Source organism: Erigeron canadensis, chromosome 7 (genome assembly GCF_010389155.1).
Source record: "Erigeron canadensis isolate Cc75 chromosome 7, C_canadensis_v1, whole genome shotgun sequence".
Taxonomy (NCBI): Eukaryota; Viridiplantae; Streptophyta; class Magnoliopsida; order Asterales; family Asteraceae; genus Erigeron; species Erigeron canadensis.
The window spans coordinates 11,194,995-11,267,083 of NC_057767.1; the positions used below are offsets into that span (position 1 = coordinate 11,194,995).

The window sequence follows — 72,089 nt, forward strand, 5'->3', positions numbered from 1 at the left end:
GGTGAGCGATGGTGCTTCAATTCGCTTTTGGATCGATTCTTGGATTGGAAATGAACCGCTAAGCACACGATACCCGGACCTTTTCAAGCTGGAGAAACGAAAGGGCTGTTATATAAATGAACGTTGCACCGGACAAGGACTCTTTTCTCAATGGACATGGGATTGGACTACTTCTCCGGCGTCACCAACCGAACTGCATCAGCTTCAAGATCTTCTCTCCACAATCCAACATGTAAACCTTGCATCTGGACCGGACACTTGGGTTTGGAGCAACGACCCAACGGGTAAATTCACCGTCAAATCCTTGAGAAATTGCATACAGAAGGCTTTTTTTGGCCCCAACCAGCGTATCTTCCAGTAGAATTGGCTAGCACCTCTAAAGACCAATATCTTGGGATGGAGAATCGACCTAAACCGACTGCCTACTCGTGACCTCCTTTCAGCACGCAATGTACAGTTAAGGGCCACTTCCTGCCCACTGTGTAATAACCATGTCGAGACTGCTGCCCATCTCTTCCTGCATTGTGACTTCGCACGAATTCTATGGACCTTCCTCCTGTCCTGGTGTAGATTACCTTTACTGAATCCTTCCACCGTACAGGAGCTTTTCACCATCCATGAAGACCCCGCGATCGACTCGGGAAAAGCCAAACTCATCAACCTTGTTGTCTTAGCTTATTTTTGGACCATATGGAGACTCCGTAACGATTGTGTTTTCTCTAACAAACCCCCCCTCAACTAGATTTGCCTTTAAAGAATTAAAAACGTTAAGCTTCCTCTGGTTATGTAATCGTTCTAAGACTCCCCTGTTAACTTGGTCCAATTAGACCTCATTTAGCTTTTAGTCCCTACATGTACTTGCATCACTTACTAGCTCCTTGCTAGTTTGCTAGTTTCTTTATCTTAATAATATTGAATGTTAAAAAAAAAAAACAAAGTAACATTTATTGTTGGACAGAAACTATTGAAATGTTTGGGCCATTTGAAATTAAATGGCGAAAAAGACCAAGCATATGCTCATTAATAAGTTCCAATAAATGATATGTGGGCCGGTTATGTGGGCTAGCTGGTTCTGTAACCATCTTTCACATTCAAGAAAGATCATCAATTTGTATACTTTGTTAATACCACCGTAACCATATTCAATTTGTTGGTGTCAAACATATAAAATTTATCACAATAAAACACTTTTGCCCATACCTATCAGTCTATCATATTCAATTTGTTGTTAAATCCCATTTATTTAGACACTACATTAAACTAAAAAAAGGAAGAAAAAAACATACACACCCGAATTTCTACCGCATGTGGAGTTGTGGACAACAATCAGCTACAGTGGCCTGAAGACACGGCGTGTTGGATGGATTACGCCGACCAACAATTATGGCGTTACAAATGGTCTAAGAGGCAACGTACAACCATATATAATAAAGTTTTTAAGGGGAGCCAGATAATAAATGTTTGTAGAAACAACCCATATATAATTTATTAAGTCATTATTACAAATAGTAAGGAACTGTTCAGTGCCGTTTTTTACGGGTTTTGATCCCCAATACCTTGACGGTGTATGGGGGAGGTTAAGATGTAGGCAGACCTTACCTCTACCTAAATAGAGAGGCTGCTTCCAGTTTTTACCTAAATAGTAGAAAAGACCCTCCAACTTTTGCATGGGATGAGGATCGAACCCATGACCTCTGTCTCCAGAGACAAGAGTGTTTACCACTGATTCAACTATGCTGCTTATTATTACAAATCCAATGATATAGACATCTTATTGAATCTTGCTAATTGTTCAAACAACTGTTTTAACGTGATAAATTAGCTACTAATCGATCCAGTTCTTCTAGTGAACTACCCTTTTCACAAACCGCATTCTTAGCAGCTTTCGCAAACTTCTTTGCTCGTTCTCTCTCAACTCGCGTCTCTTCACTCACTGACTTGCTGAACAACTCGGCTAACTTGTTTGAATCAGGAACGGTCTCAGCTCCCTCACACGCTTTCATTCCCACTTTTAACTCATGTAACAATGTGGCGTTCGAGTATTGGTCGGCGCTCATTGGCCACGTAAGCAATAAAACGTCTGCTACCACTGCTTCCATTATCGAATTCCACCCACAATGAGTCAAGAATGCCCCAACCGAGTCATGGCTCAAGATTGCCACTTGTGGAGCCCACCCTCTAACAACAAGACCCCTCCCAGCCACACTATCTTCAAATCCGTCCGGGATCCTACCATACTCACTTGCGACGTGTCCCTTTGTTGGCTCCTTCACGGACCATACAAACTTGACTCCACTTTTTTCTAACCCCGATGCGACCGCAACCATCTGACTATTAGTCAACACCAACTGACTTCCGAAACAAACATACACCACTGTTTGATTCCTACACGTGTCAAGCCAAGTTAAGACCTCATTCGAACTAGGCCCACCTCTTTCAGTTATATTTTTACCTGGAGGTAGTAAAGGCCCGACCGCAAATACGCGGTCATGGCCTAATTCCTCTTTAAGATAATCAACATAAACTCGTTCCAGGTCGGTGAAAGAGTTTATAATGATTCCCCAACTCTCAATATCTCCTAAGAACACATCCTTAATAAATTCGGATGTCGGGTCTCCTTCCCCATAGCTTCGATAAATGGGAGATAGTTGCCACCAAGGATACTCCGAACTATTAGGAATTTTATCAAACTTTATAACTTCATTCACATTCTCATGATCACATCTTTTTGGTTGGTATTTCCACAAATAAAAAATAACCGAGAGAGCTAAGGCACCCGACGGAGAAAAACAATACCGTCGGATGCCCAGCTCTTTCGCTAAGCGATTAGTCCAACCCAAAAAAAAGTCGGACAATATCGCATTAGGCGGATTAGGATGGTTTCTTGCCCAACTCAAAATAGGCTTATAAAGATCACCTAAAGCAACCATCATGGAACTAAAGCCACCATTTGGTAAATCTTTAACATTTTCGATACCCGTTGGGATACCTGGGTGGGGTGGAAGAGGAAGGACAAGGGTGGTGATGGATTTTGGATGGGCCAAAAGAAGAGAGGCTAAACTAGGAAGGTTTTTTGGTGTAACAAGAATAGTTATATATACACCTCGGATGGCTAATTGGTGGGTGAGGTCTAAAAGTGATAACATATGGCCTTGAGCAGGGTATGGAAAGACTAGAATATGGGTGCCGGAAAATTGCATTTTTGGTCGGAGGTTGGTTTTGCTAAATGATAATGAGGTTGAATCTAGACCTTATGTATGTTAGAAATTTATTTCGCTCCAAAATTTGGAAAACTCAGTCAAACAATAAAAAGATAATTAATGAGGTTGAATCTAGACCTTATAAATGTTTTTAACAAATTTATTCATTCGTTTATCTCGGTCAATCTTTACCAAACAATAAAATAAAAAGATAAAAAGACAAAGTTCGTTGAATCCAATCATCATTATTATATATAAAAAAAAAAATTTTGGACAAAAATATAGGTTAAAATAGAGAAGATGACTGAATCCTCATATATAGGTATTTGTATTTTAGGTGATTCACTAGATCATCAAATATAGTTATATATAGGTTCTGCGCTTGTTAACGACGCAGATGAAAACTGTAAAAACGACAAACTATAGAAAAAAAATTACACTTAACTATAAAAGACAATCTGCGTTGCTTCTTTGGAAAAGATAAAAATTGGTGAATAGACATAAATGCCCTTCACGAGGATATAAACCGTAAAAAACGACAAATCAAAAAAATGACAATATTTGCACTAACTCTAAAATGTCTATATATATATATATAATTCTCTATCTCAAAACGCTTATGTGACTATCTCTTTATTCGTCACATAAGATTTATCCAACGTGTTATCATTATATAACTTGCATTTAAGAGCTTGACACCTCATTTGCCACATCTACATAAACTCTTTTCATTAAAATACTGAAAAATAATAGTCAAGAACGTCGAAACCGTGAGTCGAACAAAGGACCTTAAAAATAGAAGCAGGCATGCACGCCAACTTGTAAGTTGTTGCAAGAATTTAATCCCAACAGATCATATCCATGAAATATATACATTAAATTCAGTCGTATTTAATTAGTTTAGCAATAATTGATACCAAAAATTAAACTATTTCTTATGATACTATTGTTCTAGAAAAAAATATATTACATATTATTACATAATTATGGTAACATATGTTTTTCTTATAGGTCCATAATCATAACATAGGTATTTTTAGTTGCAATTATACTCTAAAAATATAATTTTTTTCTTATCTTATATTTATTTTCATTAATTTTATTTTTGTTAATATCAATAAGGATGTCATCTAATAATACATTCGAACATGTACGTACTTCCTACTCCATTAATATTAAGGATTTATAGATACATGATACATCTTCGTGTAGACACATGATAAAGTATTTCTTACCTTGCGAATATGGGAATATTGCTATAACCATATGGTGTGTAACTATAACTAACTCCTTAACTGTTTGCTTTTTTCACTAATAGAAATAACAACTATGCCCAAAAATCGTCACGAGGTATATGTTTAAAGATATAAGAACTTCACAAAAAAAATATGTCCATTGTTCATCAATTTTTTATATTTTATTTTATTTTTACGTTGACTCTCATTGAGTTATTTGTTGTCAGCTCGTGAAACATGGAAGCTACGGTATGGTGGTGTCGGTGGTATGGTGGCAGTAAAGATAATTAACATTAACAGGATAGTTTAAGTGAAAATATATTAAGGGTGCTAAGTGAAAATGTTATACCATTTAAACACTTTCAAATATAAAAGTTATGAAAACTTTACAAGTATAGATTCATTAACAACAATAAAATTAGATATAATAATAAATTTATATGGATGAAATCGGTAGTCTTAAAATTTCGTACGTGACTTTCATCATTGCTTATCTATTAGAACTTGACAAATCATTATTCAGTCAGCAATTACATGGCTGATATAATATATATATGTACATATAAGATATAAATAAGATTAGAACTCATGACCTATATCGTCTAATGTAAGAAACAAACTACTTAAGTTCGTTTGTCATTATTTCATTTGTTACAACTAATACAATACTAATAAAAAAGATCATAGTTGAAAAGTGTTTGTATAAAATTTTTTTACTTAATGATTCTTAATCAACTGCACAAAGTATTTCATTGGTTGTTTTGATACCACGGGTACCAAAAAAAAGTAAACAAACCAATAAAAAAAACTATATATATTTTTTGTTTTGTGAACCACTTGCTCGAAGAGAAGAAGGAACAAGACCTCTTAAAAAATAGAATAAATTAATTTTTAGCAAGAAACAAAACATTTTTCATTCTTAGAATGACATTTGAATCTGTTTTTATTCTTAAATTACACACATGTTTGAGATGAAATAAAACTTTTGTTTATTATTTGATTAAAAAAGGAGGCAAATTCATAATATGTTTAATTAATTTGATCTTTAGAACTTTTTATTTATAATAATGTTTAATACATTCCGTTTTGTTAACATGTTTACTTGAATACTTATGATATATAAGCATTTACCTCAACATCTACGGTTATTTTTAATATATATTATATATGAGAATCAGTGGAAAATAAGTTATAAAGGTGTAACGCACGGGACTAACCTAGTAACTAATATAGTATAAAATACTAATCGCAATTGTGTGATGTGTTTGGTGGTTTATAAAAAAATTAATTTTAAAAGTTCTAAGAAGTTAATATGTTAAAAACTAATCTCTATAATAAATAAAAATAAAAAATCATTTTAAATAAAATTAACTTAGTACTTTTAAATCTTTTAAATCTTTTCTTAGAGATTTTCATTCTTTTCATATAATATATATATATATATAGAGAGAGAGATATTATGATGTTATAATTTTCCATCATTTGGTTTTTCATAATTTGATATTCATAAAATATAACTAATTTTTATTTTTCTTTTATGATGTTATATGTTTTTCAATAAAATAAATATATTAATCAAATTTTCAAAGTTCTAACAATTTATATATAGTTTTTTACATTCTTGTCATCTGAACAATTTTGTCATAATATATTTTGTAAGTTACCCACATATTACACGGGTTGATATACTAATAAAGCAAGTTATTACAGTAGCTTTTTTAGCTGATAAGTATCATAACATAAAGAAATTTTAGTTTTAATGAATATAAAATTATTAGTAATTAATAATTGGTTATAATAACTTTTCACTTAATATAAATAAGTGGATATATTTATTTTGCTTGTCAAGTAAAATTTGTGCTTATTACTCACTTTTTTTTTCATTTTTTCTTTGTGATGCCATATTTTGATCTAACTTTATAAAAAGATTGTTATCAACAGTGAAAATCATTAACAAATTTAATGTTATATGTATAAGAATTAATGTGAAATGTACAAATCTTTTAAAACATGAAATGTATAAGTTATTATAAGACATATTAGTTTTTATCCTACTTTATTTTAATCCCTTAATGTTTCTATTTTTAAATTTTTACTCCACATCAAAGTTTTTGTTTTCATTTTCTTGACTCTAAACTTTTAGTTTTTTATGTTTTTATCAAACAACTTTCACATAGTTATAGTCTTACTTTTAAACATTTGGTTTTGATTATTTTCATTCATCGTATTATATATATATAACGCTTTCAATATATAATAATTTTTATGATTCTTATATTTTACGTTCAGGTTAAATTTAAAACATTAATATAGTTATTGTTTATGAAATTATATATATCATTATTTTTTTACATTCTTTTTATTGTTATTAAAGGTATAATGCCCAAGAACCATTTAGTTAGAGTAATTTTTTCTCTCAAGCTAGTGACCCTGCAATGTTGTACCGGTGAGACCTTAGAAATTTTGGATGGTTAAATACGCTTTTGTAGAGATTCAAATATGGGTGGTGTTCCCACCAAGTCACTTTTTATAAATTTTTTTAATGTTACGGATACATGTTATAATATTGTTATATTGTTACACATTGTGTATTACATCCTTATTTTGTACTATTATAAATAAAATCATACTATTAGATAAAACATATCCTAAATTTCAATTAAAATATGACAATGTTATAGATGTGTCCTATGACATTTTACATGTTGTGCTTTTCTTGTATGTGTCATAGTAATTACTAAAAACTTCAAAAAAGATAATAATATAGTTGTTTTTAAAATCTTAATATATTTACATAGAATTTTATTTAACTAATATATATATATATATACTGTATATGAGAAAGATAATTTGAAAATATTTAACAAAAAAGGGACGAGGGCACAAATCTTAGCTACTCATTTTCTTTACTCTCCTCAAATATTAACCAGTCACTTTTTTTTATCACCTCCATAAATCATTTCATTATTCTAATTCATTGAAAATCTTATATTTCAAAAATCGTACATCGATAAATTATTAAAATTATATAGGTGTTCTTAAATTTTTGTGCTCTTTAAAAAGATAGGTCATTCGATATACTTTCGACAACCTTTTAAATCCGAGGGCGGAGCCCATTAAGTAGATCATTCGATCACCCCTATGACCTATCATACCCCCTATGATCGACCATCTCCTATGATTTATCACACTTTATGACCTATTACCCCACTAGCTACCCCTTATTAATACCCAAAAGGGTAAAGCCCGTACCGTATCAAATCTGAAAAAAATTTTAAGAACACCCGTATAATGTTTATAACTTATCGATATACGGTTTTTGAATAAAATTTTTGAATGAATTAAATGAATAAAATGATTTTTGGAGGAGTGAAAAAAAATGAGTGGTTGAGATCTGAGAAGAGAAAAAAAAATAAGTGGCTGAGATTTGTCCCCTTGGTCTTTTCTTTTTACATGTTCTCAAATTAACCCACCTCTCTCTCTCTCTCTCTCTCTCTCTCTATATATATATATATAAGGGTTGGGTATTCTAAAAAAAGTATTAAAATAAAACAAATAAAATAAGATCTTAACCCTTGAATCATGGTTAAATTGATGCATGAAAATTCACGAAGTAATTGATGCACGATGATTTTCATGATGCACGGTGATTTTCAGTGAAAGAAAACCTATTGTTATATTTTACCTAAAACCTATATATATATATATATATATAGGGAAAAGTGAGTATGAGGCTGTTATGCACTCAACTTGGGTGAAAAACCCCTCACATACTAATATTTTAATATTTTAAATAAATACATGGCCCCCCATGATTTTTACTCTTTAAAAAAAGGTATGTGAGGGGTTTTTCACCTAACTTGGGTGGCTAACAGTCTCATATTCTTTTCCCCCATATATATATATATATATATATATCAAAAACCTTTTTGTTTAGAAGAACCGTGAGAACTTTTAAAATATGTATTGAATTATATGTTTCCAAATTTTATTCACATGTGAAATGTTATAAAAATGTATGTTGCAAAAGAAATTTTTTTCCAAAACCTTATATATAACCATTTGTTCACATGTAAACAGAAGCGTGAACAAATTCATTCAAAAGTTCACAAAAGGCTATTCTGAAGTGTGTTTTTTTGAAATTTCTTTTACAACATACATTTTAATAACGTTTCACATGTGAATTAACTTTAAAAACATATGATTAAATACATAAATTTATGAGTTTTCATGGTTTTTCGAAAAAAAGGTTCTCAAAATATATATATATATATACTAGCCTAGTACCCGCGCGTTGCAGCGGCGCCTGTTTACTACACGCGATATGCCGTAAGGATGTTATTTTGCAAGCTGGTACTTGAACTCTAACACGCAACAATGCGGGAAGTTATGCCCTATATCAGCTGTACTTGTTTACCAACTTCAATATTTAGACATGCATTCAATTCATAAAAGGATGGAGCATTTAACCAACCAGGCAACAACATTACATACATGTATCTTAAAAGAAACACAAGTGAATTATTGGAGATTTTATTCAGTAAATACATCAAGAAATTGTGAAACAGATCATATAATGGAGTGCATCTTACTTCCAACCAATAGTTCAACTGAGAAGCCTATTCAAAGTGTTACTGACCAATAGTGGTTCTTTCACCCTCTTCCAAAAAATCAGCATCTTGATCACCCTTAGAGATAGATATAACAAGGCAACATTAGTAAATTATCATCACCTGGTGGTTGTTGAGTTCTATTTGAGTAAACTCTTATACCTGAATTTAACATCGCTAAAAACACAAGTAGTGCGGTAAGACGTTTAAGCTACTTCACCCTAAAGAGATTTTTGCATATCCACTTGCTACATTTGCTATTGTTTCTCCACACACTTGCCATCTTCCCTGCTGCAATTTTATGAACAGAAAAGGCTGGTGTCAAATAAGAATGGTTATCACGTTCATATAAGGTCTCGTATCCTCCATCTTGACCATCAGAGTAGCATGCGCCCGCAATTACATAACAACCATTCCTTCACAGTCCCATAACTGATGAAAAGAAGCAATTATACTACATGAGTTTTTTTTTCCCCAATAATTATATACTAAAAGGGAACAAACACGTTCACACCTCAAGACCTTATCCTGCACGTAGAACCCGAGCATCGCCATAACCTCTCACAGGTGGGTTGTTTTATGTCTATCCACAAACACATCCTCCATGCTAAAAGGGTTTTTTTCCAATATTTCTCTTCAACCATATAAACTTACCCGCCACAACGAAAAGCTTGCAGTTGCAGCAACTGCTCAAGGCCAAGGACGATCTGCTTCAATACTGATGTCGCACACATTCTATCTTCAGGCTTCTTCAATACTTTAATCAAGCCTGCGAATATTTTGAATTCCAACCAAAAACAATATCCTATGTTATTCATATAAACAAATCCCCATCATCAATAAACAAATATCAATATAATGTCGAGAATATTAGTACAAAAGCATCATCAATAAACTAATGTCATGATTTCGAAAGAGAGAAAACCTACAAAAAAAGAGATCAATAAGCTAATATCATGACAAATAGTTTTTAAAAATAAAAATTAGATAAAAAGGGAATAACAAAAATCCCAATCATGAGTCATAGCCTCACAAGGTTAACATACGATCTATTTCAATCAACTAATCCCCTAAATAAATTCTAGTTCATGCTTTATTTGGGATAAAAAAAAAAGTACCTTTAATAATCTATATCATCTTTAACTTTAATCTACCATGATAATCAAGATCTACCACATGAAACATATAAATAGAACTTAAGAGGTTGCAAGACTTTCAATTACATTTTGACCTGTTTACCTTTTAGCTAAATTCTCTGATTTTATCCAAGTGCGTTCACAAATGGGACAAAAATGCACTACTGACTGCAAAGACAGACTTTATATGATGGACCAGCTCACATTAAATAATAATTTGAATTGTCAACTACAAAGATGATTAAAAACCCTAACACATTTTCTAATGGGGTATATCAGATTATATATTTTGTAATTAATTCTTACAAATTTATCAACTACTTCAGATTTTATCAATTATCAGAGTATATATTTTGTATTGTTTCTTAGAAATCTGTTAAGATACAAACAAAATATAACCTATTACAGTCTTGGTGCATTACCCAACAACGCCGACCCATCCATTTTGATATCTCTAAAATTGATTGTAGCAGTCCACCAACCCTTTCATATACAAACATTAAGCTATAAGCAAAAAAACTTTTTACCTAAATGACGTTAGATAGACCAGAAATGGGCATAAAACTAAGGAACCTGTACAATTTGAAATGGCCCTATTCATGAGTAAAATCCTAAATCTTGTCATTTTGTTATTACATAGTATGTAGTATGATATTCGAACCTGCATTGGCAACGGGGCTTGATCATCTGAAATGGCAGAGTTCGTAGTGGAGGGTTGAGCACCATTCACTATCCAATAACAAAGTTCATACAAATCACCACTATCATCAGATTTAGTGTTTATATAATATAAAACCTGAACCTATGTAGCATGAAAAACCCTAAAAGTTAGTATTTTTACCTGGCAAAAAATGAGAGAAGTAGTTTGTAAACATAAAAAGCAAAACCTGAATGATGTATGAATCTTCCTTTTTTTCATAAGAACCAAAATCTATTAAAAACAATAAAATAAAAATAACAATAATAATTAATAATTACAAGATTAGGACGAAATAATTGATGAGACCCCAAATATGAAAAAAAAAAATAGATGAATTACAATATTGGGAACAAATAATTGATTAAGAAACCTAAAAGATAAGGAAGGGTGGTCGTGTACGGTGCTAGTGACCTAACTCGATCCCAAACCTGTAAAAAGGAAAAAAGAAAAATACAACATTAGGAACAAATAATTGATTAAGCAGATTAAAAGACTATACAAAATAGAAGGATTTCTACTTTCGATACATCAAATCTGTGTATGGTGGTGATTGGCGGCGGTGCCGGGTTTATGTCAATAGGCAAGACCCATATAAAACAGGGATGATGGTGGTGATTGTTGGTGGTGGCGTCGATGGTTGCGACGTGACTAATGGTGGGAAAAGAGGTCGAACTGGTGGTGATGTTGGCAGGAGATCGATAGAGAGGAAAGGGTTTTCGGAGATGGAGTTTAGACAGAGTGAAAGGGGAGGGATATCGTACGAATGAAATAGGGTTGTTTAACGGGCCAGGGGTAGTTTAGGTATGAAAAAATATGCTTAAATCTTAATCTCAATACCCTTTATAAGGGTTTATAGATATAGATATATATATGAAATTTTCATTTGAAAACCAAAATTTGTGTGAAAACTAGAATATTGCCCAAAATACACTGTGTTAAGTTTTAAATCATAATATGTTTTTAGTATCGCATGAAAATTAGATAATTAATCAAATATACTTTGATATGAACTTAACAGAATGTGTTTTTCAAAAAAAATTAAAAACGCATTGTACAAAATTCAGATTACAGTGTGTTTTGATCAGTTTTTAGTTTGTACGAATGTTTTAGTTTTCTAATGATCACAACACACCCCCACACACACACCCCATATATATATATATTAAAACAATATATTAGAATATATATTAGCTATTACTTTATTGGATATATATATATATATAATCTATTATTTTTGATTTATTATACAAGAATTATTATTGGTTAAAATTAAAAAGTGTAACAATTGTGATTGGAAAAAAAAATGTAATTAAGTCAAAATATAAAACAAAAGTAATATTTGAGAGTTATTATTCGTCAATAAGTTATTAAAGGAACTTTTATCTAGTACATAAAAAATTAAGATTAAAATTAAGCTTACAGATAATTTTCATATTGAAATCTCATGTGGCTACAAACAATAGCAACGTATGATTTTAAATATCGAAGTATGCATCTATATATGTTTACCTAAAAGAGGATAGTCAATTCCTTTCTTTATATTCATCCCTATATATTTTTGCAAATTCAGTTCTTCATGATCCTTTTCTTTTCAAAGCATTACCCTTTTTTATTTCTTTCCATAATATATATATATATATATATATAGAAAAAAATATGTATTCATGTGCTGATAATATGTTGTAAATCCATGACCATGGATTATAATGAGAGTAAACAACAACCCGTTCATTATTATGAAATATTATGAAGGAAAAGAAATAAATAGCAAAAGAGAAGAAATAGTAATCATGTATTCCAATATATACATTTAGGAGCAATTGGAAAGTGAAGGGCCAAATGAGTATATATATAGTAAAGTTATTTTAAAAACTTTGTTTTTTTAGAATTTTTTAAATTAAGCCCAATCGATGATTGTTCTTTATATGAAAGTTGTTTTTTGATTGTTTTCTGAATAACTTATGTGTAATTTTGAAGTTTATAATTGTGTGGAGCATGAATTATCATCTGTTATACAATTATGTGGAGATTTGGATTGATCACATGTGCACGAATATTGTTATGATCACATGTATGCAAGTCGATCACATGTAATCATAGCAATATTCGTATACATGTGATAAAGAATCCAAATCTCCACATAATTGTATAACGGATGATAATTCATGCCTCCACACAATTATAAACTTCAAAATTACACATAAGTTATTCAGAAAATAATCAAAAATTTATTTTCATGTAAAGAATAATCATCGGTTGGGCTAGATTTGAAAAGTTATCAAAGTTTCTCGCAAAAAAAAAGGGTTCTCAAAATAACTTTTCAATATATATATAGGGATAAGAAGATAAGGCTGTCGGGTATCTAAGCTTAGGTGTGGAACACTCACACATTGTTTTTTTAATCCATAAAAATCATGGGGTTCAATGCATTTATTCATTAAACAAGAAATAATAAAATATTAGTATGTGAGAGGTTCCACACCTAAGCTTAGGTGCCGGACAGCCTTATATTCCTTTTTCCATATATATATATATATATATATATATAACAAAAATGATATTGTTTTGTTTTTATTTTATTTTTGTAGGTACCAATTAAGTACTAGAAAAGTAACGAACCCAATCCTATTAATACTTTCTATAGTCCATTCGTTATACTCCCAAATTCAACGGTCATAAAACAATGCCCGCCAAAGACCAAGATCACAACCAATCAAAACTATAATTATCCACGCACCACCCTAAATTCTTAAAACAGATAAATTTCATTCGATCTATTTTTAAATTCTATTCACTACTTTTCTTCATATATATTTTATATCTAAGTTGTGTATTTTCAGTAGTTTTCATGGCAGAAATCACAAGATATGAAGGGACCGTGAAGTGGTTCAATGGCCAAAAGGGTTTCGGGTTCATTGCTCCATCAGATGAGGGTGGTGATGATCTCTTTGTCCATCAGACGGAAATCAAGGCCGAGGGATTTCGGTTCCTTAGAGATGGACAAAGAGTAGAGTTTTCAATTGATGTCAGTAGTGACGATGGGCGAAAAAAGGCTGTGGAGGTTGTGGCTCTTGGTAGAACAAGAACACATCAACCAGGGCCAAGACGTGGAGGCCGTGGGAGAAGGGGCAAATATAGAGGAGGATTTGATGGCGGTGCTAGTACTGTAAGAGGTGGGAGGTTTGGAGAGGGTGACAATATTGGTGATGGCGGTGGAGTTGCTAGTCCCGAATGTTACAACTGTGGACGTGTTGGTCATTTTGCTAGAGATTGTTATCACGGTAGTAGTGATCGAGGCTATGACAATAATGCTCGTGGTGGTGGAGGAAGCAATCGTGGTGGCCGAAGTGGAGGATGTTATCGATGCGGAGAGGAAGGACATTTTGCAAGAACATGTCCTAATGACCAAGTGTAATGAACATAGATTGTCCATATTTTTTCTCTTTACAAAACGTTACATGTTTTTTGTTTCTTTAATATTTTTGGGGGTATTTTATGCAACAAATGAATTTTCCGATAGCAGTGAACTTTTCGCATGTTTTTTATATGCTATATTGAACTCATTTTTGATCGACTAATTAATTATGTTTATTGAATCCAAGTTTGTCTTTGAATATGGTTTAAACCAAGATTTGGAAACACTCATAAAGAAGCTACATAACGTACATGCTAAAAAAAAATCTATTTTATGAGCCGATTGATTGCACAATGAATCATTTCCGGTGGCGGTCTAACGATATATGATATGATATAGATGAAACAAATTAGGAGATTTCATACAGTAATATAATTTTAAGGTTGCAATGAAACCATCATAAAGTCGTTTCCCAAAACTGCATCATAAACTAGATGAATGTACGTCCACATATTGCGGCGAAACCCCAACCTATAAAGCATTATAAGAAACATATGCATAAAACAGATTTAAGCAGCAACATTATATGAAAATAATAGCAGTACTATTATGAATCTGGTGTTTGATTTCGAAAATTAAGCCATTGAAATTCAAATTTTTGTGAATGAGTATGATCTACAAATAGAAATTGACATTTCATCAGGTAATAATATTATTGTAAACTTAGCAAGTAGCATGTTCATGAGCCAAATTAATTAATTTGATAAAAAAAACTTTTAGAATACGCCTGATCATCAAATATATCGTTGTGCCTTCGGGCGGATTAGTAGAGGGTTTTTCCCCATTGGGTCTTTGAAATAAACATTTCTACTTCGAGTGAGCTCTCTAGCGCGGACCCGGTTAAAACATATGCTAGACCTCTCGCTGTCGAATTGCGACACGAAGTTACAAGCGAAATTCACCTTTCAACAAAAAAAAGTTAGCTTCTTAATTACAAATCATCTTATTTTAGTCTTATTAAGAATAATAAAAAGATTCATTGTTGAAAAATATTTGAACTTTTTAAAAATTTCAAACATGAAGTAACATGTATACCATTATCGATCATTTAAAGATTCGTGGTTACAAATTAAATACTTGTGATGACTCAATATCTCGTAGTTTTACGTGTAACACTTCACTATTATACTGTGATTTTTTTTCTGATCTCACTTACTGTCTGAATATTCGGAAAAAAACTATAGCATCCGGTATTCCGGTTATTGGTTACATCTAAGTTTGAAACTTAAGGAAAAAAAAATTCAATCACTTGAATACTTATCATAACATACAAGCCACGCAAGTCTTTTAATGATATCGTTTATGATCGATGAAATCAATGAAACAAATTTGTTGTTTATATACACCTCATTCTATGTCCTTCTCAAAAATGCATAAAATTTTGCTAATTTGTTTGTACTTAAAAATGTGTATAAATAGTTTACATTAAATAAAAGTGTGAAAAAAAGTTAAAAGTATCACGTTAGTGTCAAGAAAATATTTACACACTAATATGTACAATATTATATTTGTACGGACTCTTAATTGTAAGGATTATTTATTCGCGGGTGATTTTAAACAAATGCACTCGTGAAAAAATGATGTCCACATTTTAAGTGCATAAAATTATAAAATTTGTACACTTATTGGTGTGAACATTTTTTCTTCACACTTTTGAATGTGAAACTTAATTATGAATTTGTCTGCGCTTATTGATGTAGATAATTTGTTCATGCATTTTTTTAAAATTTCGTAGAGTAAAATGCGTAAAAATGACTAATTTATTGTAGTGAATTAATCGATCTCAAACGTTCCCTTCTATATACTTTTCAAACTTGAATCATCACTGTACCTAAAAAAAACACAATTAGATGGGAGTTTTCCCCATTAAAATCACCGGGGAAGAACATATAAGAGATCAATAATACCAGGGTAAATTTCAACGTGTTTAATCACTTTCAAAGATATTCGACTAGTGAACAAAAAACCGCCTAAGGTAGGTTCGAATTAAAAAATTAAAAAAATATTTACGGAATAAGGTAAAGCCACATCTATCTCTTTCCACTACGAAATAAAGTAAACAATTCATTGTTAAGTGGTTTTTTTAGTTCACTAGTTGAAACTTTGTTATGACAAGTAAGACATCTTTAAAATGATTAGCCCAAAAGTATAATTTAACCGGATATATTAGAGTGTGTGGTTTAACGGTCATTTGTTATCGTTAGTTGAATATAGTAATTTAAGTTTTTCACCATTCTTTTTTGTTCGGTCGGTACCCATAATAGATTCTAGGACAAACTTGGTTACTTCCTACATCAAATAGTCTAGAACACGACAGTAAAGATGTTTAACAATGATTTAAACATGTTAATTTAACGCAACCCGTATCCCGACCATTTATTTTTGGTATCTTGACCAAAACTATTTGCAACGACAGTCGCTGCAAATAGTTATGCCACGTCAGCAATCCACTAACCACCGCCATAATGGCGCTGACCTTTTAACCAGACAATTAGCGTCGATAATCGCTGCAAAAAGTTGAGTGAGGCCCAAAATTTGAATAAAAACTGCCGACTCCTTTGATTATCATCAACACCAAAATTTTATACCCCTCTTGAAACGACACATTACGACTAACGGAATAATAAGGAAATTTTTTTTTTAAAGATCCGTCGCATGTTTTTATACATGCGCTTCATTTGTGTTCAGACATGAAACATGCGCCGCATGTGTAAAAACATGCGCCGCATTTTTTGCTCAGAAGACACCCAAACTTCAGACTTCCAAAAATGCGTCGCATGTACCAATATATGCGCCGCATATTTGGGTCTGACAGAAACACACTCAATTTTGACACTTCAAATGACTTGCAAACTTTTACCAATTATTTCCAAACCTTAAACCACTTTGTCAAACTTCAAAATGAGATAAAGACACATGATTCAACATTCGGAAAGCTTTCATTTGATTAAGTGAACATTTACAACGAAACGAGTCACATTACCCAAGTTGACATCAACTAGGGTTTTTCAATACTTCAAGGTACAAAGAACCATGACTCAAAACCATCTTTATGCAGAAATATACATGGCAAAACTTTACCAAAAACACTTCAAATGTACCAAGAGCCATTAGTCTAAAGGAGTCACTATGGGTTCTAGCCACAAACCAACTTTCACCGCAAAGTCAACATTTCCACATTTCCTAATCAACATAAATCTTCAAAGCACATAATCTTGTTTCCAACTTCAGGGACAACCTATAAAAAGGGTAAACAACTAAAAAGTAAGCAAAGTAGTGAATAATCTTGCATACGTTTATACACACGAAGGAAGGCAATGCACAAAGGTCTATTGCATATAGACTATGGCATTGTCGTGCCATATCTATAATATTTACCTTTGTGCCAACGCATTACATGGATCCATATAAGCAAATGATTACAATCTCAATAAACAATATCAATGCTCCATATGAGCTATGTCCCACATGGACTATGGCCACTACTTAGGCCCGTAATCAAAGACGGCCAGTACTTAGGCTCAACACCAAATCAATTACCACACACGGAATCCATCATCATATGGTAATTGACCCAAGGCATATATAAAAGTATGCAAGAAAACTCACCTCCTCCGCGAATTACATAATATGCAAATTACTATTTCCATCGCGGAGGAGGTGAGTTTTCAATTTAGCAAATCAAATTATAAAACACATATAAGGTCATCCATCATATTCAAGGCTATCTAACCATAGCCAAACACAAACAATTCACTAGCATTCTTTTACCCAATTCAAACCCATATTATCTTTGAGTTGACCAATTTCCAAATCTCATTTTAATACTAAAAATCACCATTTTCATAGTATTTCCAACTCTGAAAAATATGGCCACAACAAAATTTCCATATCTCTTTTTCATAAATAGTTAACAAACATATCAAAACTATTTTCATAATCATAATACCATGGCCATATGACATTTCACCCAAAAATCACTATTTCCATCTAATCATAATCTCTACCATATGATCATACTATATTTTAACTCAAAATCATCATTTTCTTTGTTTTGACAACAAAAGCCACCTAAAACTATTTTAGCCAAGCATTCATGCAACTACACCTCAAAAGATACCATTACAAGTTAGAAAAACCTTACTACATATTCATCTCATTGAAATATTCCCCTATTTATGAAGTTCCATAACTTGAATTTAAGCAAATATCTGAACTTTAAAAAAACCCCCCAATTCAGTTCATAGTAAGAACCTTAAATTGAGTAATAACAAAGGCTCTAAGGCAAGATAATAATTTTTCCCCGAAAACCGACATTCAATTAGTTGCATGAACCCTATTATTTAAAATAATTAAAATTAGGTTAAGGAATCATTACCTTGAAGAAAAGGGTTAGGATTAAGGTTAGAAATTACAGATTCTTCTTCCTTTTTCTCTTGATGATGTCTACCCACATATAATCCACACACTCAATTCTCCCAAATTTAATTCCTCACGATAATATAGTTATTATGATTTCCAAGTGAACAATTCTTTGCTTGAATGGAGGATTTGATTTTTTTGTTTGTAATGGAATTTCATGAAGATTAGAGAAGAAAAAGGATGGAAGAAGTGGAAATATGAGTAATAAGTTGGGAGGATGGCTGGCACTCTTCCGGAGTGCCACGCCCCATGGATACTTTTAGTTGGTATTTTATCCGCTATTCGCTAAAGTTCCAACTAAATTAACTCCATATCCAAAAATAAAATACTAGAAAATTATTTTAAAGATAAAACTATAATAAATGTTGATTTTCATTGGCATAAAAATTTTAGGATGTTACACCTCTTTTTCTTCTTATTGCGATTCCGGCCATGAAAATATTTCCCCCCATATATTAAATCCGGGCAACTATTATGCCGATCCTTTTGCCGACAAAGTATTAGCAGCGACCTACCTAGATTTTCTGGATATTTTTCCAGCCATCACCTTCGCGGGTCTGAGTTTTCCAGCCAGTTTTCCGGCAATTTTTCCAGCCACTTTTCCGTCGTATTATTATAATTAGCAGCGACATTTGGACTTTTAACAACCCATTATTTCGGCCATCACATACACATAAGCGGCGCGGTTTGTTTTTTCCGGCTTTCCTCCCCCAACTTTTCCGGTCATCTCATATTTTGGTATGTATTTTTCCGGTCATATTGATAGTTAATTGTTATTAGTTTTGGTAGGATTGATAGTTAATTTTTTGATTTTAATAAGTTTTTTTTGTATTGTTAGTATTAGTTTTGTTGATAAGTTAGTGATTTATGTTATAGGTTTGCTAGTATTGTAAGTAAGTTTTGTTGATAAGTTAGTGATTTGTATTATAATGTTTATATTTGAAAGTAATTTGTTAGAATATTTAGTTAGTGATTTGTTGATAAGTTAGTACTTTGTTGAATGTAATTTGTTTTGTTAGTTAAAGATTAGTGTCAGGTGTTTTGTTGATTTATTAGAATATTTATATTGTTAGATTAGATGAAAGATTACGTAGATAATTATGTCTCTGGTACAAAATTAATTGTAACAAAAAATATATAAAAATAAGTGTAAAAAGTAACTTAAAAAATATTAAAGATTACGTAGAAAAAACATATAGTATAAAAACAATTTTCAATAAAACTTTAAAAATAATTATTAAGAAAAGTATAAAAGTAATATAAAGATATAATTATAAAAAACAAATTTTAAAAAGTAATTATAAAAATAAGTATAAAATATGATAAAAATAAGTATAAAACTCAATAAACAATTATGTATAAAAACTATATATACAAAAATGACATTTAAAAGATATTATAATGTTTAATAATATATACAAAATCAACATTAAATAGGTATATATAAAAGTAAGTATAATAGTAGAAAACGATAAGCATAAAAATATAGGTATAAAAGTAATCTAAAATTAAGTTGTAATAAGTATAGAAATAAGTTACAAAAAACTAACATGTGATAATTTTGGAATTTTGGATTTTTCTTAACCTTGATCATTTTGTTGTATGTATTTTTAAAATGTGTATAATTTTTTTTGTATTTTGTAGTATAAATGGCTACATATCACGACGGTGATGGTGGTAATGAAGACCCTCGTAGACCATGGTGGAGGAAAGACTGGGGCTACAAAGGGAGTGGCGGTAAGAAAAATGGTTGTTTATAGTCCTTTTTTAATTAATTAGGTTTATTTACTAATTTTTTGGTTTTTTTTAGCCCCAAGAAAGGGAAAGGGGAGGGGGCCCGGTCAGAACCTTAACTTAGAGGAGGAGTTCGCGAAGAGAGGTCATCTAAGCATAGACTTTGACACGACCCATTTTAACACGTGACAGGCAATCGGCGATAACGCCCATATGTACAAGAGCCTGATTGGCACCCTGATCCGATACATCCCACAGACTTACGACTCATGGGACTATGTGCCTCAGATGAGGGGTAAGGCAATGGGTAGTCCTTGTCTAAATAAACCGTAGCAAAATGTGATGCTTTCGATACCAGGCCAATGCATATTGGCTCGTCACCGTATAGCTGGCCTGACCCCATCCACAAAGGGAAACATGTGATGTTTTCCTTGACACTTAAACAGATAATTATAACACCCAAAGCATTGGAGAGAAGCATAGCGCAATATGGATTCATCATCCAGTGTTCAAATAGCCGAGCGACCGTTGGGATAAGAGATTTAAAGCAAAGTATGTATCAGTGTTGCTTCACCACCGAATGCAACCTCATAGTATGATAACTTGGACTCATACTCCTCTAGCATTAGTTTGCGAATCCACTCGAACTTTTCCTCAGATTCACCCAAAGCAACGGCTAGTGCCCGAAATCCACAGTTACCATCAGAAAGAACATTTTTGATATCGACAACGTAACGTTGAAAGTAATAAGGGAGTTGCTATAGGTATGCTCTCATGTCAGTCCATGTTGACTCCGTCTCGAAGAAGTTTTGTTTATACGATTCAGAGAAGTTCTGTGTATATGGTCCCCCAAAGATTTGATCAACAAAGCTAGATGTTTCTCCTTGCGCTTATTCGGGTCTCCGAAAAAACTTTGTATGTTTGGGAAACGTGATTCACTGACCACATACTCACTCTGTCTCCCACTTTGAGCCCATTTTGGTTGGCTTTCAGGTTCGTCGAAGAAAGTAGCAGTGTCTGCGAAATTGAACTGGTGCCCACATATTCACTGTGTCTCCCACTTTGAGGCCATTGTGGTTGGCTTTCAGTTTCGTCGAAGAAACGTGATTTTGTGCTCACATATTCAATGTGTCTCCCATACTGGCCCTCTCCAAATAATGACGGCTGTGAAAAACGATCAGAAAACCCACCCATGGATTGGGTATCCTGAAAAGTCGGTCTATCAGTTTCGTCGAAAAAACGTGATTGTGTGCTCACATATTCACTGTGTCTCCCATACTGGCCCTATCCAAATAATGACGGTTGTGAAAAACAATTAGAAAACCCACCCATGGACCGGGTATCCTGAAAAGTGGGTCGGGAAAATTGAACCAACTTGGATTTTGAAGACCGGAAGGTGCTGTATTTGCTGCTGGTATGTTAATGTCGGGCACCTGCAACAAATAATAAATCAATTAATTAGACTTCGAAGTATACTAACAAATAGGGTGCACTTTCATAACAAAATCAATTAACTATACTTCGAATTATGATTGGACGTACTTGAGGTATTTTTTTCTTTGACCCGATTGGTCTTCCACGTTTATTTTTAATAACGGAAGGGTACTTAATTTTGGTTCTCCCCGGATAGACGATGTCTTTTAGTTTTGATATCCAGTTTTTCCTCTGGGCTTCAGTTGTTGCTTAAACTTGACCTTAACATCCTTTACTAAATCGTCGATAGCTTCGTCATCGTCGGATTCTTTTTGATTATCATTATCCGGTAGGCATGTCGATGGTGTTAAGTCTAGCTTTCTCCAAACGTCATTTATGTTATCCACCTCAACACGTTTGCCTACATTTTTTAAAAAGAAGTATAATATATGTGCATTTACCAAAAAAAAATCAATTAATTATATTAAGATATACTTATTGTAATGCATGTACACAGCTAGACGGTAGGCAGAATGAAGCCCACAACTAATCCAAACCTTACACTCGCACTTTCTCAAGTCTTTATCGACTTGACTTTTGAATCGTTGAATTTCGGCGACCATTAAATCTAGAGTTGTCACAGATACAACATAAAGCAGGTCTTTCAAACATGGCTAGTTGTGTTTACCAGCTCTATAAATGTTGCTCTCCTCCAGTTGGCCCTTGCTATATCTTGTCCGAGGAGGATATCATTAACACATTCAATTATTCTGTGAAATGTACATCTCCCCTTCAACTCGGACTTCAGGAGTGAATGCTCAGCCTCAACTCTGTTGGTAGTGTAGTTACGGTAGTTGAGATATTGATCGACCCAAAAGGACACAAACTTTTCCTTGTACGGGGAAAGTCACTCCTTTTGCAGGTACTTGTAAACCTCTGTAAATTTAACATTGGGTTAGGACATGTGGATATATGTGATTTACCAAAAATAAAAAAATTCATGTGCACTTCACTTACTCTCTAAATCTTTTCCCATATTCTGTTTTAAATCTTTTTCATTTTGGGTGTACTCTTCTAGTGTGCGTAACTCAAAGTTTTTTCCACCATCCGTAAAAAGGCCCCCATTTCCCTGCCCCTTTTAACGATGGCATGCTAAATTTTTCGATGTTCCTCCATATGTGGACTCTACAAAGTAAATGGTATGCTTTCGGCATAACGGTTTTGCATGCTTTCATGAGCGCCATATCCCTGTCCGTAAGTACCACGCGCACAGCAAAACCCTTCACCTAGGGTCGACTTCAAACACTCCAACACCCATCTATAATTATGCTCCAGTTCGCTTATGATAAATGCGTATGATATGCTGAAGGTCCTGTTTGTTGGAGTGACACCGACGATCTCGACCAACGGCATGTTGTACAAGTTGGTTTTGTATGTGGCGTCTATTTGGATAACATAATGAAAGGCACGCCACAACTTAAATGATGTCGGATGTATAAAAAACAGATTCTCCAACCGACCAGATACACTATTTGTGGTATGATAATACAAGTAATTATGCTCCTTTAGCAAACTGAACATAACTTGCGCCGGTTGAACAATATGGCATACGTATGTCGTTTCAGATGCTCTATTATGCTCCCTACGTCCCATATTAAATGTCCAATTTTGACTTGTCAAGTCTTCTGTTTGCAATTTTGACCTTAAATATCTTTGTTTGTGTTATATAATAGTTGATGAAAGTTATATCAATGAAAAGTAAATTGAAAACTCAATCCGTCTATATATTTTATATGAAGTGTTATATAATATAGACAAATATTTTTACGGTCAAAATTTACAGCAGAAGACTTGACAAGTCAAAATTGGACATTTAATATGGGATGGAGGGAGTCATAAATAAATAAAAAGAATATGTAAATTTTATATACGTAACTTGCATTGGAGTGTTCCTATGTTTTTTGGACGCCTTCTTCCGTAACGCTTTTTGAAAATTGTAAATATCTTCACTGCGGGTCAAGTTTCTTGGAAATTCTTCTTTCAACAGCTTTAAAATCCTACAGGGCGATGTACCGCGATGATATTCAACTTCCACAAATGATCTCTCATCTTCAGTCAACCTTCTTGTGTAAGCGTAACCCTCCAGCTTATTAGCTGGATATTGATTATGTTTGTCGTCTATAACGGTTACCCTCCAACCACCATCACTTGTCAAACGACCATCCAATCTAAAGGGGCACTCACATTTAAGTGTCTTTTTAATGAGCCCGATTGTCCTATTATCTATTTGCCTAGAAAGATTAGAGACTATGATGTATATATATTTCAGATGGATTTTGAGAGTTTACGGGGAGAAATGAGTGCGGAAGATTTTGAGTTTCACTTAGAATAACCTGATGAAGAATTTGAGATTCAGGAGGCGGCCCCTCATTTTGACTACGATGCTAGGGTTTTCCACACCGATAAGGTATAATTAAAGGGATTCTATCATATTTATCCTTGTAAACGTTTAAAATCACCTATTTACCCACTTAAATTTGATAATATCATAAAGGGAGTTTCCAACGGGTGCCCTGGGGCCATTGCCTAAACCTTATTATTTATGTTACAATTTCCAAATATAAAGAATGCTTGAATTAAAAGAATTTACTTTATATTTTATACCGAATTTATCTTTTCCTTTTTTAATGAAATGTTAGAAATTGTGGGGCTTGATATCCTTCATTAATTTCGTACATCTTGAAGCTTAATTTTAAAATTTAAAATTTTATTAAAATATTTAAATATCAATAAACAATAATATGTCATGTAATTAAAACAATCTTTAGTTAAAAAAAACCACTTAGTTACTTAAATTTATATTTTAGTACTATTTAATATGTGTTTCGTTGTTAAATTTATTGCATATGTAAAATGTTAGATATTTATATGTTTAATGAAAAAATAAAAAGCATGAGATATAAGAATTTCGATGAACAAAAAATATAGAAAGCATGAGATATAAAAATTTCAAAAATAAGTATATAATTTAATGATAATTTTAAAAATAACTATTTTAGGTGTTCGTTTCACACGAAGAAGTGTTCAACTGGGCCAAAAGAATAGCAAAAGATCTTGGTTATGTGTTAATCAAACGACGAATAAATTCCAACTTAGTTGGTGTCAAAATTAAAGTGACCATATACGTAAATGGTATGAAAAATTTAATAAACATATATATATATATATATATATATATACCTACTATATGTAAACATATATACATCTATATCTATATATATATCCTGATAAATTGAGATAAAACGAATGAAAGCAAATGAAAACGAAAGTAGATGAATTAATGAAAATGAAATCGAATGCGAATGAAAATGAATGAGAATGAAATTGAAAAAGAATGAATGTGCGAAAACTGAATGCGAAGTTGTACACATATATACCGTAAAACGTACACTGTTGACAGTCACCAGTGTACGGGTAAGGACATGACTATTTGCAACGATAGTCGCTGCAAATAGTCTGGTTGAGATACCAGAATACTGGCCGGGTCACCATGCGCCTAGTTTAAGGCTATATCATTATTATAACTGGAATCGCCTTTTAACTTTCAAACAATTACATCATTATCACACAATCTATACTAGATTTCATTCAATTTATTTATCGGTCTTACATTGTTATTAGAAAAAAAAATGGTAAATGGATAGGTACCTTTGAGTCTCATATATTGTCTTCGTATCCAGAGCACACTGTATAAAACTTATGCCCACTCAAATACCATTCTCACACATCAATCTCAAGATATAGTTTCTCTACTAGCTTTTGTCAAGTTTCGAACATATGTGTGTTGTGAGCCTATGCGAATGATGACAGTATACTTTAAGGCTCTGATAATAATTATTATAATTATAATCGCCTTTTAACTTTCAAACAATCACGTCATTATCACACAATCTATATTAGATTTCATTCCGTTTATTTATCCGTCTTACGTTGTAATTATATAAAAAATGGTAAATGGATAGGTACCTTCTAATTTCATATATTGTCTTCGTATCCAGAGCACACACCGCATAAAACTCATGTATAGATTCTCTACTAGGCAATCTGTGTCCGGCAATCTGTGAGCCTATGTGAATGATGAGAGTATATTATCACAAAGGCATGCACTTCTATAAACCAACAATGTCGATGACCATCGACCACATTCTAGTGTTTCCATAACCTGCATAGGGCCATATATTATCGCTTCTAGACCTCATGGATGTGTATGAGGTCCTCATACACAACCATAAGCCATACGAGGTGTGTATACATAACTATACTTGTTGTGAAGCCATAAAAATTTCCCTAGCTTAGCTTTTTTTCTTTCGGTCAATCCACCATTACACTCTGATATCCCTCCCGGTATGGAATATACACAAAAACTACCTTAAGAGTAGATGGTTTCAATGCCATGATGGTGGCTCTTGGTGACCTTTATAACCCTGTCCTAAATTGGTCCCAAAAAATGACATACTTCCTCCTTTTTCAATGCCACATCTTCGCCATATCACCTCCGGCCTCTTCTCCATAATTCCCCAAGAATAAGCACTAAAAACGATATTTTCCTCACCTTTTCTTAAAAAATGACATACTTCCTCCCAACTATTTTGACCCTACATCAACACTCTCTATTCGTCCTCACATGTCGTATCTTCGACAAAGCCTTCCATGACGAAGCTAGGTGCTGACATCATTGATGAGGGAAGATGTGTGATGACGAACTCAAGAAAAGGTAGGCTAGCTGGGAGCAGCCTTAGATGATAACTTTGGACTATTACCATTGCAGCAAACCAAAATATCATGCTCACATTCTTATTTATGAACTAGACTGTTCAGTTTTGTGACCTTATAATGATTAGAGAAAAGCAACTACAACTCTTTCTGAACAACTATATAAAAGAAGTGGTTGATCTCTTAGAACCGTGTATAAAATGTATTTTATTCTTTAAAGAAAATTTCATTACATCACCCTGTGGTTTGTCATTTTATCAATTTTTGCCCCTTTACTTTTTATTATTATTACATCACTACCCTGTGGTGACTTTTTGTATCATTAGAAACCCCTCCCTTTAACAGACGTTAATGTAGCTCCGTTACACTTATCATGTGCAATGCACATGAGAGTATGTTGGTCTTTTACCTCTAAACACCTCTTCTTTCATGTTTCTTTTTTTTTTCAGATCTAAATACTCTCCAAATCTTCATACACCCATTTAGGGATGAGAAAAAAAAAACCGAAACTCAACCGACCCGAAACCGGCCCGAACCGACCCGCCCAAAGGGTTAACGGGTCGGGTCACGGGTTGCGCGGGTCGGGCCGGACCGGGTCAAGACAAAAACCGAAAAAAGGTGAAGGAAACTCGTGACCAGCCCGCGACCCGCCCGAACCGAACCATCACAGGCCGGTTCATAGTTCTGATTTTCTTGTATTTGCGGGTCGCGAGTCGGGTCGGGTTTTCGCGAGTCGGGCCATTTGCACATCCCTACACCCATCCATATATCTTATCACTTAATATTATATTCTCAAAACAAATATATATATATATATATATAGGAAAAGGTTCAAATGGGAACCATTTGAATTGGAAGAACCATGAGAACCTTTTAATTATAACTAGATATTCATATGTGAATAGTCTATGTGAACAAATTCATGCACATTTGAACATGTTAAGTTATAACTAATATTACCTATGTTCATATATGAATTATTATCAAATGAACTTATGTGAACGAATATGTTGACATATACCTAACACATATGAACATCAAGTTATAATATAGTGGTTCTCATGGTTCTTCCATTTTAAATTGAACCTTACCAAAGTTATATATATAAATCAAACAAACCAAAGTTATATCTATACATATAAATTTCGTTGGACTTCATCCCCGATCATCACTTCCGGCCAACCCCACCGGACTTCACCCCATCGCTACCACCTTTACCCTACCACAAAAGCCCACCCATCGAAAAACCACCACTACTGCCACACTTCACCCCACCATCGCCACCTTCCACTGTTGGTATATATATACATATATCTGTGTGTGTAAACTAAATCTCATCGTCTTCCACCACTGTCCACCACCATGTTCAACCACCACTAGATCTGGACTAACAAAGGGTTAAGAACCATTAGTCGCTTCTACTGGAGGATAGTTGACCTTCCCACGATCAGATTCTAGTCTAGGAGATGGCAGATTCAAAATACCATTGATGGTGGTTTGTTATTAATGGGATCTTTTGTGTTCTTTTTCCTCCTGATTTCACTTTTTTTGGGCATGAATAATGTAAAGGAAAATGAAAAAATAAATAAATTATGGAAATGATAAAGAAAGGTATATAAGAACTATAAATGTTTTGTTTGGAGATCTTGTATTATCGTGATATAATTTGGAAAAGTAAATAATTGGATGGATTGATCATAGTTGTAACTTTATAGTTGTAACTCTGTACTTATGTTTATTTTGAATGACAATTTGATAGTATTATTATTATTTTACTATCAGAAAATCTGTGATTTTGAATTGGATTGATAAAAAGAGGGTGTTAGGAAATGAAAGACTTGGTGATGGAGAATGATGTGAGGATGAAGATTTGGAAAGTGTTTGGATCTAAAATGAAAATAAACAAGGAGGAGGAGGTGTTTAGAGGTAAAAGACCAATATACCCTCATGTGCAATGCACATGAAGGGTTTAACATAGTCATACTAACGTCTATTAAAGGGAGAGGTTTACAATGATACAAAAAGTCATCACATGGTGATTTAATAATAATAAAAGTACAAGGGCAAAAATTGATAAAATAACAAACCATAAGGTGATATAATGAAATTTTTCTATTCTTTAAAATAGATACTTTCAATGTGACACCAACACCTGCACTAGTGGTATTAACAATGTCCATAGATTATTTTACTTTCTTATCTTGAAAAGGTGTTATTTAATTACTCGGACAAGTCTAAAATACCATTATCTTAATCAAGTCCGTACTAAAGATTTTTTTGTAAAATAAATCTTCAATTTATATCACTCTATCACAAACCCTCATCACCTATATATCTTCAGGAGAAAACTCTTCCATCATAGGTAGAAAATAAACATTTGCGGCCACCCTAAATTCTATAATTGAGACCTCAGACCTCCATGCTACTAGACCATCGGATGATGGTTTGTCGACAGATTAATGATCGTGTTTGTTTTTGGCGCCAGTTGGTTACAGATGCAGCCACGTATCATCTATTGGAACTCAGTGACCGGTCTTTTTCTCCATTTAATTCCAAATGACCCAAACTTTCAATAGTTTCTGACTTTCTGTCCAACATCAGATCATGTCCCTTTGTCAAAATGCAAATGAAAAAATTTATCTAAACGAACAGGTATATACTTACTTAGGAATCGTGTATGTATAATGTGCTGCAATACCTGACTCCATTATTTTTATTTTTTTTTTGAAAATTTGAGTTAGCACACCCTACAAGGGTAACGGAGGTTGGCAAAAGCAATTATATTGTCTAAAACACACTTATATAAATTGAGTAAATTATAGAGATTCACAATAGTCACTTTTATAAACCAACAATGTCGATCACCGGCCACCACATTCTAGTCTTCCCATACCCGGCTCAAGGCCACATGTTGGCTCTTCTTGATCTCACACACCAACTAGCCACCCGAGGTGTATACATAACTATACTTGTCACTCCAAAAAATCTCCCTAGTTTAACCTCTCTTCTTTCAGCCCATCCAAAAACCATCGCCACCCTTGTCCTTCCTTTCCCGGCACACCCCAATATCCCTCCTGGTATCGAGAATACGAAAGACTTGCCAGTTGATGGTTTCAAGGCCATGATGGTAGCTCTTGGTGATCTTTATAAGCCAGTCCTAGATTGGTTCCAAAACAACCCTACACCACCTTCGGCTATCGTATCTGACATGTTCCTAGGATGGACATATAACCTGGCATGCCAGGTTGGCATCCACCATTACACGTTCTCCGTGACAAGTGCTTTTAGTCTCTCGGTTATATTTTCTTTGTGGCGTTACAACCCCAAATGGGATGATCAAGAAAATGAGAATGAGATGATATTGTTCCCTAACATCCCGAATTTGCCAGAATTCCCTTGGTGGAAGTTGTCTATCGTGTATAGAACTCACGTAGACGGAGACCCATCTTCGGAATTTATTAAAACTGGGTTATGCAATACTATGGCGAGTTGGGGAATCATAGTTAATTCATTTACTGAATTGGAACAAATTTACTTTGATCATCTGAAGGATGAAGTAGATCATGACCGTGTGTTTGCCGTGGGACCTATATTACCTACTGGCAATACAGGTATGGGACGGGGCGGGTCTAGCTCAAATGACGTCCTATCGTGGCTGGACAAGTGTGGAAATGAAGAGGTGGTTTATATCTGTTTTGGAAGTCAATCTGTGTTGACCAATGATCAAATGGAGGTTGTGGCAAGAGGGTTAGAGAAGAGCCAAGTCAAGTTTGTATGGTCAGTGAAGGAGCCTACTGTTGGACACGTGGCTGGAAAGTATGGGAGGATACCAATTGGGTTTGAAGATCGTGTGACTGGGAGGGGTATTATTGTTAGAGGATGGGCGCCACAAGTGGTGATACTTAGTCACAACTCAGTAGGCGTGTTCTTGACACATTGTGGGTGGAACTCAATAATGGAAGCAATGGAGGCAGAGGTCCTAATGTTGACATGGCCAATGACAGCGGACCAACACACGAATGCATCACTATTGCACGAGCTAAAGGTGGGAATTAGAGCATGTGCAGGGGCAAAGACTATACCTGACTCGGATGAGTTAGCAGAGTTGTTTATCAAATCAGTGAGTGAAGAGGCAAAAGTCGAGAGAGAACTAGCCAGGAAGTTTGGTAGAACAGCAAAGCAAGCAATAGATAAAAATGGTAGCTCGATGAAAGAACTGGATAGGCTGGTGGCTACGTTAGGTTGAAAAACTCGATCAAAGTACTATTACATGATAAGTTTGTATTATTACCATCTGGAAGATGCAAATCCAGCAAATTAAAACATGGTTCTGATTTATGGACTTCTTCCCTTGTTCTGTTTTCTAATAATAAGAGAAAAACAACTGAAACTCTATCTGAAAAACTATATCAAAATGGAGTTGTTGATATCTACTTTACATTCTCAATCTTAGTATAGATGCATATTGTATTTTGTTTTCTGTAAAATAGATATCTTCCAATGTGAGATATTTTTAAGGAATTGAAAGCAAAATCAGTAAATGACCATTTAAGGCTAATTTCAAGATAAACCAAAAAATAATCTAAGTGATTGCATGACCTATACGAAAGGTTTACTAGAATATTTAGTGAAAATTAAACAATAACAAGTGTTGGTAAATTGTATAGTTGTGTTTGTATAGGTCCAAATATTACAAACAAGTAGGGAGAATTTCCAAGTCCTAAGTATAGTAAAAGATACGTCTGTAATATTGTTAGATATATCAATTAATACAATGACTCTCCTAATCTTTATACTTTTCTTAAGTCTATATAATTTCTAGTTAGCCACTGTTATATAATTCAAGGTTTTATCTACTTACGGGAGCTTAAAGATTTAGTTTGAACATTGTTGAAACTCGGAATGTGAAAGGATGACTACAAAAAGCACTTTCGTTTCATCAAGTTCAAAGAGGTGGAGGAAAGATTAGACTCTGGTAAATGGGATGGAGTTGTGCTCTCACCTGGCCTGCTTCGACAAGAATCACAACTGACTATAGCCGTCCTAATGCTCCTTCCCATCCATTCACTCGCTTTCAACCTGGATGCGGTAAGTCGTACAAAGATGCCACCATGAGTTCCCTCCACCACAAACAAGACCACCCAACTAAAACTGTAAATATGGGGTCGGACCTCCAACCCTATTTGTCAAGGTGGTCTTACTGTCTTTGGTTCAGGATAAGTCTCAAAAGTTTTTGTTTCGTTCTCACGGACTACATTAAGCATATCCTTCGTAGATGAAGATGTCTTCATATTCGTGTCTGCTAATTTCAGACGAAACTGAGTCAGATATTTTTCCTGCATAGAAAAACTTGAAGATGGCAAACTCTGCAGCAAATTTAAACACCCATAGATACATGCTGTTCTTCAGTCCCTAACATTTCGATGGTGGTTCTGACACCGGTTTTCACTGGGTCTCTGGAAAATGGTGGGTTCCTTTGAGATTTATAACTTGGAATTTTGTTAAGATAAAACAGGGGAGGTTGACTTGGTGGTGTTGATTATTGTCTTGAAGATAAACCTTCTGCTTTGTTGTTTTTGCAGCCATGGAGACGGTGTTTAACCGATGGAGCTTTGTGATGGTAATGTATGATTGTCTAATGGTTTGACTTGTAATTGACTTTTGGGTTTTGGCTTAAAATCCTTGACCAGCTTTATTGCTTTTATCCATGAATTGAGGCTCTTTTGAATTTGAAATGTTTTACGGTTAATGTTTTAAAGATTTTGTTGGTGTATGTATGTGTATGTGAGTTTTCAAGTACCAAAAGCTAATAGGGTTTTTCTAATATATACCCGGGCACATGTAAAAAACATTAATTATGTAGTATATTCTTTTTTGGACTAATATTATATATTAATCATATTCAACTTTTGCTCCTTACCCAAATTCACTCTTTAAATGATTCATATAAAGATAAGGAAAGGTTATTTAATAAACCCACAAATAAAAAAAACTTAAGAATCATTCTATATTATAAATTTTTTATTTCTTTCTCTCTCTTCAATTAAATAATAAAATTAACCAAAATCATTCAAAATGTTTTATCTCACAAACTGTAAATCGTTAGACGAAACAAAAAGTATGGGCAGTCTTAAAATTTCGTCCTCTTTCATTAGAGATCTAATTCGATATACTTTTGATGACTTTTTAATTTTCTTTTTTTTCCTCTTGCACTTGTGTACCTACACATGTGTAGGATCATTTTTTTCACATGTAAATTAGTAATGAACATATGTACACAACAATGAATGTTAAGGGCGGAACCCGTTAAGTAGATCACCCATCACCGGTCACCTCTATGACCTATCACACTATGACCCATCACCGGTCACCCCCTATGACCTATCACCCTCAATGACCTATCACCCTCACCAGCTTTGGTTTATGAATATCCTTAAGGGCCAAGCGCGCCTGTTCAACCTACACATGTGTAAGTTATGTGTAAGTACCAAAAAGAAAACGAAAATTAAAAAGTCGTCAAAAGTATATCGAATTGGATCTCTAATGAAAGAGGACAAAATTTTAACACTACCTATGCTTTTTGTTTCGTCTAACGATTTACGGTTTGTGAGATAAAACATTTTGAATGATTTGAGTGAATTTTATTATTTAATTGGAGAGAAAGATAGAAAAAAAGAATGTATGGTCCAAAATGGTTCTTGAGTTCTTTTTTTTTATGAGTTCTCAAAATAATTCACCCCTATATATATATATATATATATATATATATATGAAGGGTTATTTAAGAACCCACCAATAAAAAAGAACCCACACATTCTTTCTTTCTTTCTCTCTTTTCAATTAAATAATAAAATTCACCCAAATAATTCAAAATTTTTTATCTCACAAACCGTAAATCGTTAGACGAAATAAAAAGCATGGGTAGTCTTACAATTTCGCCCCTCTTTCATTAGAGAACCAATTCAATATACTTTTGACGACTTTTTATTTCGTTTTTTTTTCTCTTGTACTTGTGTATCTACACATGGGTAGAATCATTGTTTTCACATGTAAATTAGTAAATGAACATATGTACACAACAATGAAGGTTTAAGGCGGAGGCTGTCAATCCATGGCGGAGCCGTGGTGGCCAAGGGCGGAGCCCGTCAGACCATGTCGGAGCCATAGTGGCTAAGGGCGGAGCCCGTTAGGTAGATCACCCATCACCGGTTACCCCCTATGACCTATCACCCTCTATGACCTATCACACTATGACCTATCACCCTCAATGACTATCACCCCCACCAGCTTTGGTTTATGAATATCCTCCTCAATGACCTATCACCCCCACCAGCTTTGGTTTATAAATATCCTTAAGGGCGAAGGCCGCTCCGAATCATAACTTTTTATTCAACTTACACATGTGTAAGTCATGTATAAGTACCAAAAAGAAAACGAAAATTAAAAAGTCGTCAAAAGTATATCGAATTGGATCTCTAATGAAAGAGGACGAAATTTTAACACTACCTATGCTTTTTGTTTCGTCTAACGATTTACGGTTTGTGAGATAAAGAATTTTGAATGATTTAGGTGAATTTTATTATTTAATTGAACAAAGAGAAAGAGAGAAAAAATATGTGGTCCAGAATGGTTCTTGAGTTCTTTTTTTTTATGAGTTCTCAAAATAACTCACCCCTATATATATGAAGGGTTATTTAAGAACCCACCAATAAAAAAGAACTCACAAATTCTTTCTCTCTTTTCAATTAAATAATAAAATTCACCCAAATAATTCAAAACTTTTTATCTCACAAACCGTAAATCGTTAGACGAAACAAAAAGCATGGGTAGTCTTAAAATTTCGCCCCTCTTTCATTAGAGAACCAATTCAATATACTTTTGACGACTTTTTAATTTTCGTTTTTTTTTCCTCTTGTACTTGTGTACCTACACATGTGTAGAATCATTGTTTTCACATGTAAATTAGTAAATGAACATATGTACACAATAATGAAGGTTAAAGGCGGAGGCCGTCAATGCATGGCGGAGCCATGGTGGCCAAGGGCGGAGCCCGTGAGTCCATGGCGGAGCCACAGTGGCTAAGGGCGGAGCTCGTTAGGTAGATCACCCATCACCGGTCACCCCGTATGACCTATCACCCTTTATGACCTATCACACTATGACCTATCACCCTCAATGACCTATCACCCCCACCAGCTTTGGTTTATGAATATCCTTAAGGGCTAAGCCCGCTCCGAATCATATTTTTTGTTCAACCTACACATATGTAAGTTATGTGTAAGTACCAAAAAGAGGACGAAAACTAAAAAGTCGTCAAAAATATATCGAATTGTATCTCTAATGAAAGATGACGAAATTTTAAGACTACTCATGCTTTTTGTTTCGTCTAACGATTTACGGTTTGTGAGATAAAGCATTTTTAATGATTTGGGTGAATTTTATTATTTAATTGAACAAAAAGAAAGAGAGAAAAAATGTGTGATTCAGAATGATTCTTGAGTTTTTTTTTTTTATGAGTTCTCAATATAACTCACCCCTATATATATAATCAAAAAAGTTCTAAAAAAAGAAAAGAAAAGAAGTAACACTCATTGTCATCTTCGATGATGTGTGAGGAAGATTAACATGTAGACAGACTAACTCCATAGAACGACTGCTTACAGATTCTATCAAAGGTAGAAAAGAACCTCCGGAGTCAGGAGCATGAGGTCCAAACCATTAGCCTTTGTCTACAAGGCAAGGTTCCGACAACTTGAAAAAACCCAATTGGTTTCAAAAAGAAATATTGTATCTCAGTCTATATATGTATGTATATGTTTCGATCGGTGTTTCTACAATTATGTACGGAAGGAGGAGGATAGTAAACATGGGTGTTGGCAAGCTTAGTTGGTCAAAACCAGCCACGTCAGCCATGGTCCTCACATTAGGCTGTGTATTGAACGTTTGAACCCACCTTAGGTGGGTTTTTAGTTCACTGGTCGTTAGAGCTTTTTGTGGCAAGTAAGATTAGCTCAAAATATAATTCAAATGGGATACATTTAAGTGTGTTTTAGTTTATAGGTTATTTCTTGTTGGCTTCTTGCATTAGATGAATATAGTAAAGTTTTTAACCATAAACGAGACCATTTTTTTGGGTCCCATAATAGATTTTAGGACAGATTTGGTTACTTCCTAATCAATTAGTCTATATTTATAGAATTATAAGATGATTAAAACATGTTAAAAGCTATAATCATTGTTATAATTATCATATACAATACTCAAATGTAAAGATTATTATTCATTCACCTTTGAACTTTCAAACAATCACGTCATTATCACACAATCTACTAGATTTCATTCAATTTGTTTATTCATCTTACGTTGTAATCATATATATAAGTATATCAAGATATCACAAGTCACTCAAGACTAGTACTGGTACTAGTATATAAACATTCACCAAAGCTACTTCTATGAACCAACAATGTTGATCACCGGCAAGCACATTCTGGTCTTCCCATACCCAGCTCAAGGCCACATGATACCTCTTCTTGATCTCACACACCAACTAGCCATTCAAGGTGTATACATAACCATACTTGTTACTCCACAAAACCTCCCTAGTTTGACCTCTCTTCTTTCAGCCCATCCAAAAACCATCACCGCCCTTGTCCTACCTTTCCCGTCTCACCCCGATATACCTCCAGGTATCGAGAATACAAAAGACTTACCAGGAGATGGTTTCAAGACCATGATGATGGCTCTTGGTGATCTTTATAACCCTGTCCTAGATTGGTTCCAAAAAAACCCAACTCCACCTTCAGCTATCTTATCTGACATGTTCTTAGGATGGACATATCACCTGGCCTGCCACCTTGGTATACGTCATTACACGTTTGCTGGGACAAGTGCTTTTAGTCTTTCTGTTATATATTCCTTGTGGCGTTACAAACCCAAAAGGGATGATCAAGGAAATGAGAATGAGATGATATTGTTCCCTAACATGCCGAATTCACCAGAATTCCCTTGGTGGAAGTTGTCTATTGTATACAGAACTCACGTCAAAGGAGATCCACATTCGGAATTTATCAAAAGGGGGTTATGTAATACTATGGCGAGTCGGGGAATCATAATTAATTCATTTAGTGAACTGGAACAAGTTTATTTCGATCATCTAAAGGAAGAAGTAGGTCATGACCGTGTGTTTGCGGTTGGACCTATACTACCTACTGGGAATAAAGGTATGAGAAGAGGTGGATCTAGCTCAAATGACGTCCTATCATGGCTGGACAAATGTGGAAATGAAGAGGTGGTTTATATCTGTTTTGGAAGTCAATCTGTGTTGACCAATGATCAAATGGAGGTTGTGGCAAGATCTTTGGAGAAGAGCCAAGTCAAGTTTGTATGGTCAGTGAAGAAGCCTACTATTGGACACGTGGCCGGAAAATATGGGAGGATCCCAAATGGTTTTGAGGATCGTGTGACAGGGAGGGGTCTTATAGTTAGAGGGTGGGCACCACAAGTGGAAATACTGAGACATGACTCAGTAGGCGCTTTCTTGACTCATTGTGGGTGGAACTCAATAATGGAAGCAGTGGAAGCAGAGGTCCTAATGTTGACGTGGCCAATGACCGCAGACCAACACACGAATGCATCACTGTTGCACGAGCTAAAGGTGGGAATCAGAGCATGTGCAGGGGCAGAGACTATACCTGACTCGGGTGAGTTAGCTGAGTTGTTTAGCAAAACAGTGAGTAAAGAGACAAGAATCGAGAAAGAACTAGCGAGGAAGTTTGGTAGGACAGCAAAGCAAGCAATAGGTGAAAATGGTAGCTCAATGAAAGAACTGGATAGGTTGGTGGCAAGTTTTGCACTTTAAATTGAAAAACTGAACCAAATAGGAAGCCACTATCTGTGTGCGATGCAGTCAATAAATATATGCAGCAAATAAAAATATGTTTCTGAATCCTAATTTATGAACTTGTTTTATTTTCTAATATAATAGCATTTTTTAATGTATATGATTAGAAAAGCAAGATTACATGTTAAATGTGTCTATTCATATTGATATCCTAGCTACTATCTATTACTGTCTTTTATTTCAAGTAATTAACTGGTGAGTACTGATATTGACTGAACCTGTAATTTTTATATACCCAACAAATCAATAATCTTTTACTACATGGATATTTTTTTTATGTTATATTTTTTTATTTTGGTTTTTTTAGCATATAGTCATGAACAAATTGACAAGGTATATCTGAAACTGGTAAAGGAAAATAATGTTTCATTTAACTATGTATGAACTAATAGTATATATGTTATTTAACTATGAATGAACTAATAGTATATATGTTCCTTGAAGCTACTTACAAAATAGCAGCCATGGCGGGCCTAACCGGCTCCTGAAAATTTGTGATGCACAATGTTGTCAAAACTGGCAAGACCTCCCAAGCCTTGTAAGATTGTTTCTGATGCATACACTTGAAATTTTCCTAGTAGCCATCGCAGGCCCAACCAGCTCCTGAAACTTTTCGAGAAACACCTGCCACTCATCATCATTCATATCCCCAACCTTCACAAAGCTTGTGGGTTGTACACCCACCAACTCCTTTGCACTTGACCGAACCCCCATAAGACCTACTTTTACCTGCCTGCTACCCCTGTCTTTCTTACCAAGGCCCGCCTCTTTATAAGGTAAAGACCGACCAGAAACCAAAGAGCACTTTCCAAAAATTGATTCGTTTGCATAAGAATTTTCTTCAAAATCAGAATAACCAGTTGCTTGATGCATAGCTTCTAAGCATATATATTCAAGTTCACTCGGATCCTGGTTCTTACACCTAAATTCACGGCTCATCATTTGACCAATCTCGGCTAGACAGAGACCAAAAGCTGCTGCTCTTTTTAGAAAAACTGTGCAAAGTGTTAAAATCCGTATACATGCTTCCCTGATCATTGGTAATTCGTTTCTCAGCATTACAGATTCAAGATAAGGGTCAAGTTTTTCTATATAGTCGAGTTCGTCTTCTGAAAAGGGGATAGATGCTTGAGGCCAATGAATCCATTCGAAATACGGGTCTTCTAAGCATTCAGGAAGACAAAGGCCATGATCAATAGGAATGAGCTCGAGTTTACCAAATTCACCGCCACTAACCTTTCTAACAAGCATATTTCCAGCATGCCTATCCGTGTTAAAGATTCTAACATCTAATATCCCTATTCTATGTACATCAGAAACAGGAAATCCTGAAGTCCCATAATCACTAGCATCAAAACCATGCGGAATGAATTGTTGAATAGAAGCAATCTTACTAACTCCTTCATTTTTCATAACCTTGTTCCCATTTACACAATCATTGAGATTAAAGATCGAGTGTTTGATCTTTACCAAAGATGTTAATGGCACACGGGCAAAATGATCATGATCTAAAAGATAAGCTGCAACCTCTCTAAAGCCCGTTTCACCAACCCGAACAGAATTTTTAAGGCCTGGTTGACCAAGTAGTTTTCCTATAAAACCTTTCGGATTGTTAGGTGCAAACGGCTCTTCATCTGTAGGCTTAATGATAGCAACATTCTCACCTTCACGGTTCCTAAAATAATAAGCACCCCCTAGCCCGCCGTTCACTGGAATTGGATCAACATTAGCTTTTAACCCATCAATAACCTCTTCCACAAGCTCGTTTGTTTTGGTGAAATGACTAGCACGCCCAATGATCTCGACAACTTTACTCTGATCTCTATGTTGTAGCGTCTTCCCTGTCGGTGACAAACAAGGAGTCGAGGAGCTCCTGTGCATTAAACTCTTGGTCAAAAGAAGTGAAGAATCGTTTCTAATACCACTCAGATCGTTATTTAAAACCATGTCACCAAACGTCAACGAACTTTCATCAGTCTGAATATTTAAACATAAATGCATCCTTCTTTTCACCATATGGACATCGTCTTTTCTCTCCAAATCCATTCCTAAAACACAGCCGTTTTCAGTTTGGACAAAAACCCGCCTCTTGTTAGGAGACTTTCCATTAAACCTGATATCTCCTTCATAATCAGAACGATGAGGACCGCTTAATCGTGACACAGACCTAGCTATCTGATTCTTAACCGGACCTTCCATTTTATAAGCCATAAACTGAAGGAGAAACAAGATTGTTCTTTGATAGTCACATTGGGTAACAATCAACCCAATTTACAATTGTACACGATTCGCTACATCAGAATAGTTATCTGCAATCAAAATACACCATAATTATTTATATAATTTCAAGTAGCAAAACCTTTATAAATATCACTTGATCATACTTAACAATCACAACAGAAAAGTAATCCTCAAGTCCAATGATTATATTATTTATATAAATTCAAGTAACTTCAATAAATCATTACTTTAGAATACATAACTACACACAAATATGTATATATATATATATATATATATCTTCAATAAAAATTAATTTCAAATACATAACAATATAAACACAAACAAAATAAATATATTACTGAAATTAATTCAAAATTTTCAAAATAAATCATAGAAAATAATATAAATCAATAACTAAAAAAATATTGAAATATATAGACATATACATACAGACAATTTCTAACATAGATAAACTTCAAACGACGTCGTTTTCGATCATCAGGTTTAAAATTTAAAATTATTAACATCCGATTCCGATCAAGTGATCAACAATACATAAATAAACAAATATCAAGATAAAATTCAACTCTCGAAACGACGTCGTTTAAATACTAATTCAAAAATATCAAATCCGCATTATTCCTCGATCACTATCAATAAAAATTCGAGAAAAATAATTTGAATTAATTATTCAGAAACAAATACAAGAATTAAAAAAGGAATAAATAAAAATGAAAGGACTAACAGGTGAATCTGGATGATTCTGTGTGAAGAAGAAGGGAGTGATAAATCAATTAATATTATAATATAATAATTTCTGGAATGAAAATTGGCCCAAAGTTTTTTAATTGTACGGATGGATGGTCTTTACTTTAACAAACAGTTTAGAGGGAAAACAGTATTACTGTCTGTTTTGCATCTTAGTCCCTCTAATATTATGAATATTTTTTTTTAACCCATGTGTAACCGAAAAATGGTTATTTTAATATGTTAACATGGTAAAGTGTGGATAAAAGATCTTACGAGTCTTGACAAGATATTTTTTATTTTTTTAGAGTTTAGGTATGGGTATACTCGTCAAGGGGCTCACTAACATCAACTCAGTTAAAATAATATATGATAAATTTACTGACATTTACATGTAATTCACATTTTTTTTATAAAAAAAAATTGATGTTATTTAAAGTTAAATATATAAGTTAGACAATAAACATTTTGAAATACGAGTATCTCGTTGTTTGGAATTTCATCTTCAACTTACTTCTATGTTTGTTTTATGATGTCTATGTTCAGATTCAAAACAGAATGATATTCGATGATAATTATGTTGTTGATTTCACATAAATTATATAGAGTCAAGCCGAAAAGATAAACATTTAATGTAATATATAGCAATTTTGTATATACATGATGCCACAATGTCTTTTAAGGGATAAGGTAATGTAATAAACCATATACAAATATTTATATCGTATGATAGAATTTTTTTTATGTGACAACCATATAAGATAGCACATCCAATAATACGTTATCAAATATGTTATTTAACTTACATCAAACTACCTGACATCGCTAGAAACTATTACTACTCATGTTTATTTTGAATACTTGCTAACTTCTCAAATTATTTTTCATATAGTAGTGGTTGTTAGATTTGGATTTTATCGCCCCGGTACATCCTGACTTCTTTGTTGATTTGGTGGAAAATGCTAGAATGAAGACATGTGCTAAAGAATTGGTTCTTTCAATCATCTTTACGAATTGTTGGTACATATACATACATATATATGACACATAAAAAATACGTTCGTTTTTAAGTTGTTAAATGTCGTACATGGTGATTTTTTTTAATGTATTTGGCTTTACTCTTATAATTGGTATATGTATAGAAATGATATTTTATAAGTATTATATATATATATATATATATATATTGCTGGTAGAGTATAGAAAAAAAAATAGTTTTTCAGTTTTGATCTTGACCATTGAAAATTAAAATCAAAAGCAATCCAAGCCATTAAAATACAAAGTCAAACTTCATATAAACATGGTAAAGTGGTTAATGATACCAAAATATTTATCAGAGTTAATTACAAAAATCGTGTCTGTCGTGGTACCCAGCTTGCAGGTGTCATCCCTAACTTTTAAAAATTACAGTTTTAGTCCAAAAAACTTTGCTCCGTCAACAGTTTTAGTCCTGGCCATAAACGTCCGTTTAAAATCAGGTCACGTGATGGGTAATCTTGTAAATTGGCTTAATAATACCCAGAGTTAATTACAAAAATCGTCCCTGTTGTGGGCGGTCATTTGCAACTTTCATCCCTAACTTTCAAAAAATTACAGTTTTGGTCCAAAATTCAAAATAAAATTAAACAAAAAATCATTTGGATTTCTAATGCATAACATATATCACGGATACAATCCCAGATCCAAAATCAAATATAAATTTAATCCAAAATTTAATGAAACTCCCAATCTCATTACTTTCATATCAATACATGATCTGTAAACAAACATAACATATAATTATATATATTATAGTTTAATCTTTATATACAATTAACTCACAAATAAAAAAATCTTAGAAAAATCTCACCATCTTTATTATTCTTAGCTCTTCCTCTGTTTTTATAAGTTTTCAAAACAAAAATAAAACTTAAAGTAAAAAAATATATATATATATCAATTACTTAAAACCCATAAACACTTAAATCCAAGAGAGTCTAAATCTCTAGTTTTCAAAAAGAGAGTAGGGTGTGAGTTAAGATTGTTTGTGAATTTATATCTTTTAGAAATAGAAGAAGTTGGATAATTAGGATTTTTTTAATTTTTTTTTTTGTGTAAATGTTTCTTTTCATATAGATTGAGGATAAAAATTTTGGATCAAAACTGTAATTTTTTGAAAATTAGGGATGAAAGTTGCAAGTGACCGTCTACAACAGGGACGATTTATGTAATTAATTCTGGGTATTGTTAAGCCAATTTATGAGATTACCCATCACGTGTGAATCACGTGACTTGGTTTTAAACGGACGTTTATGGCCAGGACTAAAACTGTGAACGGAGCAAAGTTTTTTAGACTAAAACTGTAATTTTTGAAAGTTAGGGATGAAACCTGCAAGTTGAGTACCACGACAGGAACGATTTCTGTAATTAACTCTATTTATCACTTTAACAATACAATCAATTTAAAAAAGAACGTATGTAACCTCTTTAAAATAAAAAGTCTATACATAGCAACCTTTATTATAAATGTTAAGTCTTAAAGCCATACATGCTAAATCTATTTAATATATGATTGAAAACAAATTTAAATTTTCATCAGGATCTTTAAAAGAAAACGTAAGTATCAGTAATTGATATTTTAAAATGATAGAAGATTTATTTTATGACACTATAAAATGTAAAAGCTTTTCTCTTCATTTTAATGTATCATATTTTTCAATAACAAAATGAACACTAAATCTATCATCCAATTAGAGGAAAAATGTAATATGGTTTAGTCTATCACTCATATTTCTCCGTCAAATTTTATTATATTATAAATATTATAAATATGTTGTTATTCATGTTTTTTATAAGTTGGTGGGTTAAATGGTTTGATGGATTGCTTTTAGCCTTTCAGGTTATATGAGTTGTGGGTTCATGAATTGATTTCAAGTAAATGAGTTATGGGTTGTCGAATCAAATAAGTTAGTGGTAAACTTATTAAAAAATATTTATAAATTTAAAATATTTTTTGGTTGACGGATTGACTTGTTAAACCAAAAGTTCAACCAGACACCGACCAAAAAAAAGACAAGTTGACGGGTTACCGGGTCGGGATTTCCCAACACTAACCCAATTTTCCAAGGTCGGTTTCAAGTCGAATTTTGGGTAAGGTTAAGTATTAACAACTTTAATATATATATAATATATATATATATATATATTAACAACTTTAATATATATATATATATATATATCACATCAACTCAATATATTTTATACAAAAAAATGTATATTATTTGTTATCTTAATATTATGTCTGATTTCATAATAAACTTCATTTTGATATATTATAAAACATGTACTTTACGCAATGTGTGATACTGTATTCTAAGTCACTGACTAAGTATTAATCTAAATAAGAACAATACGCAAGATGGTTAATGATTTATCAAAAGATTTAGATTTTGAGTTCAATCAAATTTAAAAATGTTGCTTATAAAACTTTACTTATGAGCATGGGTGACAACGGTCCATTCTATTAACCATCGACTTTAATATTTTTAATGTACGGGTAAATAACTTTGTATAGATCAATAATTAAAGTAATTATAAGTATAATTAAAATAAAATTATAACTTGTTTAGGCTAACAGGGTCGAGTTGGCGGGTTGAAAATACCCAAATCCGACTTGATATCGATATCAACTTAGAAAGCGGGTTGGCAATGAGATTGGTGAGTTGATTTTAAGTGATATGAGTTAGTAAGTATGTAGGATGACACGTTAATTGGGATGGTGATTGATTTGATTTGATATGGCTTGGTGGGTGTAACATCCCAAATTTATTTTATAGTGATATAATGTAAATTAATTTGTTATATATTTAATATGAATGAAACAAGGTTTTGTAGAAAATACATATAAAAAACTAATTAGGTGTTTAGGAGTGCTTAATGTCATTATGGAATAGTAAAAAGGTTTTGGATTGAAAATTGGGATTATAATTGAATGGATTTCCATGTAGAAACCATGGAGTCGGTTTATGCAGACGGATTTATCAAGTTCTTTTATCACATCTATAAAAGGGTTATCTACAAATAAATATATTAAACTAAACATAGTTCACAAAAGTAAAACCCTACAACCGTACATAATAAAAACCGAACGGAAGTATTCCAAAACGAAGGGGTGACCAGGGTGGAAAAATTAAGAGGGCACAAGATCATAGGACTTGCTATCGACATTACGAGTCTGTCCAAACTGGATAGTATATGAAGGTAACAGTCGTTCTAGCTAGTCTTTTAAGTAAATGATTTTTGTTAGTGTCGCCTTACGTAATATTTGGTTGGTTAAACGTACTCGCAAGTGTCACTTGTTGTGTTCAAAATTGATATCGCCATGGTGATTTAATATGTCAAGAGTTGTTACAAGTTTGATTTGGTTATAGTTAATTTAGATGTAATGGACGACTAAGAAGATTGATTGATTAACTGCTAGTTAAAATCCAATGTTTTTGACTACCTAATGAGTCTCGGTTTTGATAAACTAATTAGGTTACGATTTGGGGTAAAACCCGATCTAGAGTCACGATGTCTAATAAAGTTACTTTCGTTTCGCTTGGAGTCTAACGTTTTGTTGGTTTAATTCAGAATGAAGTTTTTTTTATAGCTATTAAAGATTGATACATGAAGTTGTTTACATGCTGATCAGAGTGGTGCACATGAGTAAATCGCCTACTCTATTGGCTGAGGTGTTTAGGAAGGCTAATTCGTTTTTGGGTACTGAATTCGCATTCTAAAATACAGAACCGAGCTAATCTGGTCTTTTGGCGAGTTTGTAGATATTAATGTGAATCGAAAACATATTTTTGGGTAAATTTTTCATGACTACGGTTTGTCTATGTTGAATTGATATGTCTTGACGATACATCGAAAATTATAATTTTGCTATATACATGAAAGTCGAGTCTGACAATGGAGGATTGGGTTGGTGATTTCACGAGGAAGGTGATACGTGAATTGTAGTTTTGCTTATGAAATCCCAACTCCAAAACAATATATCATGTCTTTTCTGTTTAAAAATTTTAAGGCAAAAGTGATTTATGCAAAGTTGATAAGGTCTTGTCTACTAATTCAACGGTGTTTAGTTCAAATTCATGGTAACCTTTTTATAACTCTATTATCCTGTAGTATGTTCTAAAATCATTTGGCTGGCCATGTTTATACTAAACTAATATGTCTACGTAAAAGGGCTGATAATAAATAAGTTAACAAGTGTATGTATAAGCCAACTTACATCGTGCATGTATATATTGCAGCCATGTTAGAATATCTTAAGTTAATAATTTCATTTTATTTTATGTAACCATTTAGGTTCTTGGACATTGAAGGCGTAACGGGTTAAGTTGCGTAATTAATATATTGGAGGTAAGATGTATTACTTTGACATCTGAGGGTACAATAAAACATAGATTTTCATATGTTAACATCCGCGTAATATTTTTATATAAGGTTTGTGGGTTCGGGTTCATATGGGAATCATATGGGTGATATTATGATATGTTAATATGCATCTTTATGTACCTTATGATGTTGAATGCATATATATGCATATGGTTACGTAGTTATAAAGATGCTTGATATTATGATTGTATGCATTTGGTTATGTGATATGTATTGAATATGTGGCCTATACATCTAGTTCACTAGACTTGTAGGATTGTCATGACACATGCACGTTTAAGAGCTCAAACGTAAAATGACAATATGTGATGATTAGTTTAGGAAAACATGGATACCTAAACTATATATATGATGAAATGCTCGAGCTAATTGATGTGTAAGTGTTAAGCTTAACCCGTATTAGCCTTGTGTGGGCTAGTGCGTGATGTGGTCACTTGAGTTGCTACTTGTGACATGAACGAATGTGTTTGAGTATATCCGGGTAGGTCTAGTCCCGCCAACAATGTCGATGAACATACGGTATACTCCTGGAATGGCGTTGCCTTTCCTTAACGTCAAAGATAGACCACTGTAAGGTCTACCCATCAAGTAGGGTGTGAGGTTCCCTATAAGGTCAAATGACCGCCTACACACAACCACTCGCCTTATATGTGATGAGTGACTTATGTCATGCCTAACGTAAGTGACTTATGTCACATCTAATGAGATGATATGATAAAAACGAATGAGATGCAAATGTGAATAGGCACATCTAGGATAATTGATATATGTATCCCATAATGTTAATGTGATGATATGTGTGTATTGATTATATGTGTGTTAAAATGTAAAAATGGAACTTTTGTGAACCAATTCCTTCGAAAAATCAAAATATATTCCGTCAAATTCCATTCCGTCAGATTCCAATTCTTTCGAAAGATTTCATTCCTTCCAAAAACAGTCTATGAACCAAACGCGTCCTAAGCATCTTTGGAACTTCTCAAACCCTTACAAACAAAAGTCGAACCCTATCTAAAGGCAAGGGCGGTTCCATGTTGGTGTAAACTAAGTCCGCGGATCTATGTTTGATCGGAAACTTTTTAGCAAGCATATCAAAATTTATGATTGGACATATGTTGAGTTTAAACCTAGATAAATTATAAAGTAAGTTTAAAACATTCGAAGTAAATAAATTTAAAACTTATGGTTTTAAAAAGTCTCATAATAAAAACGTAAACGGAAAGTAAAAAACCTAAACATCGTTTCTAATATATACTCGTAGCTTTTAAAAAGTGGTCAAAATCAAATGTCCCCTTTAATTCGTTAACTATTTTTAAATCTAACACAATGCTACATACTAAGATATATTAACTCACCAATTTAAAGTAAGCTATTCGTTTATGGATCGAGTTAATTGGCTAAATTTAGTCTTACACAAGGTTGAATTAGCTCCATAAGACTAGAAGTTTTCACCTATTCTTATTATTTATTTATTTTTTCTGAATTAACTACATAGAGAATGGAGTGATTTAAAAAAATTTCGACTTTCATTCACTTTTTTTGGCTCGCATTTGGTTACAAGCTTTTGTTCTAGGCCTGGGTATCATTTGTATTTCTTGTTTATTGTAGATGGTCTTTTCCCTGTGACAGGTTGGGTCTACATAAAAAATGCCACAAAATGAAAACTGGTGCCTCAGCCTTTGTTGGTTGGGGGATTTTTCTCGTGTCTAAACGAGTTTTTTCACCCTTTTAAACCCTAAATGTGATGCAAAATACTTGAAGGCTTAATTAAGTACTTATGATTTTTCTAGAACGATATATCTATTTACATGACAAAACTCATTAGAAAATAATTAACGAGCATGGTACCTGCACAATGTGGCGACGATAACCGTAACAGTGATGTGGTGGAATCGACGGATGGTGACGGCGGCAGCGACCGTTGGTGACGACAGATGCGTCAAGTAGTGTTGGTATTTGATATAAAGATATTTGATTTAAAAGAGTATTGGATATCTTTTAGAAGGTAATGGAATGATTGTGTAAGTTAACTCATTAAAGGTAAAATGATAATTTCACATGTCTAAAAAATCTTAACTTTTTAGTATGAGGGTATAATTTTTATATAATAGTATAGATAAAAGCTTAACTAGCCCAAGTGACAACGGTTTTAGTCCGTAGGCCCAGCAGATAGTAGCTTTGCTCAATGGGCCCAATATAGTATTATGAATACCAACTAGTAATATCCAACGATTTTGATTTCATATGTTGAAGGCTTAAAGCTCTCGTGTTTGTACATATTATTATATTATTTATTATAATAAAGGAGTTGCATGTGAACATGGTTTTTTGTCTTTATCTCCGTTTTCAATATAAATATGAGAATTAACAATTGCAATATGAAGTATGGAGTTAGCTTAGTGGTTGGTCTTTATGCCTATTGGGTGGAGGTCTTGGGTTCAACCCTTCACCCTTTTTTTATTTTTTGTGGTTTTTATTTAGTAATAAAGTATTTGCATTTTAGCCCCTCCTTCTTTTTTCTTTTATTATTCTGTCCCTCCTTTTTTCTTTTTATTACTTCAACCCCTAACTTTATATAATTTTTTTTTTAATGTTTTGTAATTTGTAACATTTTGTTTTATTTACCTTTATTGTATTTAACATTTTTTTTATAGCTTTTTAAAATGTTATAAATTTTTTAAAAAGTTATACATTTTTTAATTTTCTATTTTTTTTTTTTTTTGGTTTTTTTGTTGCATTATATATCTTTTATATTCTTTTAAACATTTGGTTTTTATACATTTTTTATATGTAACATTTGTTTTTTTTATAACTTCTTCATTTGGTTTTCGTATTTTTTTTTTGTTCTCTTTTTTATTTTTTTGGTTTAATACATTTCTTTTGTATTTTTAAACTTTTGGTTTTCAATACTTCTTGTCGCCTATAAATTTGTGGTTTTTTTTTTAACCTCACTCATAAACGTAAACGTATTCAAAAACTTATGTCGCCCATCGGGCGGCATGAAATTCCTAGTTATATATATATCCTAATCCTAAAAATCATGAATCGTTTTGTGTGCCAACTTTATTTGTCTTTTCTTCCTTCAACTATTTATGAACACAAGAAAAGTCCCTATGTTCTAATACCCTTATAATAATGGTCCTATTCAGCTAATGACCGTTAAGTTCCGTTGGAGTGTTTAACGGGAGTTACGAAAATTGTTGCAAATCAGGTTCTTTTCTCTAACAGGGAGTTATGTCTTTTTTTCTAACGGGTCTTAACGATTGTTAAATATGTATTTGAGTTTCTAAATAGACAGATTGACTTATGTTACATTTTTATAACTGACATCAAACAATACTTTAACTTAACAAAGTCAATATGTCTGACCCGCAACAAATTACCCTGTCGATTGGATTTCGTGACAACAGTTTTTTATATTTTTTTAAATCTTTATCTGTTTTTATTTCTTTCTTCCTTTTATCTTTTTTTTTTATCTTTCTTATTTTTTGGTTATCTTTCCTTCTATTTTCTTTTTTTTTTTTTAATAATAACCATCTTCTACCAAACTTACGTATCGATATGACAATATAAATTATTGATACAAATGAGTTTTACGTATATGTAATTCATGTTATTAACCTCTTTCATATAGATGTTTTTAAAGAATATATAAACTCGAATATATTGCTTTGGTTTTTTAAATTTTACATATTATGTTGTCCATTTTTGGGTTTTATAGCCGACTTCTTCCACTTTTATGTTGTATAACAACTACAATCCAATGACAAATCAGTAGCATTTTTGTAATCCTCGTGACATTTAAATTATGTATAAAATGATTTCGAAAACACATAATAAATCTTACATATTATCACACACAATAAATGCCTAAAAAATCTTTTTTTTTAACGGCAAAAAATTATATATATTAATAATTAACAAGGAACACCAACAAGCTACCAGTATTCAAACATACACAATCTAGAAAAACAATAAAAAATACATACCATATTCAACTCAGAACTTTATCTGCTAAGGCTGCAAAAGGGTTGAAAAAACTTATGTCAATTACAAAAGAGACATAAGAAAAAACCCCAACAACGAAGGTCGAGCCACCGGTTTTCACTTCGCGAAGTTTTTGATGCAGCCCCAAACAAGTTCTAAGAAAAAAAAAGCTAACAAACAAAAATCTATGTTACCCGGATAATGGACTCTTACTCCAAGCTTCCCACGTCAAACAGTTTTTACTATGCCGATTATTGATCCAAATAAAAGATGTTGACACAATCGAGTTGAAAGTAACCTCGCAACTTTCATTCAGTTCAGTATGAAGCTTGTCGTTTCTCACTTTCCATATTTGCCACCACCATAAAAACATAATCGCTTCCAATCTATGACGAATTTTTCTAGGTTGTTCCAAATTTTCACACCAATCCAAGATGTCATTAGGAGTATTGTCAGGAATATTTTGTTTCAACCAAAAGCTAATCCTTGACCTCAAATCATTAGTGAACTTGCACTTTTGAAAAATGTGGTCTGTGAATTCCACACCACGTGAACAATTGACACAAGTGAACGTCGAGATATCAACACCTTCAGCAAAAAGATTAATATAGGTGGGGAGACAATCCCTTCTAAGTCTCCAAACAAATAAGTTGATCTTCTTGGGTACTAGATTATTCCATTTTGTCATCAGATTAGAACTGATGGGTAACCTGTGATGATCGATACATTTACGAAGCAAAGAAACAGAAATTTTGTTTATACCTTTAAAGTTCCAGCCTCATCTACCATCTTTGTCGTTCTCAAGATTTGTAGGCAGTTTAGAAGACAACTCGCCAAGCAGTTGCAGATCACGAGCAGAAACAAGCTGACGACGCCAATTCCAACTCCACCTCAAACTATTCAAACAGTCCCTAATGGAGCAATTTTTATTCACCTCGATGGTAAACAATCTAGGAAAACTTTGAGCTAGAGTCGATTCCCACCAATAGGAACTCCAAGATACTTAAAAGGCAAAGATTCAGCTTTACATCCTGTGATTCTAGCCATACGTGTCACCTCTGTCTCATCAACCCCAATACCAATTATTGAAGATTTTTCCAAGTTGATCTTTAATTCGGAAATACAATAAAAGAATCTGAAAGCTTCAATGATGTGCCTCAAATTCTGATCATTCCATGCATTCACCTACTACCATAACGTCGTCTACATAAAATAGATGAGACACAAAAACATTGTTAACATTGGCACAACGAAATATACCACCCTTTACCAATTTCTCCATGGCTACGTGAAGACCCTCCATTGCAATGATAAATAAAAATGGAGCCATTGGACGCAATGATAAATAAAAAATCCTATTAACTAATATCCTACCGTATACATGAACGTAATGTCTCCTGGGGTAACGCCCGGATGACATATCTCGTTAGTTCAAATGGTCGTTTTAGTAATTAGTAAATCTTTGTGCCTCGATTGCCATGTTGAAACTTTATTCTAGTGTACTTAGCATTGCATTTTTAACCTTTAATCGTCTATTTAAAAATCATTCTGGTGTGAATAAATGAGTTGAAAAGTTTTTCATATCAAATAACCTAGTTTCAATTATTGTGATTACATTTTTCTAGTGATGATGTATCGCTATATAAATTAAATTTGGACATATAAACTAGATATTTATTTAAAAGCAATATCATAAATATTTCTAAGATTTTTGCAGTATCGAATACATACATTTAATATATGCAATAAACGAAAAATCAGATATGAAAGAGAAAATAAAAATGTATAAAGTATTTAATTAATATTTTAGTTGAAAACTCAAATGAAGAAAAAGTGTGTAAGAACTAAGAAATAAGGTGAAGGAAAAAACCCAAGCAAAAGGATGTGATGTGACAAATTTTGAATATATGTACAACATTAGGCAAAAAAAAAAAAAAAAGTTGAATGGAAGTTTCAATGTTAGAACCAGTAAAATAAATGTGCAAGTAACTTGACAAGATAAGTAACTTGTAGAAAATCCAAAAAACGTTAAATGAAAGTTTTCAATTTGCTAGTTGGATACCCAATAAGTCAAAAGTGTGAAAAAACCAAGAAGGTAACTCGCAGGGCCGTCTCCGAAGATTTATGGGTCTTGGCCGAGAGAAAAAAAAGGGTCCATCGGCTAAGCGCAACAAATATTATATATATATATATATCAAGATAGGAAGTTTACATTATATGAGCTAAACGTGATATCAATAAAAATAACAAAAAAGTTATACTTAAAAGAAACTAAAAAAAAACAAAATCATACTAATGAATTAACATACTACAAATAATAAACAAGAAAGATAAATATAGATAGAGTTTGCAATTAGTTTTTATCTACACAAAACAATAGAAAGAATTATAGAAAATCATCACCTGCAAAATAAATGAAAGGTAAGGATAATTGACAAATTGAAATTGTGTAAACTTTGACAGCATCACTTAGACTTCGAAGAAGCAGACAAGTTATAATCCCTTCTTATTTTCCTTTATAATCTGCATATAAGTTTTAATTTTATATAATATAACAATAAAAAATCAAAAATCAGGCCGCCTAAAAAATCAGACCTCGGCCCATCGTCCAGTTTGCCCACCCTTTACACCGCCCCAGGTAACTCGTAACAAAAAACCCCAAAAAAGATATCAAATCCAAGTAATATTATAGGTAGTGACTTAGAGGAATCGTAACTTGATAGAGACTAGTTTCTTTTAAAAAATGTTTTGAAACTCAACATATGACACAGATGTATTCAGTTATTCACAAAAAATTTAAGACTCTAACCATAAATGAAACCAATCACATACACACAATTTAAGTCATCAGCCCGAAACGATATAAAAATGCCCCCAATTCAAATAAATAACACAACTTTTTAAAGTTATAACTCAACTTCATAACAAATCATAATACATGAGGGACAAGGGGTCAATGTTCCTTTGAAAGTTTAAATTTTGTCATATATTTTTAAATTTTTTATGAATTTTTAAAACTTTTCTATGGTATATTTAACATTTTGTTCTCATTTAAGGTTTTTTTTTTTGAAATTTTTTTAATAATAGTTGTATTATAATTATTTACAGTACTTGTTTATTTGATTACAGCAAACATACATAACAATAAAATGGTAATAATGTTTTAAAAGAAAAAATGGTAATAATGTATTCAATTACCATATTTTTTTTCATTACATTAACTATTATTATATTTCGGCGTTTTTCATCCCGATCTTAAATTTTAATCTTTTAAATACTTCGTATATAATATAATATAATACTATATATAAAAACAATATAGTACAAAGTGAATGGATGTGATGCCAGTAGGGACAGGAGAAAGCACAGGTGTCAGCTAATGTGCGGGGCCACGTAAATCCTTGAAGAACCATCAAAGAAATGCACGTGAAAGATAGCACGTGAGCATGACACGTAAACAGTAAAGAAGGTTAACCCATGAAAGACAGGTCACCTCAACAAGGAGAGCACATGCCCCCACCAACCTGTTGTTCCTTTTCTTTTCACCATTTCTATCTCCCTCCTTTTTCTATCATAAATCATTTAACTCACATTAATTTTATATATTTACAATATATAAATTAGGTTTTATACTTAAGATTTTTATAGAAATAACTTAAATAAAGTCATTTATAAAAATGAATTCATACAAATTGATTAAAACAAATATATAGCTTTAAGCCTTATACATCAACCTAATTAAATAAATAAAAATATATAAACAAAATTAAATAAGTAAAAAATTAAATATAACAATTTTAGTATATTGTACTAATATTTGTTAATAGTAAAAATTAACAAGCATATATGTTATTTTAAGAGTATACTCTAAAAATGAGGTAAAAAGAATAATAAAAAAACATCCATACGTTTGGGTTGACAGCTTACAACTTTCATCGTATTGTGCTTTCCAAAAAACAACTCTTCTTAAAATCTCACTCAAAAGGTGCTGAATTGGAATCCCATGTTAACCAGTTAGTGAAACTTTAACCATTGAACGTCGTTTATTAAATATCCGACATTGTTTTAGTTGGTCGTTTAAAAAAGGTGGTAATATGTACACCAAGAATAAAATTTTTTTTTAACGATGGCAAAAAATATCTTATATCTATATAAGACACCATCGAGCAGATTGCTACGGGTTACAAGATACAATTACAACCTAGATACCCAACTAATTACGCTATCTAGAATCATTCTGAGACTTTAACTGCAAAGATTGTAAAAAGGTTGAAAAAAATTTGTGCCAATTACAGATACCCAAGATACAAAAAAAAACCTCATCATCAATGTAAAACATGAGAAAATAACGAAATGAGAAAATACATTACGAATATAACAAGAATAATAGAAAAAGATATGACAATCAAAATAAGTATACTAAAACCGACAACAAAACTTTTAGAAAAATGAAAAAATACATTAAGACTATAATAAAAATAATAGAAAAAGATATAACAATGAAATAAGTATATTTAGTAAATCCAAGCATGCTCTAAAGTGTTGGATAGAACACTAATGTAAAACATGTTTGGTTGTGTACAGTTAAAAAATGGTGATGTACAAATCAGTAAACTTAGAAAAACACTATAAAACTTCGTAAAAGTTTTTAATTATACTAGTACGTTACTCGTGCAATGCGGCGGTGGTCGTGACAATGCCGTTGTAGTGGGGGTCGAGTGTTGGTAGTGGAGGCGGCGTCGAGTGGTGTGGATAATTGATGTAAATGGTTAATGAAAATATATTAAAGAATAAAGGATTGGTAGTGTAAATTAATCATTAATGTTATGAGGTAGTGTATGTTGAAATATTTTAAGGGGTGCTAAGTGAAAATATTACATATTTTCAACACTTTCATAAATAAAAGGGGCTAATTCTTTTATAATATAGTATAGATGATAATATGTTTCCTAAAAAGCATGAACGAGCTAAAGTTTTTAGAAATGGAACAAAAGTCTATAATCATGAACGGTTTTCAACTTAATCATTTATTTAAGTTTGTCTAGCTATGAGATTATCATTTACAATTGAAGAAATTCTGGCAAAATGGGATAAAAAATGATAGAAAACATACTAAAATTAAACTATTATATAAACATAAAAAGAAAATGAAAAGTACCATATAAATTATCATTATGAAAAATAAAAGACAAATGAACTTGAATACCATATTAACTTGGTTCAATAAGTTTAGACGGCCGATAGATAAATTTGACACAAATAATACATACTCCAACCCGTTAGAAAAATGGACCTGATTTGCAGCAATTTTTTGTAATTTTTGTTAATTAGTATTTGACAATTGTTAACTCCCATTTTAGAAAATGACCTAACTCTATGTTTGAGAAAAGGACCTGATTTGCAGTCGTTGTTGTTACTCTTGTTAAACACCTAAACAAAAGTTAACAGCCATTAGTGATCGTTAAACTTTTCTATTACATATTAACAATGAGGACTATTACTGCAAGAGATTAAACGACAGGACTAATGTTCACGCGAAATTCCACGCACTCAATTTTTATATACATATAGAATAGGAATATTAGCGTGGTTTGTATTAGTGGTAAACACTTTAGCTATGTAGACAGAGGTCAGGGGTTTGATCACCATCCTATGCAAAAGTCAAAGGTCATTTCTTATCATTTAGGTAGAATCTCGAAGCAGCCTCTCTACCTAGATAGAGGTAAGGCTCAATTTTGATATACATATAGAATAGGAATATTAGCGTTGTTTGTATTAGTGGTAAACACTCTGGCTCTGTAAACAGAGGTCAGGGGTTCGATCCTCATCCTATGCAAAAGCCGAAGGTCATTTCCTATCATTTAGGTACAATCTTGAAGCAGCCTCTCTACCTAGGTAGCGGTAAGGCTTATTGACATATTAACCTCTCCTATATATCATCGAGGTAATGCGGCCCAAAACCCACGGATAGCGACAGTGGGCAGTTGCTTTTTTACCTTCTTTTAAATAGGACGAGATATGTCACTCGGGCGTTGCCCCGTGAGACATTACATATGTTAAAGATTTAATAGAAAAAATTAATCAAAGATATGAAAATAAACTGTTTAATAAAAATAACGAAATTTCTAAAAATAAGTATATTTATACCAAACAACAATACTTTTAAAAAAATGAGAAAATACGTTACGAATATAATAGCAATAATAGAAAAAGATATGACAAAAAAATATTTTTAATATTAGTTATGACATTTCGATAACAATGATATAATGCGTTACAAATATGTATGCTTTCATGGATCGAGGTTAAAAAACCACAATCGTTTTTGAAGAATACATGTATTATACAAATGATTAAAAATAAAACAAAAGATGACGTTCTATAAGTTTAAAAAATGAATAGTAAAAGTTTTGTGTAAAAGTGAAAGTAGTTCGCATAAAAGTTTAGTGCTAAAATTGTAAGAGGCTAAAAAATTGTGGTTCAAATAAAAGAAAATCAAAAAGTTAAAAAAAGTTTAGTGCTACAAGTGTCAGGGATTAAAATGTTGTGGTGAAAATAAAAAAAAATAAGAAGGTTACTATTTTTGCAAGCAACAACTAAAATACGAATAGTAAAATTTTTGTGTGAAAGTGAAAATAGTTCACATAAAAGTGTAGTGTTAAAAGTGTAAGAGGCTAAAATGTTGTGGTAAAAATAAAAGAAAATCAAAAAATGTAAAAAGTTAGTGATAAAAATGCAAAGAGTTAAAATATTATGGTGAAAATAAAAAGAAGAAAAAGTTTACTATTCTTTGGTGAAAATAAAAGGAAAATCAAAAAGTATAAAAATTTAGTGTTAAATGGGTAAAGAGTTAAAATATTATAATGAAAAAATAAAATAAAATAAAAAGTTTATATTTCATTACACATTTTCTCGTATTTTTATTTAATATACATATTAATAGGGATAGATACGGATAACATTGAACACTCTAAACCACACTTAATAAATAATATATACTTGAGTTCCAGTTAAAATATAACAACTATTGATGTAAAACAAATAAAATGATATGTTTTTCTTCACAGAAAATCACCTCGCATCATAAAAATCATCGTGCATCAATATATATACTTATGTATCGTGAATCTTTGTATATCAATTTTATTTTGATCTTACAGTCAAGATTATGTCATATTACTTGTTTTACAATAACCCCTATATATAGATGATTTAAATTTCATTTTGAAAGCCATATTTACATTTTTAAATATCTTCTAGCAAGCTAGATTTTTGATAAACTACAATTAGTATTATATCCGTCCGTTGACCGGGGATAACAATCAGACATATACTTTAATGCAGGTTATAATTTTAATATGTCAACCATTATCATCGGATAAGAAAACACATCGTTAAATAATACAATATAAATCTTAAAACACAACTTGTTGACAAAATAATAATTGTAACCTTTCTTGGAAGATAAAAATAAGTATATAAAAACTTTGACGGTGAAAAAAAAAGACTAAAACAGTAGTACCATGAATCATCGAAAATAAAACTTTAATGATAAAAATACAAATCTCTTAAAATATGTTAACGGTTAAGTGTGAAACATTAAAACATTATTAATCTAAAAGTAATGATATAAATCAAAATAAAAGATAAAAACACAAAGAAGGTAAGTGGCATCGACACAACACACTAACTAAGAAATAAAAAAAATAATAAAAATAAAAAGTAAGCAGACAGGCTAGCTGCTAAGCCAACAATAACAAAACACAAATAAGGCAAATGATATTTATACAACACACTAACTAAAAAAGTAATAAAATAATATAAAAAAAAAACTAAACATGCAGGCTAATTACTAAACCAGTAAACCAGTAGTCAGCTAAGCTGCTTTATTATTCACGTAAAAAGTTTTTATATAGGTTATAAAATATTTATTATTTTTCAAAAGTAAAGGGGTAAAAGTAAACAAGGCAGTGTATAGTTTGAATGGGCCCATGATGGGAAGATTGTTCGTTGATGGGCCAAAAAACTCACGTCAGCCACGTGACAACGTCACGAGAAAGAAGAAGCCACGCACCCCTTAGGACTCTAAACGCACGTGCCTTCTTACTGGCCCATTCCGTTCCCGTGGGGTCCATGAAAGCTACGGCCCCCATGCTCTACTTTTAACACTTAGGAGTTTGGTCCAATCAGATAAAAAAAATCCATGACAATATAATGGGGGGTTATGTAACCTTTTTTTTTTTTTTTTTTATATATACTAGTGCTTAGACCCCGTGCGATGTACGGACAACCCTAAATAATTTTTATTAAACTTTATTTTAAGATTGTATCAATGAATAAATATAACTGAGTTGGACATAATAAAAATATTCTTATGAGTTGATTAATTTAAAAAAGAAGAATGCTAGATATACCTTGAGATTTATTAATGATACACGAGGGCTTAAAACGCATACATTGCACGCCGGAGAGAAATTATAAAATGGATTGCCCATAATAGACGCATATAAGAAGGATTATGTTGGTTACCTGGATGTGATAGGTATTATGAATTTTCCCCCACTTTGATATATAGACCCACGTGGATGCGCTATAACCTTAAATAATTTCTTTAACACCAGTTCAAGCATGCATGTAGCGAAGTAAATGTACTCCTATTACAACTAATGACCATTTATAAAAAAATTAATGACTTAAAATGCATAGAAAAGTCTTATTTAGCACTAAAATAAACCAAATATACCTCATAATTTTCATCACAAATTTGATAGGTTGTTCTTTGTATAAGATTTGAAATTTGTTGATCATGCATTTTAACTCCAATAGCACCAGTGGCAACTACAATCCTAACTTGCACATTAAACCTACCAAAAAAAAACAGAGATACAATTTTTCCACACAACTTAATGATTATAGAGTTTTAATATGAAATATAAATATATACCTATGATTGATGAGAACTCCTTCCTTGTTACATGAACAACAAATCCACATTTTGTTGTCCCTTAAAGCATCAATAATGTCGACTGCATCCATGTAGAGATCGGTCAACTTAACTTCTTGAGAACAGTTCACACATTACATTGAATACCATAACTGGTCGGTTGGAATAAAACCAATTGTTGCAACAACATCCACTTTATCAAACTGTCAAAATGAAAATGTTTATACATTAGAATGTCAAAAAGCTAGTTATAAATTCGAAAGAAAGTTATGTTAAAAAGTAATCTAATTAAAAAAGAAAAATTCACAAACAATGAATACTTACATGTTCGTCCATCAGGATCATCTCAATACTACCTATGTTATTAATATCTCCATATAAAGGATGCTTCCATAGACGCAAATTCTAACCGTTATCGTACATGGCTTATTATTTGGACGCAAATTTCTAATTGAAACATGGTTTAGTGAAGCCATGCTAAAATTGATCTGTTATGTGTTTACGTTTTGAAATGCCTTAAAACTGAATGGAAGTAGCCTTATATAGATATAGACATGCAAGGAAATAACCGCCACAAGCAATACACGAACGGTTACATGTTCAAATTTTCGAAAATTTGAACTTCTTGAAAGTATAACTAATCCGTTTTCAAAAATTTGAACTTCTTATAAAAGTAACTAATCCGTAGACCTTACAAGGAACAATATTGTAATGATTTTTGGGCTTTCTAGCATTTTTAAGCATGCCACATAAGCAATAACTAACAAATTTTGAAGTGAGATTTAAATAATGTTGGGATTTTGTTGTGTTTGTTTTTTTACTTATTCTTTATAATATTTTTAATTAATTATGTAATAAATTTATGTTTTATTTAGTTTTAGATTCTACATTTTTGCATGATATGATTAAAAAAAAAAGAAAAAGCATTCTATTAGGATTGAAATGCTTTCAAATTAATCCAACTTTATAAATAAATTTGGATCAATTTTAGTTTAAATTAAATTCAATGGTTAAAATTTAAACAACAATTTTAATATTGATCATTAGATTTAATCAAAGCTAAAGTTGATCATTAGATTTAATCAAAGCTAAAGTTGATCCAAAAGTTTGATCAACTTTAACTTTAGAAGGTTCTATTATTATTCTATTAAGACTTGCCCCAACCAAAAATTATAGAAACGCTTTGCTGTTTGGATTGACACATGATAAAAGATAACAAGAGATGCTCCCATTAAGGGCATTATACTCAGACCTCACTACTTTTAGTTTTAGGAGAGAAAAGGGGCATTATACTCAGACCTCACTCCCTTTAGTTTTAGGAGAGAAAAATGTTGTAATACATATATCACCAAATTAATGAAATAAACATTTTTTTAGACATACCTTTTTAGGTATATCGTAAAGTATACGGCTTGCACAACTTAATATATCAATTAAATAACCGATGTTAATATTATTAAAACTAGTAAAGATAATACAACTAATTTTAATCAGATATATTATATATGTCACGATATTTTGTATGGTTAAATAGAAACGTGTGCAAAATGGTTAGTAATGAGATATATCATTCGGGCGTTGCCCCGAGAGATCTTACATTATTTTACAACATAATCCAAAAAAAAAAGTCATAAAACAAAACTGAATTAAAAAAATAACGTGAATTATAAAACCAACTTTTGAAGATATAAAAAAACAAAGCTAAAACCCAAAAATAAATGGAAAAAAGAACAGCATGTCGGTAACCACATTGCTCGTAGCAAGCTTGTAGGGTGATTAAAAGAGATAATATAAACATATAATAAGTCATTGTTTTGAAGTTCCAAATATATTGGACCTTATATAAAACATAAATAAATGTAAATATTTGTATGAACCCTTATGTAAATGGATAATGACACCAAAGTGTAATCAACTATGACTAAAATGTTATGTAATGTAACCAACTACTCGACAAGCTATGTAGTGTAACCACCTTTGTTTTTTGGGTTATGTCATGTAAGCTACCGGCTACTTCAAGTTTTCATCCGGTTAAGCCAAAAATAAACTTAGGGATAATAACACCGGAGTGTAACCAACTATGACTAAAAGGTTATGTAGTGTAACCAACTATGAGCAAAAGGTTATGTAATGTAACCAACTACTCGACTAGCTATGTAGTGTAACCAACTTTTTAATTCCACTAACAAAAATAAAGTTATAGAATTATTTATTTCTTTTGCTTCGTTTATCTTCTTCATTTTATCACACGGACTATGGAACACAACCTAATGAGAATTTAAACCTAAATATATTAACTCACCCGATTTACCATATCATCATCAATCAATATATCTTCTTCTATCTATCACTATATATCTATATCTATATAAATTTCTCCTTCGCCGTTGTAGACAAATGGTTTCACCACGTCGATTCGTAGAAAAGAGAGGTCGATTGTTGCCGGAATCTTCAAAATCAAAACCGTCGCTACCATGATCAATGTGGTGTATTTTATAGAGAAAAGAGGTGTATATATATACATTAAATATAATTATTTGTATATAAATAATTAGTAAATATATATTCTTAATATATGTGACACGTGACCCCTTTTTTTAATTAAAAAAGAATAAAAATGAAAGTGGTAACCGACAACTTGTTTCCCATCCGATTGCTTATATTACATAACCCAACAAACAAAAGTGGTTACATTATATAGCTAGTCGAGTAGTTGGTTACATTACATAACCTTTTGGTTATAGTTGGTTACACTCCGGTGCCATTATCCCATAAAAATAAAGGTGGTAACCGGCAATTTGTTTTGTATCCGGTTGCTTACATTGCATAACCCAAAAAACAAAGTTGGTTACACTACATAGCTAGTCGAGTAGTTGGTTACATTACATAACCTTTTGATCATAGTTGGTTACACTCACGTGCCATTATCCCCTTATGTAAAACAACCATATATGATTTTATCAATGAAGAAAATGTTTATGATTTATTGATAAGAATATGATTTAAAAAAAGGAAATTATTGGCCTCTATTACAACATATATAAAATTAGGGTTAATTACTTGGAAAGTCATTCAACTTGTCACCTAAACTTTTTCCGAGGTTCGAACAAAAAAAAGTTCTATTTGAATCAAGAAAAATGACTAAAATAACTATTGTGAGGACTTGAGTAAGTAGCCGGTCAAAAAGTTTTTTTAAAACAATTTTTATTTATTTTTATTTCAGTAATTGATTACATTTTATTTCCATGTCATTTTTATTTAAAAAAGAAATACAACACATCATACTCCACTAACGTTCCATGTCATATAATACCAATATTATTTAATCATTTTACATGTCATATTATCATCATCTATCATATTCACACAAAACCAGATCTAAAAATAATCTGGGATTTTGTAGGATCATCATCAACATGAACAACAACACCCATAGACTTCAACCATCTTATACAACCCTTTATATAAATAAATCTCATTATGAACAACACCCCGTAACCTTCAATTATCATATACAACCGTCAATATACCAAGTATCAAAGTTTCACATATCTAACATTCACATTACATTTACATATCAATAAAATCTTTTGTCTATATTTTTATTCAAAAACTATATATATAAATAATATATATATACACACACAAGCACAATGATGATGATGAAGAAAATGGTTGCGGGGATCCGGTCACCACCCACACCACCAAGATCCTGCTGTCTATCATGTTGCCTACCAACAACCACCATCTACCAACCACCATTTGAAACAACTTTTACTTATCAATAGATCTACCATGCCAAATAAACCATATGAAGGAGAAAGATGAAAGAGAAAAGGAGCAAACAAATCGATCCATGTAGCATCTTCAGAGTTATTCCGTTTTCCAGGAGGGTGGGCGGCAGTCCGGCGGCGGAAATGGCCAGAATCAGAAGAGAGAGAAGAAGAAGATAAGGGTATGTTGCAAGTCTTTATATGTTTCCATAGATTGTCTATTTCTTCTCTTTAACATTTCTTTCGAGGTGGAGATACCTTATGCACCGTTTCTTCGGTATCAGCCGAACTTGGCATCGAATATACTTTTTGATTAGTTGAGCCACTGGATGTATTTTTTGATTATTTGTTTTAATTATGCTTTTTATTTGTTTTTATTTAAGAGGTAAAAACATTATTGATCTGTGTGAATGAATTCCAATTATTCTTTTTATTTGTTTTTATACTTAAAGTATTTAAAACCCTAATTTCTGGGAAAAAAAAACAGAAAGGGGGAAGAACAAGAAAGATGGAAAGAAGAAAGTGAAATAACACGGTGTAATATTATTTTTAATTTAAGGGTAACCGGCTAATAATTGTCCACATAAGCATAATTCGGTCGCAGCCTCACAATAGTTATTTTAGGCATTTTTCTTTGTTCCAAATAGAACTTTTTTTTGTTCGAGCCCTAGAAAAGGTTTAGGTAACAAGTTGAAGGACTTTCCAAGTAATTAGCCCAATGCTTTAATTTAAAATTTTTTTTTTATTAAGATACTTTCATTAATATGAGAAACTAGCGAGAAGCTAGAAAAACATACAAGGGAACAGAATTAACAGTTTGGGCTGGTAAGAAACATAACAAGAACACAAAGGAAAAGAATAGAGAAACTATTAAGAAAGATTAAAACAAAAAGTTATTCCACTCGGACCAGCTAATGTTGTTGGAGACCAAACGATTGGAAAGCCACAGAAAGCTTATTGCTGTTAATTCTTTGACTGCATAACGGAGAGATGGATTCTTGTTTGAGAAAATATGGTTTCGGAGTTTCCATAAAGTCCATCAATAGGCAAGGATTATAAGCTGGAAGATCCTTTGTTTCCTTGATGAGATGAAACTGATCATATGACTCTCAAGAAGTTCTTTCAGGGAGTTCGGTTTCTTGATATTTATATGACACCACGAAATAAATAAAACTCCATAGAGCATCAGCAAGAGGGCAGTGGAGAAAAAGATGTTCGACTGATTCGAAGTGGATGTTGCATAGCGTACATAGCTGGGAAGTCACCACAATGTTCCTTTGTAACAGTTCGTCCGTTGTTGGCAACCGGTTTAATTCAATTCTCCATCCTAAGACATTCACTTTGAGTGGAGCGAGTTTGTTCCACGGGAATATCCAGTGTGTAGGTCCGTATGTCGCCTTTTGTAATCTGGAATGCATTGACTTGGTAGAAAAACCATGGGAGGGATCCAATTTCCAGGTCCACGAGTCCTTTGAGCATGACAAAGTAGTGTCAAAAACTCGAGATAACCAATTGTGAAAAATTATTTCTTTAATGATAAGAATATGATGGAAAAAAAATAATTATTAGCCTGTATTAGCACACATATAGAATTTTGTATCATTTTTGATGATAATCTTTTTAAGTTATATAAAGAAAACCTAAAATATAAAACTAAATGTAATTAGCTTTATATGGAAGTTTTTTTGACTGCGTTATAAAATAAAAAGGCGAGGCCCTTTGAGTCATATTGGTTTGAAATTTTAGCTTCAATGTTAATTAGAAAAAAAAAGAGTTATATAAGGTGGCACGAAAACCGTTGCACTCTTTTTAGGATATGTATAATTTGGTGATAAATTGAAAGTAAGAATGGGTCAATGATTAAAGATAGGCCGGGAAAATGCATACACCGGTTAAAACCTTTTACAAGCCTAAAATATTAACGTTAACACTACATTTGAAACTTATTAAGCTTAAATATTCAGGGAGAAAGCTAAATTGTCATTACAAATTTACAACTACAACCATATGTTAGTTTTATTTATTTGTTAGTGCGTGTTTTGTAATAATGTAATAGTGGTGTCCTTTTAATTATGAATGTTTAGGATGAAGGGTTTGTAATTAATTAGTCAAGGACCTTAATGTAATTAGGGAGGAGTTTTAATGCAAATTATATGCCTATAAATACCTCCCTTTCATGTAATGAAATAACCTTTTGCCAAATATATTTCCTTTTCCCATTTCTCTCTCTAACTCTCTCTCTCTCTCTCTCTCACACACACACACTTAACCTCTTATACAAAATTTAGCATTGTTTACACTTGGTATCAGAGCAAAATCACATCTTGTGAAAGATCCATGGATTAATTTTGTTCAATTTAGTGCTATTTTGTGTTTTTCCCGTTTTACCAAAAGCTTCAATCTTTACCCTGCAAACATGTTCAAGTTATTACCTTTTTGGTATTAATCTATCCATTACCTTCCTATAATATCACCTATTAAGTTTCAAATCCTAACTCCAAACGAAATGGTTTAAATTTAAAAAGTTTGTTTTCTGTTCTGAATACCGGTTTTCGTATCGGGTTTCAGTTAGTTTGAATATCAGTTGTAATACTGGGTTTCAGTCCAGTTTAATGCAGTTGTTATACCGGGTTTCTTACCGGTTTTCACTTTCTTGTGAAAATCAAATTTTCTTTTAATTTCACAAATAATACCTGGTTTACACCAAAACCGGTATTAGTTAACATATTCATCAATTTTCAACTTGTTATAATGTTCAATTCTCTTCACGAAAACCGGTATTTGTGAAGAATTTCTAAATACCGGTATTAAATAAGGATTTCTTAGCTTTTATTTAGTTTGGCATTATTAATACCTGGTTTACCCCAAAACCGGTATTAGTTCATACATTCTTCATTTCCTTAACCGAAATTCTGTCCAAGTTTTTTTTTTCTCAAAAACCGGTATTAGTAAGCAATTTACCAATACCAGTATTAGTTAACCATTTATCAAAACTGGTATTAGTTGAGATTTATTTGATCATATAAATACCTGGTTTACACCAAAACCAATATTAGTTCTCTATTTCCTCACTTTTGGAAAATTTACTCTGCCCAATTTTCATGATGAAAACCGGTATTAGTTCTAAATTTACCAAAACCGGTATTAGAACAACATTTACCAATACCGGCATTAGTACTCATCTTTCTGAATACCGGTATTAGTACTGCAATTTCTGAAAACCGGTATTTGGTTTGTAATTCTAAAAAACGGTTTTACATCATATTTACTCAAAATGTCAATGACTGATTCATTTATTTTTGGTTGTGACACAAGACCACCTATTTTGTATCGTGGTTCATATCCTCAATGGAGAAAAAGATTCTTGGATTGGATTGGAAGACAACCTCTTGGCGACGACATCAAAGCTTCTCTTGACAATGGTCCTGTTGTTCACACGAACCCGGTCACTAAGGAACTTCTTCTGAAAGAAAGTTGGAGCACTGCTCAAAAAGAACTGCTCTCAAGCTGACAATTTGGCCAGATCTCATCTTTACACGGCTCTTCCTAATGATATCTATTGCAATGTTAATTCTTATGAAACTGGAAAAGAGATTTGGGATGAACTTGAGAAACAAATGCAAGGCTCTGAGGTATTTTCAACAACCAGATTATCAAATATTCTTGCCCTTTATGAGACATTCAAACAAGAGAAGGATGAATCATTGGAGGATGTGTACATTCGCTACTGCAATGTCATTAATGAGCTAAGAAAGAATGATATCAAGAAAACTGACTTGGAATTAAACATCAAATTCCTCAGCCACCTTGATGACAAATGGAAAGTATATGGCAATCAACTCAATCAACAGGATGGATTTGGCAAGCTCACAATTCATACTCTCTATGAGAAATTAAGGGTAAACCTCAGAGAAGTTCAAAAACAAGGAATGCAAATTGAAGGAAGCTCATCTTCTGATCCTCTTGCCTTAGTTGCGAACAGGAAGACCTAGCACTCATCCAAAAATAAGGTTGAAGAAGTTGTTTTTGATTTCGAATGAAGTGTACCTAGTAATCCAGAGATGGATGAAAAAGAGAAAGAGATGTACAAAGATTTGGCTTATTTCACTAGATCATTCAAGAAGAAGTTTTTCACAAGGAAGCCACCAAACAATCAGCTTCGTACATCGTCTCTGTCCTCCTATACCAAAAACATGCAAACTCTCAGATTTGACAATCATTATGACAATCCTGGTGGAGAAAGGAAGTATGAAGCTCCAAAGACGTTTGAAAAGAAGGTTCTTGAGAAACAGCCAGAAGAAAGAAAGTGCTTCAATTGTGGACAAACTGGTTGTTTTGGTCAAAAATTACCTAAGATAATCTACGTTGAAGACCTAGATTAATTATGTAACCAAACTTTCATTCGTGAGGTTGTGTGCTTAAAGATCTTGAAGGTTTAGTATGCTGAGATGTCAAAATAATTACGGAAATGTAACGTATTTGCTAGATATTGAATAATCACGTAAATAATGCTTAAAAGAATGTTTTTATCAAAATAGAACTGTGAAAATAAATATCTACTTGTAAAGTCTAATAAACCAACATTTAAAGTGCCAAGATCTTGAATAAATAACGTTAAAACGTGATAATCCTTAAGGATTCGTTGAGAAACAGTATAAAAGCATGAAATATGACTAATTAAAGTACTTGAACTTAAATAAAAAGATTACTTTGTAAAAATTGATCTACAGTAAGCAAAACGTAAAGGTATGAGCGATAATCGTAAGAAAAACGCTATATAAAATATATATATAAAGTAAAATGCATAAAAGGAATAAGAACACCATGATTTGTTAACGAGGAAAAGCCCTTAATCCTTTTGGATTGCTGGCATAAAAACCCCGGGAGGAAACAATCGTTCCTGCCTTTGTTATCTTATTCATTATCGTAAAAATGTTTACAAGAGGTGGAATTTGGTTGATCGATCTTTCTAAGTGTGAGAACGGTGATGAGAATAAAGAGAGTAGTGTGTGAATACAAGTGTGTTGTAAGCAATAAGTGAGCAGAAGATAAGATGCCCAATATCGATCAACCTCCTTCGTTTATATAGAATAAGGGTCTAACTAACTATCCTAAAATTCTGGGATCTTGGGGTTGGAAATCAGGGATCTTGAGCAGATTTTCTTCTTTGAGTTGATTACTTGGTAAATGAACGTTGTGGAGCCATTTCTACACGTTTTCAACTATAAATTACGACTTTGGGGGAAAGTCTTCCATTTTAATCGTTCCTATACAACTAAGTCAAAATAAAGTAAAGGTCAGATATCTTAGAGCCCCAAGATCTTGAACCATGAAGATCTTAAACCACGAAGATCTTGGACTATGAAGATCTTGGGACCTGAAGATCTTGGAGGTGAAAATCTCAGGCATAACACTGGTCATTTTGCAATCCATTGTCCCAAACCTTGTCAGAAGATTTCTACCTACTACCAGAACAATCTCATGCTCGTGAAGCAATGGGAAAGTGGTGTTTCCCTTCTTGCTGAGAATGAAAAATGGCTACATCTTTCTGATGAAGAGACTGAAAAACTCGCAGCTAATGTTTGCTTCATGACAAAGATCAAGTGCTCCAAGGAACTTGATGAAGAAGGTACCAGTTCTGAAACTGATGATGATGAGGTATGCACTATTCCTAAACGTGATCTCAATCATTATATGAATAAAGTTATCGAACCTAATGAATCTTTGCAAAAAGAAGTTTCAAATTTAACTGAATGTTTAAAAGAAAAAGACAAAACTTTGATGGATTTTCAAATTAAACATGACAAACGTCAAAAGGAGTTTAATGACCTTATGTCTAACAGAGCTTCTGTTTCCTTCACACCCTCTTCTTAGTAACTTCTTGCAAATCAAAAACTTGAGTCCAAATTTTTTGAACTAACCAATACCATCAAAGAGTAACAAATTGCTAAGTCCAATGAAATGTTTCGAGGAAATGCTTTGGCCGATGACCTTGAATCCTTGAAAACCAAACTTAAATAGTTTAATCCTACTTTGAAGGAATTAGAAAACAAAATTTCTGATTTAAATCATGCTTGTTGCATAAAGATTCATATAACCAACAACTTGACAAGAAAATTAATGAACTTAAAGAAGAAATAAAATTTTATCAAGTAAAGGTTTACAAAACTGATCGTTCGAACAAACAAATCTTTTTAAATAAGCCTCGAAACTTTGAAGATGGGTTTACTCAAGGGTTGGGGTTTGAAGACCCAAAGGATTTGCTCAAAGCACAACATGAGGTTCCACCTTTGTATGATGCCAATCTAATGCGATACGGCATGACCGTTCAATATGTTAGACCAAGCTATGGCGATCTTGAGACAGATGAACATCTATCAAAGTGTGCCATTAAGATTAATTATGATCATATTAGTGAAACAAATGATCTTTTCAATCTTCCACTTTTTCCAAAAAGAAAATCTCATTCTGTCACAATTGATGAAATTGATGAAACCCCAGATGAAAATCAACTTGTTGTTCTTTCTAATGAGTCTAAAACCGTGGAAGATAGTCTAGTCCCAAAACTAGCTCTAGTTCGACCATATATTCCACAAAGTGTTCTGGAAAAAGAAATTGGAGATTTGAAACAAACTCTTAATGAAAAACAACATTTAATAGATACTCTGATGTCTCAAAATCATTGTTTCAAGAAAGTATCTGCTGTCTCTGCTCAATCTTCTGGTGTTGTTTATGATTGTTCTGATCCTAATTGCCCAGTTTGTGATGTTATGAAATCTTCTTCTTCTTCTTCTACTCCTATCAATAATGTATGTGAATTTGTTGATGTTTATGTGCAAACTGACTTGGATTCTATCAAGACCTATAATGTTGCAACCCAAACAGACCTTGATAGTATTACCAGTGAGAACCCAAATGATGCACAAGTTTCTTTGCATGAGACTGATCATTTCTTTTCAAACATTTTCGATACTGAGCCAATTAAGTTTTCCGAGGAAACTCAATCTTACTTGAATGAATTTGATACTTTAACCAAGAAGTTCGAAAAAGAAAATGATCAAAGATTGAATTTACTCACCGAATTTAATAAATGTTTTGAACTCATCCAAAGAAAGCTCTTGTCCCCCTGAACCAATTGTCCCTATTGTGAATTTGGAATCTAATTCTAAGGCCAAAGTTTCTAAATTGAGTTTATCAAATCTCCCTAATCTTGATAATTTCTTAGAAGAAAATGATTCTTATTATCCCGATTTTGAAAACAAATTTGTTGAAAAGGAAGAAAAAGTTGCGTTTTCAATAACAAAGATTCCAAAATCACATACCTCAAAGACTACTGTCCGACCAAATACCAAAGGCTAAAGATCACCAACGACCACAAAACTCCTGTTTTCACCACGACAATATCTCTTAAACCTAAACTCACCAAGATGAAACTACGTCAACAACCTAAGGATTGAAAGTATTCCAGTTCTCCTAAACAATCTCCTGCTACACCTAAGTGCACCTTGAGAGTTTTTAGAGATGTGTTGTAGGAACTAGTAGTTACCAAGATCAGTACGGTTGGTTTTCTTCCACTTACAAACAAAAAACACCATCTGTTAGACAGACCATCAAAAGGCAACCCAACAAGATCATAAACAAACAGTTTTCTTCTAACCTTAAAAATGTTCATGTTTCAGGTGACTTGTGCTTAAATTGTCGAAGTAAATGGCTTCCTAGAGATAGACATTTACATGCTTCTAGGAGAGTCAAGCTTGATGGAAAGTCAACTTCTGTGAACTAAGTGTGGATAGTTCGTAGGACTAGTACATCTTGTTCACCTACTATCTAAACAGTTTTATGGTCTGTAATTCGTAATTTAAGTTTGAACTAGTATGTGTGTTTTTAATTTCAATAAGTTCATGGATGTTTTGTGTGTTTCTTTATGTGTTTGTCTCTTGCTTTTGATTGCTTTTATTGCTTCTTCTTTTGTTTACATATCTTTTCAATAAATGTACGTGCATGATGATCCCTTAACCTTATGTGGACCTGTTAGGTCCAGTTTAAGCTAAACTGGAGCTCTCCAGCGACATCTGGAGAGCATGGAGAATTGTCCGAAATATTAAAAGTCCAGTTGCATTGTACAGGTTTAGCAACTGATGTGATGAGGGTTTGCGTGATCTTTGTTTCTTTACTTATGTACCAAAGCTTCTATTTATATTTAGGGGTGTAAACGAGACGAGACTATTCGCTATACCCGAAATCGACTCGCAAATTACTCGTAATTGACTTGATCTGAGCCGAGCCGAGCTACTCGAGTAGACTTTCGATTTGAGCTCGAGCTTCAAAATAGCCTACTCGAAAAACTCGCGAGTTCAATCGAGCTTGTTCATATTTACAATTTACCCTTGAATAATATATATTTTTACATAATTATTATACTATTGAGTCGAGCTTAATCAAGTCGATCTTTATATTTTCGAGTTTTAAAGTATTAACTTGATTTTATACTTATTTTAATACTTAATCGAGTCGAACCAAGTGTCGATTCGTTAGGCAAGCTTGAGCTTGAAAATAAAGGCTCGGTCGAGCTCGAGTTGAGTTTCGAGCTCAAGCTGTGTACTCTGTCGACTCGACTCGGCTCAATTACACCTCTATTTATATTATTTGTAGCACTTTGAATAAATGCCAACCTCTTTTTACGTTATATGTGCCCTTGTTCTAACTTTATGTATGCAAAAGTTTAAGAAATAGATAACCGTTGCCTTCCGACTACTATGGACTTTTTACTACTTCGGTTTTTGAAATTGGAGACAAAAATCATGCATATCAATACAGGTTGTTTATTGATGGATAATGTAATCCTTATAATATGACATTCTTTAAAGATTATATCTTTGAATATCTTTAAATGTTATTTTTGATTTTAATTCAAAGGTTAGAATGTTTTTAACTTGATTCAAGTTAGAAAATAACTTAGGAAATCTCCCATCTAAAATGATGACATATGAAAATTTTAAAATAACATTATAAAGAATAGTGGAATCGATATGTCTATCATTTTTTTTGTGATTTTAGATAGATTTTTAGTCTTTTACATTATGTTTTAGGAGGATTTCATTCCTTTTATTTAGTTGATGTTACATATCTTTTATATTAAATCCCAGTTAGCTCTCATTGTTGTCTTTTTATTACTGTAGCAATTTTGTACTAGTATATACTCCAAGGCGGACTCAATAATATTGAAGGGCAGTCGTCGTTTTCACATATTATATGCCTGCATTTTTTTTTACAGTTTTTGAAAGTGGGTATCTTTAATTTTGGTCTTATGTATACATTTCGGCCTAGGACTTATATGAACGATAGTTTGAGGCCCATGATTGTTGTCAATAAACATGTTTTTATTTCAGTTCTAATTTATTTTTATCAGTCCCAAATAGCGTGTTCTTTTGGTCCGGTTTTGTGGAATAG

The 72,089-nt window shown here is 32.7% G+C and overlaps 5 protein-coding genes and 1 long non-coding RNA gene across 8 annotated transcripts; 3 read left to right on the forward strand and 3 right to left on the reverse strand.

Moving 5' to 3' along the window:
• Positions 1–1,753: 1,753 nt before the first annotated feature.
• On the reverse strand, positions 1,754–3,222 carry LOC122609580 (UDP-glycosyltransferase 89B2-like). The gene has a single exon (XM_043782609.1). It carries the CDS (start codon positions 3,198–3,200, stop codon positions 1,806–1,808), a length of 1,395 nt encoding a protein of 464 aa, XP_043638544.1. The 5' UTR covers positions 3,201–3,222; the 3' UTR covers positions 1,754–1,805.
• Positions 3,223–8,875: 5,653 nt separating this feature from the next.
• Positions 8,876–10,183, reverse strand: LOC122607768. 3 transcript variants are annotated; one of them, XR_006325093.1, is made up of 2 exons: positions 9,700–10,183; positions 8,876–9,477 (listed from the first exon to the last, which is right to left on the reverse strand). It is a non-coding gene; the product is annotated as an uncharacterized LOC122607768 (long non-coding RNA). The 3 variants fall into 3 exon arrangements; XR_006325094.1 differs by having other exon boundaries at positions 9,568–10,183; XR_006325092.1 differs by having other exon boundaries at positions 9,560–10,183.
• Positions 10,184–13,612: 3,429 nt separating this feature from the next.
• LOC122608643 (glycine-rich protein 2-like) lies at positions 13,613–14,400 on the forward strand. Its single transcript, XM_043781736.1, has one exon. It carries the CDS (start codon positions 13,730–13,732, stop codon positions 14,294–14,296), a length of 567 nt encoding a protein of 188 aa, XP_043637671.1. The 5' UTR covers positions 13,613–13,729; the 3' UTR covers positions 14,297–14,400.
• A 15,092-nt stretch (positions 14,401–29,492) lies between these two features.
• Positions 29,493–30,972, forward strand: LOC122608690 (UDP-glycosyltransferase 89B2-like). The gene has a single exon (XM_043781780.1). It carries the CDS (start codon positions 29,493–29,495, stop codon positions 30,882–30,884), a length of 1,392 nt encoding a protein of 463 aa, XP_043637715.1. The 3' UTR covers positions 30,885–30,972.
• Positions 30,973–36,104: 5,132 nt separating this feature from the next.
• LOC122608608 (UDP-glycosyltransferase 89B2-like) lies at positions 36,105–37,499 on the forward strand. The gene has a single exon (XM_043781703.1). The coding sequence runs from the start codon at positions 36,105–36,107 to the stop codon at positions 37,497–37,499; it is 1,395 nt and encodes a 464-aa protein (XP_043637638.1).
• Positions 37,500–37,881: 382 nt separating this feature from the next.
• On the reverse strand, positions 37,882–40,598 carry LOC122607885 (phosphatidylinositol 4-kinase gamma 6-like). The gene is made up of 2 exons (XM_043780956.1): positions 40,510–40,598; positions 37,882–39,850 (listed from the first exon to the last, which is right to left on the reverse strand). Exon 2 carries the CDS (start codon positions 39,750–39,752, stop codon positions 38,052–38,054), a length of 1,701 nt encoding a protein of 566 aa, XP_043636891.1. The 5' UTR covers positions 39,753–39,850; positions 40,510–40,598; the 3' UTR covers positions 37,882–38,051.
• Between the last annotated feature and the right edge of the window lie 31,491 nt (positions 40,599–72,089).

Excerpts from the sequence above, each read along its gene's own strand:
- LOC122609580 (XM_043782609.1), bottom strand. The coding sequence starts at position 3,200 with ATGCAATTTTCCGGCACCCATATTCTAGTCTTTCCATACCCTGCTCAA.
- LOC122608643 (XM_043781736.1), top strand. The coding sequence starts at position 13,730 with ATGGCAGAAATCACAAGATATGAAGGGACCGTGAAGTGGTTCAATGGC.
- LOC122608690 (XM_043781780.1), top strand. The coding sequence starts at position 29,493 with ATGTCGATCACCGGCCACCACATTCTAGTCTTCCCATACCCGGCTCAA.
- LOC122608608 (XM_043781703.1), top strand. The coding sequence starts at position 36,105 with ATGTTGATCACCGGCAAGCACATTCTGGTCTTCCCATACCCAGCTCAA.
- LOC122607885 (XM_043780956.1), bottom strand. The coding sequence starts at position 39,752 with ATGGCTTATAAAATGGAAGGTCCGGTTAAGAATCAGATAGCTAGGTCT.